At 44.4% G+C, this 71,894-nt stretch overlaps 1 protein-coding gene across 3 annotated transcripts; it reads left to right on the top strand.

Moving 5' to 3' along the window:
• The first annotated feature begins 28,705 nt into the window (after positions 1–28,705).
• On the top strand, positions 28,706–56,438 carry LOC104610229 (Metallo-hydrolase/oxidoreductase superfamily protein). Of its 3 annotated transcripts, XM_010276747.3 has the most exons (10): positions 28,706–29,076; positions 29,525–29,660; positions 36,507–36,634; positions 37,508–37,655; positions 37,744–37,849; positions 52,677–52,735; positions 53,966–54,001; positions 54,113–54,222; positions 54,972–55,033; positions 56,001–56,438. In XM_010276747.3, the coding sequence occupies exons 1-9, from the start codon at positions 28,868–28,870 to the stop codon at positions 55,027–55,029; spliced, it is 990 nt and encodes a 329-aa protein (XP_010275049.1). In that variant the 5' UTR covers positions 28,706–28,867; the 3' UTR covers positions 55,030–55,033; positions 56,001–56,438. The 3 variants fall into 3 exon arrangements, with proteins under 3 accessions (XP_010275049.1, XP_088757256.1, XP_088757257.1); XM_088901130.1 differs by lacking the exons at positions 54,972–55,033; positions 56,001–56,438 and having other exon boundaries at positions 53,966–54,034; positions 54,113–54,195; XM_088901131.1 differs by lacking the exons at positions 53,966–54,001; positions 54,113–54,222; positions 54,972–55,033; positions 56,001–56,438 and adding an exon at positions 53,698–53,828.
• The last annotated feature ends 15,456 nt before the right edge of the window (positions 56,439–71,894 follow it).

Genomic DNA, 71,894 nt, shown 5'->3' with positions numbered 1-71,894 from the left:
ATGAGCTCCCTAATAAGGTCCAAGCATGGAAGAGGTGTTACTTTGTAGTCCGCAACACCGAGGGGTGGCCCTTCCCCACTCATTGGAGGGCAGTCATTCTTGACCCCGGCGTTAGATTGGACTTGAAGACAAGGGAGGAGGTCCGATCTTGGGCGGAGCTTGGCTTGAAGTTCAAAGACTTCGTGACCGAGGAGAAGCTCGTGCAAGCCGACCTGAGCCCTCCTGGTAGGTCATTGTTTGTTGTACTTTTTTCTATTCCCTTCTTTGGTATTGTATCTGACATAGCTCATTTTCATTACAGTTGCCATGGACGACATCCCTGCCTATGAGCTCTTCGGGAGCATGAAGAAGGGGATGAAGAAGAAGAGAGCCTCCAAAAAGGCTCACGTTGAGAGTGAAGCAGCCAAGACTAAAGCTGTCATTCCTAAGCTCGAGCACCCACGAATTACCGAGCAGCCTCTCGTGATCAATCTGGTCGAGGAGGACTCGGGCAAGCCCACCCCACCCTGCATGCCCGAGGAGGCTACATCTTCAGAGCCTGTCCCAGTGAACGCTATTTCTTCAAGCAGTGATGCTCCAGTTCGGAGCATTTTGTCTCCAAAGTTTGGCCTTCTCAAGAGCAAGGATGTGGTGTTCGCTGAGGAGGTCACTCATTGGGTCGACTTGCTAGTCACTCATCTTGGGGCCCGTGCGGCTACGCACTGTATGGTGGTACGTTCTTGAACTTGTCTTTCAAATTGTCTCATACTTAGAATTTTTTTTGTATACTAATACTCGTTTTCTTCTCTTGGAAGGTGAACTCCTCCATCCATGCCTTGGCTTATCAGTTCGAGGTGAACCTGAAGTGGGCTCTCGAAGCAGAGGAGTCTTCCCGAAATGCCCACGCCGAACTAAACATAGCTTGCAATGAAATCAACCAATTGAAGAACGACACGCGAGCTAAGAAGGAGCTGCTAACTCTGTTGATGTTGGAGAAGAAGGAGCTCGAGGAACATGAAACGGCATTGAAGAGGGAGGTCAAGAACCTCGAGGCCTACGTGAAGGAACAAACCGAGCTACTGCTTCAAGCGATGGAGGAGGCCAAGGGCTGTTGAGTGAGTACAAGTCCTCAGTGGAGCTTCGGGAAAGGCTGGTCGAGGTAGGGACAACAGGTTACCGCAAGGGATTCAAACTCAGCAGGTGGTTGACCCGACGTGAATTTCCCCACCTCAACCTCAGCGCCATAACCACATCGAAGATCACTAAGGAGATGGCCATCAAAGCTACCAAAGATTCGGACTCTGAAGCGGAGAGTAATGACGACCTGCTTGACGAGGAGGAGGAGACCGGTGCTGGTGAGGACCGTATGGAGACAGATCCTCCTGCCAAAGTCTCCAGTAAGGATGAAGAGCCCCGAAGTGATTGAATGCCTCTTTTCTTGGACCCTCCTACATACAATGTATATCTCGGGCCTTTAAGCTCGATTATAGTAGTTTTTCTTTTATACTTGAAGCTCTATATCAATGAAATACAAGTGTTTTGCAATCTGTGTGCAAAATTTTCTAAGTGTAGATTACTCCCAAGCTGGTGAACTAAACCAAATAGGAGCAAACTTTTTTCTAAGTATAGGTTGCTCCCGAGCTGGTGAGTTAAACCAATTTGGAGCAAACTTTTTTCTAAATATAGGTTGTTGCCGAGCTCGTGAGCTTGACACTAATAGGAATGGTCTAATTGGCATTGTATGCCAAGGTGATCAGACACTGTAGGGGACATACCCGATCAGTCTATGCCTGGGTCGCTTATTTGCCTAAATGTTGGTTATCCCTAAGTGCCGAGCTAACGAGCTTGACTCCATGTGGGATTAACCTCACATTGTTGTACATTGAGGTGAATTAGACACCGTAGGGTTTGCATCCGAGCTGTCTATGCCTCATAGGCGACTAAGACTTGTCTGCCTATGCCAAAGAGGCGACTAGGACTTGTCTGCCTATGCTGAAAAGGCGACTAGGACTTGTCTACCTATGCCGAAGAGGCGACTAGGACTTGTCTGCCTAGGCCGAAGAAGCGAATAGGACTTGTTGTAGTGCTGAGGTCTTCTATCAACTCGGCACCATAGCCCTTAGGCTTTTGGGAGTAACTCGCAATCCTCTCCAGTTAGTTGTCTTTTTCGACTAGTTCAGTGGTCTCACATAGACTTGAAGAAATTTTTCCTTTGAGTTGCAAATTCATAAGTAGTACCTTCTTAGGTTATCGATATTCCATGCTCATGGTGCCTGCTTTCCTTCCAAAGTTTCGAGCTCATATGTGCCTTCCCTGAATACCCGCATTACTCGGTATGGACCTTCGCAATTCGGTCCGAGCTTGCCAACGCCGGGCATAGGTACCATAACCTTCTGAAGAACTAGGTTGCCGATGCAGAAGTGTCATTTTCTGACTCGGGCGTTATAGTATTGAGCTACTCTTTGTTGGTAAGATGTAGTTCGGATGTAAGCCAGGTCTCATACCTCCTCTATCAGTTCTAGGTTGGTATGGAGCTCATCATCATTCATTTCCTCATCATAAGCTTCCAATCATAATGTGGGCACCTCTATTTCCACTGGGATCACTGCTTCTTAAACGTATGTGAGGTTGAAAGGGGTCTCTCCCGTCGCGGTCTTAATAGTAGTTCGGTAGGCCCAAAGGACACTGGGCAGTTCGTCCACCCACAACCCCTTGTCTCGAGCTAAGCGAGCTTTCAATCCAAGATGTATTGCTCTATTAGTTACTTCTGCTTGTCCATTCACCTGGGGGTGTGCCACCGAGGTAAAATTTTGTTGAATCCCCATTTCGGCAAATCGGTTTTGAAACTCAATATCTTCGAACTGCTTTCCATTATCGGATATCAGCACTCGAGGTAGGCCGAAGTGACATACTATGTTTTTCCAAAAGAAATGTTGTATGTTGCGGGCTGTGATCGTTACCAAGGGTTTGGCTTCCATCCACTTCGTAAAGTAATCTACTGCTACAACCAAGAACCTCCTCTGCCCTGTTGCTGGTAGAAAAGGACCAAGGATGTCGATTCCCCACTATGCAAAGGGCCACAGACTGGTGAGGTATTTTAAATCAGCAGTAGGTTGATGGTGAATGTTGGCATGCCTTTGACACTTGTCACATTTTCTGACGAGCTCGAGTGCATCTACCTTCATCGTGGGGCAGTAATAGCCTTGCCTTAACACTTTCTACATGAGAGCTTTGCCCCCCAAGTGTCCGCCGCACAAGCCTTCATGGGTGTCGCGAAGTACATGCTCAACTTCTGAGGGTTGCAAGCAACGCAGGTAAGGGAGCGTGAAAGACCTTCTATACAGCTATTCGTCTATGAGGACGTACTTAGCTGACTGGCACTCTACCCATCGGGCCACGTTGCATTCTGCAAGTAGGGTCCCGTGGAGCAAATAACTCACGATTGGGTCGATCCAGCTCGGTTCCGCTTGTGATATGGGAACGACCTCTTCTGCGCCCCGAGAATGCTGAGCCGAGGTAAGTCCTCTATGTTCACAGTTCACATAGTGTTGCTTCTCGTGCTAGTTAGTTGTGACAAGGCGTCGGCCTCAGCATTCTCGGACCTCGGAATTTGTCTGATAAAGCAGGAGATGAAGTTGCACAGGATCTCTCTGACTTTGGCCAAGTAAACTGCCATAGTGGGGTCACGGGCTTCGTACTCACCAATGACTTGGTTAACCACTAGTTGTGAGTCACTGCATATGATGAGGTGCTTTTCTTTCATTTCCCTTGCTAAGTTAACCCGACGACCAATGTTTCATATTCTGCCTCGTTGTTTGATGCCTCGAATCCGAACTGGAGAGCATATTCCAGTTTCACCTCACTTGGGTCACATACTATCAGTCCTGCACCGCTTCCCTGCTGGTTGGACGAGCCGTCGACGTGGAGGATCCAAGGCTCCTCGCCTCAGGTCGGTTCCACTCTGACCAAAACTGGCGCTGCACTGGTTGAAGCTCCCGTCGTGTGATCGAGCTCGGTCAGCTCGAGGGGTCATTGTGCTGAACATACACTTTGCTACAAAATCGGCCAAGACTTGAGCTTTGATTTCTAGTCGAGGCTCATAACGGATATCGTATTCGCTCAGTTTGATGGACCACTTCGTTAATCTCCCAGACACCTCGGGTTTGAGTAGAATCTGCCTCAAGGGTTTGTTGGTGAGAACGACGATAGTGTGGGCGTGGAAGTACGGGCAAAATTTTTGGGCTGCTATGATTAGTGCATACGCTAGTTTCTTGATCTCCGGATATCTAGTTTCTGCATCCTGCAAAATTTTGCTAACATAGTAGATGGGTCATTGGACCCGATCTACTTCTTTGATCAGTACCGAATTAACCACATCGTCGCTCACAGAGAGGTATAGCTTTAACACATCCCCTTCTTCGGGTCGAGTTAAAACTGGGGCGGTACCTAAGTATCTTTTCAGCTCATCAAAAGCGAGCTAGCATTCTTCAGTCCATTCGAAGTCCTTACTCTTTTTTATAGCTTTAAAAAAGGGTAAGCACCGGTCTGCCGATTTGGACATGAAGCGACTGAGGGCGACTATCCGACCAGTCAATCTTTGAACCTCTTTTATTTTCTGGGGTGGTCTCATATCTAGAATGACTTTTATTTTGTCTGGGTTATCCTCGATGCCATGTCGGTTGACTGTATAGCCTAGAAATTTACCCGAAGTGAATCTGAAGACGCACTTATTTGGATTTAACTTCATGTTATATCTTTGTAAAATTTGAAAAATATTCTTTAAATCATTCAACAAAGAATTTGAAAATTGGGTCTTCACAACCATGTCATCAACATAACATTCTACTTTATTGCCGATTAATGACTCAAAAATCTTATTTACAAGGCGCTGGAATGTTGCCCCAGCATTTTTTAATCCGAAGGGTATGACCTTGTAACAGTATAACCCGAGCTTAGTTATAAAGCGGTCTTCTCTTCATTAGCAGGATCCATCCTAATCTGGTTGTAACCAGAATAGGCATCCAGGAAGCTCAACAACTCATGCCTTGAGGTTGCGTCCACTAGGCGGTCGATCTTGGGTAGTAGGAAGCAATCTTTCGGGAAGGCTCTGTTCAGGTCGGTTTAATTGACGCACATGCGCCACTTACATTGGCTTTTTTCACTAGAACCGGATTAGCCATCTAGCTCGGGTAATGGACTTCCCTGATGAAGTCTGCCGCGAGGAGTTTCCCAACCTCTTCACCGACTACCTTCCAACGTTCTAGAGCGAGGTTGCACTTCTTCTGCCTTACTGGCCTGACTAAAGGGTCAATATTCAGTTTGTAAGTTTTAAATTTTGAATCAATTTTAGGCATTTCTGCCGCGGACCAAGCAAAAACATCTAAATTTTCAAGTAAGAAACTTACTAGCTAGGAGCGAAGTGGTTCATTGATCGAGGCACCGATCTAGAGAGTTTTGGCTGGTTTGTCAGTAGAGACTGGTATGTGGACCGTCTCCTCTTTCGGGGTAGCTCGCTCGTCGGTATACTCTGCTGGTCACTCGAGCTCAACATCCTCTACTATTTTTGCTTTTCCTTTTAGAGCAGCCACGTAGCACTTGCGTGATTTGAGCTGGTCACCTCACACGACTCCCACTCTGTAATCAGTTGGGAACTTCATTGCCAAATAGTAAGTGGATACTATCGCACATAGAACATGTGTGATGGACCGACCTACTATGGCATTGTAGGGGGAGGGAGTCGCGACTACCAGGAACGTGTGCTCAAATCGCACAATGTTTGGCCACATGTCGGCTTCCACGAGCTTCACCACTAGGGCATCATCGTGAGGGTACTTGATCCCGCGTGCATCGTCCTCAGTGAAGTATATCGGTTGTTTGAGCCGAGGTCGCTTTGGTGGGTTTTCCTCTTCATTCTCCAACTCACGGACTGAGGTCCTTCCGGCTACGGATGTACATCCGGCGATGATGGACCCACCAGTGATCATGTTAATTACCTCGCGGATCAGTCTTTCCTCTAGCAACTATCGCGGTGGTTGCTCATTCTGCCTATGAACCACGGGGCCATTCCTCCTCTGGTCCCTGTGTCGATCTGCCTATCGATCTGCTTGTCTCTTCTCTTCTCGCAAGATGAAGTTCTTCAGGTATCCCCGGCAGATTAGTTCCTCGATCTCATCACGGAGATTCTGACAATTCTCGGTGCTTTGTCCATGATCTCGGTGGAAAAGCAGTAAACATTTGGGTTTCTTGTTGCTAGGTCTTCCCTTAGCCTGGGAGGCCATTTGACGAAGGAGGAGTTCTTAATAGCCATTAAGATCTCTCCTCGCTTAGCGTTCAGAGGCGTATAGCTCATTTTCTCCGCAGCTGGGGTCCTAGAGCGTCGACCTAACTTGCGAGTTCATGAGGGGGACCGGCTGCTTGACTTGCTTCTTCCCCTGCTCGGGGACTTGCTTTTCTTCCTTTTTTGCCCCCCCATTGCTCGTTCCTTCATTCTCTCTCTTCCTCTTTTCTGGCGGTGGGTTGTCGATCTTTTGATTGATCTCCTCCTCGGTACCGATGAACTGATCTACTAACTTAAGAAATTCAATGATGTCCTTTAGTTTGTTAGCTACCACATGCCACTTAAACTCTTTATGGGTGATTCCTTTCTTTGCTGCAGTAAGTCGCACCACCGGGTCGAGGTCTGGTATCTGCAAGCAAATGTCGTTGAAGCGCTTTATATAGCTTCTGATTGATTCTCCTTCTTTCTAAACCATGTTGAGAAGGCTTTCTTGTGATTTCGAACAATTCTTGCTGGTAATGAAGTGCGTAGTAAATAAGTTGGCGAACTGGGACTAGCTTTTGATGGAGCCTGACGCAAGGTTTCGGTACCAAGTTCGGACTACCCCCTTAAACGTAGTGGAGAAGGCCACACACATGCAGGACTCATCAGCTCCAACTAGGTGCATTTGAGACTGGAAAGAGTCCACATGGTCATTGGGGTCAAACGACCCGTCATACTTGTCTAATGGGGGCATCTTAAAATCTTTTGGCATTGGAGTTGCCAAGAGCTCGGGAGACAGAGGGGATGACCGGAAAAGTAGTGGAGGCGTAGTCTTTGTAGCCACCGAGCTCACTTCTTCCTTTCCTTTGGTTTGCTCTTCTTGCTGGCCTAGCTTCGCCAACAGGCTGTTCTTGGCCGAGGGGCGGCGTGTTTTGCGACGTCACCGCTGCTGCTTCTTCACCGGCTGGGCGTTGGTGCTGCTGACTTTAGTCTGGTCTGGTACTTCGGCTTTGTCGTGAGGTAGATCCTGGTTCCTTATTGGATTCTCTTGGTTGTGGGGCTCAAACTAGCTATCACGAGGGATGGAGAGGTCTTGTCTCAAGTTCGCACCTCGAACCCCAAACTGGTTATTATTTGCTCGCAAGCCGTCATTTTCTTGCTATGAGTACTGAGGCGGATTGGGCTGACTATCCTCGGACCTGTTTCTAAGATTTCCTTGCGAGATTGGAGGAGTGGGTTAACCATCTCTCCTCCCATGGGGCAAAACCTGACTCCTAAGAGGAATCGGTACTTGTGAGGTCTCTTCGCCCCGACAGGGAGATCGGATGATGTTCTAGTTAGTTCCAAGCCTATTTCAGTTTTGGCCCTGACGGGGCCCTGGGTGCCGAGGTGGAACCGGTTGCTGATTCAGCTATAGTGGAGGGAACTGGTGTTGAATACTACTGGTACAAATAGTACTGCTGGAACTGTTGGACCTGTTGTATCTAGATCTGAATTGCTCGGACACACTGAACGAGGTCATGAAATTGTGAATGCCCAATTTCGAGGGGAACCACGGATGGCTCAGAGAAAGTTGCGCCTACCACTAGGGGAAGTGGAACGCTCACTTGCGTAGTGCTTGGTGGTGCGGACATTGACGGGACTCCGAAAGCTGTGAGCGGAATAGTGAACTGGCCGATGCATACCGTAGGACCTTGGGGGAAGGTTGATTGTTGGGCTCGCCCCTGGTGATGTTCATCTCGACACTTTTTTCGGTGTGGCTGGAAGATTCCATTAAGGTTGAGATTAAGTTTGAAACTGTAAAGAGATAGGGATGACCTTTCAATCATTTCCCATAGACGGCGCCAATTGATGGTGCACGATCTAGCTACTCCTAGTTGGAGGGCAATCCGAACTCCAATTGGGCATCAAGCTGGATCAATCTGCAAAACAATGGGTTAGAGAACCCGGGGTAGCTAACCTGGCAAGGTCGCTCTGATGCTTAAGTCAGTACTTATGCTGTGAATGCGAGCTAAATGCTTGAGAGCTTGAGTGCTAGTGAGTAGAATAATCACGAATACCTTTGCCTTGAGGTTTCATGTCTTTATATACTAGAGTAGTCATGGGCCTTATGAAAGAGCTCCAGGATCTCTGGGCTATGGAGATAAGGTTTGTTCCATTTTTGAAGGAGAAGTATGTTGATAAGGTTTATCGTTTACCTCTGATTCAAGAGGAGCTAGGACGAGTTCTCATCGTGATCTGAGAAATTCGGGATCTGTTGGCTCATCGTGATCTTGAGAGATTCGGGATCTATTGGGGAGGCCTTTGGAGTCGGTTATGTAGCGCTTCGGCTCATTAGCTCCGAGTTGGAACTTCGACTCTTTATTCCCAAACTAGATTGGGTGTCGAGGTGCCTCTACACCGAGGTGGCTGAATACCCGAACTCCGAATGTTGCGAACTAGGCTTGCCTGGTTGAGTTGTCATCCTTCGATCAGATCGCGCATACGTGTCCCCATATTGCTAGGTCGTGCCAAGTCACCCTTCATCAGGAAACAATCCACCTTGACTATCCTCTTTGATGGGTAAGGTTGCTAGAAATCTAGTAGGTTTTGTTTCCTTTAGTTCTTATTCTTTCTTTACTAAATTAGGGGAATGGTACTACATGTTAAGTATGGGAGAGGGGTGCTTAACACCTTTCCTCTCTCGTTTAAAATGTACCTAGGATAACCTTATCTTGGGTATGTATGAGTCATGTCTTTTTCATTGAACATGGGAGGCTCATCACTCCCATGTTTCTATTCTAGATGGGTGGCGACTCCATATTTCAGCCATGAAGTGAACCCCAATTTCAATGAGATGTTCGCACCCTGCTTTCTTGAGTTTTTAGTTGCACTTTTCTTTTAATAAACTCATTTGGTGTTTTCTCTTGTTTTCTCACACTCTTTACTGATTAATATTTAATGTTTATTTTTTATTTGTTTTAATGCAACCTTGCAAACTTTGCATTGGCATTTTGTTATTGCAGAACAAGGTAACAACTCTCTGTAAGATGTTGCACTTTTGATGTGCATTACTAAAGAAGTCTATGGTCTGATTAGCTTCTACTTCTTGGCATGATTTTTGCCAGTTAAAGAATATTACAAAACCTAATCTATAGTCTACTTCATGACATCTGTCCTTTACACCATTTCTTATCAATCATGATAAATTCAATTCATATTTCTCCTTTATGACTTCATTAGATACTATCCTGATATATTATACAGCTAGATTGAAAATCGATATCAGAAGAATTTCATCATTATTAGCTTTTCCACTCAATTCAGAAACTCATTTGGGGGTTTGTGTAATTAGCTTATTGGGTAATAGCCTTGATTAATCCTGAACTTATTTTGTTCATTGAAGAATGAGGGTCCAATAATTGTCTAGTTATAGGATTCTTGAAGCTGGTGATATTAAACTACTGTTCTGGAATTTTAGCAAGGTGTGATTCCTAGGGTTAAGTTAACTTCTAATGTAAGATGATATCTGCTTGAGTTCTCTAGTGCTTTTTCTTTGTGGTGGTGTATATAAGGACAGACAATTGATACAATATCCAGTTCTGACTTGGTTATTCCTTGCTTAAGAAAGAGAATTTGTTTGTGAGATTGCAGAGGCCAAAGCTTGTGATTTAGCTTACTAACTACTTCCAACTAGGAAGTAGTTATTTGCCTTCAGTTAATGTTTACGAGGACATTATTTTCCTTTAGTTAATATTTTCCCAGTATAATGGAGCCAGTGTATGTACATTTAAAGAAGCAAGTGTATCTTTACATAATGACTTGTTATCGTCCAACAAGAAGGTTGTCATGAGTTATAACTGGATTCTTGTCACTCGTTTTACAAATTTACAATACTTTAGGTTTGGAAGACATCTATTACAAGCTTATGAATGATACAAGGAAAGGGAGGTTCTATAATTCAACAGATAAGTTGAACTATTTCATGTAAACCTGGAATATGTGATAACAATAAATACAAAATCATTGGAGTGTGGTTTCGTATTTCTCTTTCCCTAGGAAGGACCATAGGGAAATTTTCAGGTGGATAAAACATATCAGGGCCTTAACATATGTTATTTGGACATTGGGGAGTTCCTTTCCAACACATCAACATTTCTTCTTTATTGCTTGTTTGTCAAGTTGTTATGTAGGTTGTGGAACTAAAATTTGAGTCTGACTAACTTACAGAATTGGCTATGTTTATTTGCACCTTTTTCTTTTTCTAGTGGATTAAATTTTGATTTTAGCTTTTTTAGACCTTGTTAGGAATGCTATTAACTTGTAATGATCTATGTTTTTGAAATTTTGCTACTCTCACCTTTCAATATCTTCCTCTGCTGCAGCAGGTAACTTGACCCTGGTTCCTAATCCTACCACTGAGATAGTTGATTTTACTGGCAAGCTGCTATCGGATTCCTAATTTAAGGTTTGTAGGAAAAGTTTGAGAATGCCAGCTTTACTTTTGGATGAGAAGGAGAAAAGGCTCTCTAGGTTTGTTACAAGTAACGGATTAGTTGAAGATCCATGTGCTGTTGAGAAGGACTGGACAATGATCAACCCGTGAACATCTAAAGAAAAGGAAATTTTCATGGAAATGCTAGCAACATTCAGGAAGGACTTCAAAAAAATTTCCTCTTTCCTTGATTATAAGAAAATTGCAGATAACATTGAATTCTACCATAAGAACTAGAAATCTGAGTGCTTTGAGAAAATAAAGAAAAAATTGGAACTTAGAAAGCAAGAACAAAGCTTCACTAGAAACAAATACCTAGTCACCTCAGGGAATAAGTGGAATCATGATGAGAATGCTGCTTCATTTGATTTGTTAAGGGTTACTTCAGTGATAGCAGCATAGCAGCTATTGCTGATGCCAATTTCAAGACAAAGCAAAACTGTGGTGGAAAGTTATCTATCTTGTGGTGAGAAATCTGATATCTGATGCCAATTTCATGCCAAGTAAAGTGATGGTGTGCAATTTGGTCACTCCTATCTAGCAAGGGGCCACACTCCAAGCTGGCGACGAACGATACCTGAGAAGAAGAAGAGAATGAAGGATTCCCAGGGAGCTCTCTCGGCAGGAACACTTTGATGCTTAAGTTAGAACTCTGAGAGAGAAGATTACAGGGAAAATGAAGAAAGCTAGAGTGCAGATAGCGCGAATGCAAAATTACCCTTGCTTTCTAGGTGTTGGAGTTCTTATATAATGGTGTCCTGTCAAATCTGACATAACCGCCTCTGATTCTCTGCCGCAGCCGTTACTTGCCAGGGCTGCGTAGGTCACTATTGCAAGGTACGGCTCTGTCAAGCGGGGGACACCTCTCAAGTTTGGCAGACACGACGCCGCTTGGCAAGAGACGTGGGTGCAGGGCTCTAGGTTTGGCAGGTACGGTTGTCAGGGAAGATCTTCCTGTGATATGCCGAGCTGTCTTCCTGCGAGCTACCTTGTGCCGAGCTGGAGGTGTCATATTGAGGTTATTCTACCTGAGGTGGCCTACTTAGGCCTGTCGGAACAAATTTATTAGGAGGCTCCCGAGCTCACCCCGAAGTGCCTTGAGCTTGGGAGATCCTTGTCTTGCAGTACCCTGACTTGGGATGCCTATGGAAGAATCTTAGCTCGGGGTGTTCCCTTCTTGAGGAGGAGCTCGCGGCTCCTTCGTTTGGAGGAGATCGGGGGCTCCTTTACTTGGGAGGAGCTTGGGATAATCGGAGTGCCATCCGGTGCCAAGCTGCCACGCTGGATCTTGGGGCAAATCACCCTCCATCAATTGCCCCCCACTCCTCGAGCCAGGGGTTCTGACCTGGTGTGGGGAGTTCAGGACGTGACGGGTCGATTTGGCCCGAAGTCTAGGCTGCCTCGTCAGAATTCACCGGTCGGACCAGATCGTTGTTCGACTCCACCGAGAATAACCAGGATCGTGTACAGTTCACACGCGGACGTGACGCGATTTATAGACTCCGCGGGCGTCAAAAAATGCGCTAAACCGATTTCACCTTGAGGGTCGCGCAGCCGGTTTTCTTGAGGGCCGTTAGATCGTCTTGATCTCAACCGTTGAATCTCGAGGATACCGGCTATAAATAGGGGGGGCCCCCGTCATTTTCTCCACCATAAGCTCACAAGCACTCGTCTTGAGGTCGTGTCTAAGGTCTTCAGCTCGGGTTCTCCAGTTCGTCTCTTTTCCTGTTGTGGCATTTTCTTAGGTAAGTCTCCCTAGCTCCTTTCAGTTCATTTCCAATTTTTCAATTTTAGTTTCGTAGCTAGTCTCCTCTAGCCCATTTCCCAGTTCATAGCTATGTTAGACCATAGTTTCGACAGTCAACTAGATGAGCCCGAGGTGGGTGCCCCGGCTCCAATGGATAGTCTCCTAGACGAGCCCGAGGTGGGTACTTCGGCTCAAGTCGGTGCCTCCGAAGCACATTCCACCTACGAGGTGTGTAAGACCTCGGGTAATCCGACATCCACCCCTAATTGAGGTCGGATACCAAACAAGTTCGGTCCTTCTACCATGACAGTAGACAGGCTGAGGAGCCCGAAAGCCCGGTATAACCTTCCTAGGGAGTACTCCTACCATCTTCCCACGGGCGACTTTCCCTGGGAGCACGTCATGACGAGATCGTGATTTTCGGGGAACAGCTCGCAGCTGGGCTCCGCCTTCCACTGCACCCTCTCATTGTTGAAGTGTTGAATCACTTCGACGTAACTATAGATCAGCTCCACCCGATCTCAGCTTGGAACGTGGTCGGTACAATTTCTTTCTATTTTGACTACGCCCTTCCTCTTGATCTTGACATTTTTTCTTCCATCTTATTGATAAAGAAGAATGCATCCAGCGTTCTCCCCGAGCACAGGCGGACCTACTACCTATCCCCCCGCTCGGGCTTTAAGTTGTTAAACAAACTTCCTAGTAAAGTCCCAACCTGAAAACGGGACTACTTTGTAGTTCGTAACACTGTGGGGTGGCCCTTCCCTACTCAATGGAGGGTGCCCATTCAAGACCTCGGCATTAGGCTGGACAAGAAAACAAGTGAGGTACTTCAATCTTGGGCAGAGCACGGCTTTGACTACAAGGACTATCTTGCCGAGAACAAGCTCATTGAGGCTGGTTTGAGTCCCGGTAGGTCACCTTGTTTAGAGTTAGCATTTTTCTTTGGCAGCCAGTTTCTTCTTGGTAGCATTATTGATGTCGGACTCTGTTGCAGGTCCTATGGAGCGACTTAGTGCAGAGAAGCTCTTTGGAAAGATGAAGGGGAGAAAGAGGCGAGCTATAAAGAGAGCTCGTATTGAATCTCATGGGCTCCTACTCCCGAGCCCGAGCTGCCTACTGATGCTCTAGTGATACCTGGAGGAGCTGGAGAACCTTCCACCTCAGGGGTCTGAGGCGATAGCGGAGCCTGTTCCTGAGACTGGGGAGCCTGCTTCCGAGGCTACTGCAGAGCCTACTCCCATCTCTACCTCAGGAAGTGAGGGAGCAACTCGGAGCATACTGAATCCACAATGCAGCCTTCAGAAGAGCAAGGGGGCTGCGTACCCCGAAGAAGTCTCCGAATGGGTCGAGTTAACGCCTGCTCAGCTCGGAGATCGAGCGGCTACCCACTCTATGGTTGTGAGTCTTGTTGTTCTTGTAACTTCTGTACTTGTTGCTTTACTGGTACTAACTGGCATTCTTTTGGCAGGTGAACTCCGCCGTGCACACCCTAACCCTTCAATCCAAGAGACACTTGAAGCAAGCTCGAGTTGCCGAGGATTCAGCCCGCGCAGCTCATGCCAAGCTGGAGCTAGCTCGTGGCCAAATCCACGGGCTGGAGGGCGATGTGTCAGCTCTGAGGTCAGAGAAAGAGGAGTGGTTGCGAAAAAGGGAGGAGCTGTTGCACGAGAAGGAGTTACTGCGTGAGAAGGCTACTTTGAAGCGTCAGGTCAAGAATCTCGAAGCTGAGATTAAGGAGCGAACTGAAACCCTTCTTGATGCCATGGAGGAGGCCAAAGTCAAGGCCGTTCAAGAGTACGTTATGTTTGAGGAGTTCGACGGGGTGATGGTGGATGCCTATCGCAAAGGCTTCAAGCTCAGACGATGGTTGATCAAGCGCGAGTTCCCACAGCTCGATGTGAGCGCCATCACCACCCTGCAAATCACAGGAGAGGTAGCCTGCGAAGCCGCCGAAGACCCGGACTTGGAAGAGGAGGGAGACGAAGACATCGGGGAGGCCATCGCTACAAACCAAGATGTCGATCAGGCTGGTACCTCTACGGAAGACCTGGGCGAGAAGTCCTCCAAGTAGTTTGAGCGGTTCTTGTACTTTGAGCTTGCGAGCTCAGTTTTTGCTTCTTTTGTAAAACTTTTTGTAACGGAGTTCATTTTGTAATGAAAAATACACTTTTTGCCAAGTGTTGTGCAATTTATTTTATTTTTCGAAGTAACTATTTTACCCCAAACCTTTAAGTTATCGAGCCAAGTACCCGAAGTGGAGGTTTCTCGACTGTTGTTACCCCGAACTGTCTCCCAGTACTTAGTAGGGGTAACCTCTGGATGTATAGCGGGGTGAGCAATATAGTAGGGTATATATCTGAACTGTCTGCACCCAGGCTACTTAAGCTGACATTCGTTGTCCGTAATGGGTTCAACCTATAGTATGCTGGGGTGGGCTATACATCATAGGGTTCACACCCGAGTTGCCCGTGCCTTGGCGTTAAACATACTTATCCCATGCTAACGAGACGACTTGGTCTTACATGGTGCCGAGGTCTTTTGTTAGCTTAGCGCTTTAGCCCTAAGGCTGGGGGAGCGACTTATAGTCCGCTCCTAGAGTTCGCCTGTGCCAAAGAGGCAACTAGGCGCCGAGGTCCTTGGCTCGGTGTCTTAGCCCTTAGGCTGGGGGAGCGGCTTAATAGTCCACTCTCGTAGAGTTCGTCCATGCCGAAGAGGTGACTGGGTACCGAGGTCCTTAGCTCGGATTTTTAGCCCTTAGGCTTTGGGAGCGACTTGTGGTCCACTCAGCTCGGTAATTATAGGTAATATTGTCTTAAGTTGAAAATATTCCAAGCCCGAGGTAATTGTCTCCCTTCTAGGGTTTCAAGCTCATATGTTCCTTCCCCGAGCACCCACTTTACTTGGTAGGGTCCTTCCCAATTAGGCCCGAGCTTACCAACACTGGGCTCAGGTACCATGACTTTATGAAGAACTAGGTCTTTGACACGGAGGTTCCGCTTCTTGACCCTGGCGTTATAGTACCGAGCCACTCTCTGTTGATAGGCCACGATCCTAATATATGCAAGGTCCCGTACCTCATCAAGTAGGTCAAGGTTGGTGCGTAGCTCGTCTTCGTTTGTTTTGTCGTCATACACTTCTAGACGTAGCATGGGAACCTCGATTTCGGCTGGGATGACTGCTTCGATGCCGTAAGTGAGGTTGAAGGGGGTCTCGCCTGTTGCGGTCTTCACCATGGTCGGGTAAGCCCATAGTACACTGGGTAGCTCGTCTACCCATAATCCCTTAGCTTGGTTGAGGCGTTCCTTCAGTCCACGGAGAATGGCTTTGTTCGTGACCTCCGCTTGGCCGTTTGCTTGAGGGTGCACCACCGAGGTGAAGTTTTGTTGAATTCCCATATCTATGCACCAGTTCTGGAATTTAATGTCCTCGAACTGCTTACCATTGTCGGAGATCAATACCCGGGGTAGTCTGAAATGGCACACTATATTCTTCTAGAAAAAGTTATGCACATTCCAAGCTATGATCGTGGTGAGAGGCTCAACTTCTACCCACTTAGTAAAATAATCAACTGCCACCACTAAGAACCTCCTCTGCCCTGTTGCGAAAGGCCACGGGCTAGTGAGATACTTCAGGTCGGCGGCGGGCTGGTGGTGGATGTTGGCATGCTTCTGGCACTTGTCACATCTTCTGACGAGCTCGATCACATCTTTGTTCACCGTTGGCAAGTAGTATCCCTGTCGTAATGCTTTCTAGGCAAGAGCCCTGCCCCCCAAGTGTCCGCCGCATAGGCCCTAATGAGTGTCGCAGAGCATGAGCTCAGCCTCAGAAGGTCGCAAGCAACGTAGATAGGGGAGCATGTAAGATCTTCGTACAGTCGTTCGTCTATCATGACGTATTTGGCTGTCTAACGCTCTACCCTTCTAGCAGCATTATGATCTGTAGGGAGGGTCCCACGCAGTAGGAAGCTTGCGAGCGGATCGATCCAGCTCGGCTCTACTTGAACGACAGGAGCGGCCTCCTCTGCCTCCCCGAGAATGCTAGGCCGAGGCAAGTTCTCTATATACACGATTCTCATGGTCTTGTCGCTTGTGCTGGCTAATCGGGACAGGGCGTTGGTCTCAGTGTTCTCAGATCTCGGGATTTTCTTGATGAAATGAGACTAGAAGTTGAGTAGAGCTTCTCTGACTTTGGCAAGGTAGGCGATCATGGTTGGCTCGCGAGCTTCATATTCACTAGTAACATGGTTGACTACGAGTTGAGAATCACTACAGATGACGATGTGCTTGGCTTTCACTTCGTTTGCTAGAGCCAGCCTGGCTATTAATGCCTCGTACTCCGCTTCATTGTTGGACGCCGCAAAATCAAAGCGTAATGCATACTCCAGTTTCACCCCGCTTGGCCCGTACAGAATGATTCTAGCTCCACTACCGTGCTGGTTGGACGAGCCATCCACATGAAGGATCCAGGGCTCTTCATCCTAGCTCGAGTTCGATCTAACTAGGAGAGAAACCACACTGGTTGCTATCTCACGGTGCTCGAGCTCAACCGGCCTGGGAACCTCGGGCTGATCCGACCTGGGGGCCTCAGGCTCGACTGGCCTGGGGACTTCAGTGCTGAAAGTGCATTCCGCGACAAAGTTAGCTAAGGCTTGGGCCTTGATAGCAGTTCGCAGCTTGTACTGGAGGTCATATTCGTTGAGCTCGACGGCCCACTTTGTCAACCTACCAAAGACCTCGGGCTTGAGCAAGACTTCCCTCAAAGGTTTGTTGGTGAGGAAGGTGACAGTATGAGCTTGGAAGTACAGACGGAGCTTCCGAGCTGCAATGACTAGCGCATACGCCAACTTTTCGATCTCTGGATACCTCATCTCTGCACCCTACAACACTTTTCTAACATAGTAGATGGGTCGTTGGACCCGATCTACTTCTCTTATCAGTATCGAGCTGACCACCTCGTCACTTGTGGAGAGGTACAACTCCAAAACATCACCCTCCTCGGGTCGGGTTAAGACTGGGATACTGGCGAGGTACTTTTTGAGCTCGTCGAACGCGACCTGGCATTCTTCAATCCATTCAAAGCCTTTGCTTTTAATCGCCTTAAAGAAAGGCGAGCAGCGATCTACCGAGGGCGGCTATTCGGCCATTCAGCCTCTGAACCTCCTTCAATTTCCAGGGTGGTCTCATATCTAGGATAGCCTTAATTTTATCCAGGTTGGCCTCAATGCCACGCCGGTTGACGATGTACCCTAAGAATTTACCCAAGGTGACACCGAAGACACACTTGTTTGGATTTAGTTTCATGTTAAACTTACGCAGAATTTCAAAAACAGAATGCAAGTCTTTTATTAAATTACTTGAAAACTGAGTTTTGACGACCATGTCGTCTACATAGCATTCTACTTTCTTGCCGATCAACGGCTCAAACAATTTGTTTACGTCTGTGGAATGTAGCTCTGGCATTTTTTTGCCCAAAGGGCATGACCTTGTAGCAGTACAGGCCTAACTCGGTTATGAAGGCTGTTTTTTCTTCATCAGCAGGGTCCATTCTGATCTGGTTGTAGCCCGAATAGGCATCCAAGAAGCCTAACAACTCATGCCCTGAGGTCGCGTCCACCAAACGGTCAATCCTAGGGAGTGGGAAGCAGTTCTTCGAGCAGCCCCAATTCAGGTCGGTATAATCGACGCACATGCGCCATTTATCGTTGGCATTTTTTTACCAGAACAAGGTTGGCCACCCAGCTCGGGTAATGGACTTCCCTGATAAAGTCGGTTGTGAGGAGCTTCCCGACCTCCTCGTCAACCGCTCTCCAGCGCTCTGAGACTAAGTTTCGATTCTTCTGACTAGCGGGCCTTGAAAGAATGGTAGGATCCATCTAATGGACGCCAAAAGATTGCGGAATGGGTGGGCGAATTTCAAAAATTTTCCTACCTTCTTCCAACTGGGAATCGTATTCCCTAAAATAGAATACAATATTCAAGGATCCTAGTTGAACCATAATCGAACCAGATCTGAACCAAAAGGAAAAGGGTGGAATAATACCTAATCCAAAGAAGTAGTATCTCCCAAAGTTGGTGTTCATGCCCAAAGGGACACCAAGATCCGCTCCTGCTCAAGATGACACAGCTGTATGTGGAACGGAACCAGCAGAGTGCATCCTACACACTAGATCCTTCGCAAGAATCCTCTGGAAACTCTGAGCACCGAATCTTTTTTAGTCTTTTCTACAAGACTGATGTCAAGAATTGATTTCTTGATTTCTTTCTTCTGCAAAGATCAAATCTTCCCAGAAGGAATGGCGGCGACTGGAGGAGAACTCTTGGGACAAAGATGGCTGAATTGCTTCTCTTCTCTCTGGAGTGTGAATGAGATCTAATCTCAACTCGCAGGATGCTTTCTTGCTTACAACCCTTGGTTCGAAATTTGATATTTTTCTCTTATGGTTTCTCCTCTTTTCTTCTTGATTAAGAAACCTCCTAATTAGGAGTTATCCCAATCCAAATCAGTATTTGGATAGGGGATGATCTTAATACTATCTGCAGATTAAGTTAGCTTACTCCTAATCTTATCAGGAGTTTACCAGATTCAAATCTAATTTGAATCTTTGAATCTTTGAACCGGACCAGATTTCCAGTATTGCCTGGGTCATTGGAGATTAATGGGCAAAACTGGAAAGTTGCACCCAACTCATAGACTCGATTAAGATACTGCACTAGGTGTCGGATTGGGCTGTCTTTGATGAACCAATCAATGAGATCCTTAGCGGGGGTCAAAACCTGAGTATGTTGGGACAGTCTGAGAATTCATCTGAGTGGGTGATCATAGTGATAGGATCAGCCCCTTTGTCGGACAAAGGTAATGATCGGGGATGCACTCTCTCTGATGGAAACCAAGACTGCCGGTAGTCGATTTCAACCATTGAGATTTGTTTTGCAAAATATATTTTATATGAAATATAAATGTATATATATACATTATGGTTTCTAAAATGTTTGCAAAAGGTTTTAATTCCTAGGATCCATATAAGTAGAGAGTGCAACACTATTCCTTGCAGCCGAGGTAGAGGTCCTCTCTTGTCGGGCAGTGTATGATCATTATGGGCTGAGAGTTTGAGTGTAAGACCGTTGAGGATAATACCTGATGGGCTAATCTTGCTTCTGCCCACAGTCCCTCGGTGTAACAAGGTGGCTTGGCCCAGGGACCACTTAGGGTAAGTGTTGGGCCTATAGAGCCCAGTTGATGGGTTTCAGGGGGTGTACTGTCCATAACAATGTATTCGACCAGGCCTTGTAACAAAGGCTGGGCTGAACCCATGTGGCTGATGTATAGATCAATTCTTGGGTCCCACGCCATACAAGAAAACCCAACTGGGCAGCAGTTAGGATGGCTAAGTGAGCACTGGACCTTAATGGGCCTAAAGCCCATTTCGAACTGGGCTATTTAATTAGTTAAATATGGGGCGAATTCTGAGATGGATTAGCATATAGGATAGGGTCTTAACCCTATCCACTCAGATAGTCCAGATCTAAATGTGATTTGGATCTGGAAACCTTCTAATTAGATTAGGAGAAGGCTGATCCAATCTGCAGATAAGATAAGGGCTTATCCTTATCACCTAAAGGGATGTCTGATCCAAATATGATTTGGATCAGCAACTCCTAATTGGATTAGGAGCTGATCCCTTAGGGTTACAAAAGAAGGAAGGGGCGACAGCTTTTAGAAGACAGATATTCACATCCTCTTTAGTGCTGAAATCACAGAAAAAGAATCAAGCAACCCTACAGAATTCTTTCTTGTCGATCCTTCTTGCCGCCTACCTTGCTAGTTCGATCTCCAGTTCAGTGGGAGAAGTCAAGATTTGATCTTGATATCAGTTCTTTGTGAAAGAACTGATAGGAAGTTGTGCTCACATGCCATCCTGCTATTTCTTGTGAAGGACTAGGTTCTTTGAGAAGAACTCTGTTGATTCTGCTCCATCCTACACTGCGCCATCTTCAGTGGAAGCAATTTTTGGATCCTTCCTTGGGCGTGAACACCTCCATTGGGAGATATTACTTCTCCGTATCAGGTATAATTCTCTCATACTGTTTTTTTTTAGATCTGGTTCAGTTTATGGTTCAAGATTGATCATTGAAAATATAATTTTCTAAATAGGGAACTCAATTCCCAGTTGAAAGGGAGAGAAAAATTTTTGAAATTCTCCCACCTTATTCCGCAAGATTTGGGCGTCCATACGATGGATCTCTCATCTCTTCAGTAATATCAGAGCCATGGTTCAAATATTGAACCAATTTGTTTCAGATCTGAACTTGCGCAAATGGGCAGAAGGCGTTCTACCCGATTTGCGCAGATAAAGTTTTTTGGGAAATTGTCCCAAAATTTATGGGCGAATAATCTGAAATTAAATTTTGCATAAATCTGATTATTGTTTAGAATTGTTCTTTATGATTTTCTTGATTTATGGGTTGTTCGTACAAGAGGAGATCGAATTCTTGATTTGCGCAAGGAACCTGCGATTTTGTAGTTTATGGATTATTTTATTACATTTGGTCTGTAAAATAATTTTTTTATTTTTAGACTGAATGTATAGGTATTCGATCTGATATAACTATTAATAGAAATTAGGATTTCTATTTATTTTATTTTGGATCGAAGATGGCGGCGCAGAGAAGGAGATTTCGTAGATGGGAAAATTGCAATATGCGATTTGTAGTTTATGAAACTGCAAACAGTGATCTAACCTCAGTTTTGCAGGATGGATTGTGCGAACAGCTCTGTTTGATTGATTATTGTTTTTCTTTTATCAGTATTTAATTTCAGATTATTTTCTTGAATTAAAGATTTAATTAAAGATCAAAACCTAGACCCATTCGAACCAAGATTGGTTCAAATTGTTTGGACCGAATCTAGGGTTCGATCAAGGCTGAACATCAGCCCTAATTTTTCCCAAAATGGGCCTAAGGATTGATGATTAATTAAATGCTTAATTTGGCCCAACCTGTAAAGGCCCAGTTTTAAGTTGTTAAAACTGTTAAAAGCCCACTCTACGGATAAAGCTATATGGGCCGAACCCATCAACCCTAATTCGGGCCATATACCTGGATAATATTAATGGTTAATATTATGGATTCAAAATGGGCTTCAAATGGGCTTTATAGATAATTAATTGATTGGATCAATTTATCCTTACATGTGATGTATGGATGTGTGATGTGCTTCGTACATGGGCCATAAGTGCTTGGCCCATGCTGAATCGACAGTGGCTCTTGCGCACACCATGGCTGAATGCATATCATTGCCATGGTGTCCCTTTTAGTCATTGGATGACCTCCCTCAATGGTGGGCCCCACACCTCATGGAGAGGTTACGTGCGGGACACTAACCGATTTGGGCGCACCGAAATCTTGCTTTATGAAGGTCAGTGGGAGCCACTTTGGTTTGACCTAGATCAAACTAGGGCGTAATTTACTGTTCCCTCCAGCTAATATGAGTGCATGTGATTGAGAGATTCATGTGATGAACTCTCTAAAGGCCTTCCATCATTAGCATGAGGATGGGTCCTTCAGTAATGAGGAAACGCACCAGAAAATGGGCTATCCATTTGCTGTTGGGCTTGTCTAACTGTTTCATAAGATGATAGGGGCGTCATAGACCGTTGTGGGAGGGGCTTCACCAGAAAATGGGAACTCTCTCATGGTACCTTGGCGTTCACGAATATGATGGGTAAGCACTCAGTGGACAGAAAGATTTACCGGAAAATGGCTCTGAACCTTGTCTGATAGAGGCCAAAGGGAAAACTCATATGATGAGTGGATATGATTCTTCACAGAAAGGTGGTGGGGTTATGCAGCTGAAACAGTTGGCTTCATGCACCCTATGTGATTTCCCACATTTCCAGAGACAACCCGTGGTCTCCGTCACTGAGAAATGAGGGAAATCTCAGAGATAAATAAATGAAAATAGAACGTAGATTAAAATCTATATCTATGTAATGAACATGAATCAAATTAGGTTGTGGACTGATGTTTGCTCTTTTATCAGAAAATGGCAAATGGACAACCTTTCAGGCACGGAGTCACTCTCTCCAAAAAGATGTCTCCCAAGACTTCTAAGGAGATTAATGGCATAAAAGATGTTCCCTATGCCTCTGCTGTAGGGAGCATCATGTTTGCCATGCTGTGCACTCGTCCTACATTGCTCAGGCAGTGAGTGTGGTAAGTAGATTTCAGGCCAACCCAGGGCAGGAGCATTGGACTGCTGTGAAAAACATACTTAAGTACCTTTAAAGGACAAAAGAGTTTTGTCTAGTATTCGATGGTAGCTTACTACAGATCCAAGGGTATATATATGCCGATTTTCAGTCAGATCCAGATGATAGAAAGTCTACATCTGGATATGTTTTCACGATAGGATCATGTGCTGTTTGCTGGAAAAACAGCAAACAGGGGTCCACTACAGATTCCACGACCGAAGCCGAGTACATTTCTGCAAGTGAGGCTGCCAAAGAAGCCGTGTGGATGAAGAAGTTCATTCACGAGTTGGGAGTAGTTCCATCCAACACATCACCCTTCCCATTGTTGTGTGACAACAATGGAGCCATTGCTCAAGCTAAGGAGCCACGAGCCCACTCGAAGTCGAAGCACATTGAGAGGAAATACCACATACTGCGGGAGATTGACGGTAGAGGGGACATCCTAATTCAGAAGGTAGCATCAGCGGAAAATGTAGCAGACCCATTGACGAAGCCACTATCACAAAAAGTGTTTGAGAAACACGTGGAAAGCATGGGACTCCGGCTTGTAGCTGATTGAACCTAAGTGCAAGTGGGAGCTGTTGGACAGTTTTGTATGCCCTTAACTTCAATCAGAATGATGTACTTTATGAGTTTATTGTAAATGAAATAAAAGTGCATATTTGATTCATGTTCCCTTGGTATATTTTTGTGTAATACCCTTAAACAGGACACTTAATGAGACTCATGTTAGTTTAGAATGTTCACAACTAGTGGGTCGGTCTGGGGAGGCCTGTCCTGATAAGGCTGACACTGATGTTTCACCAAGTCAGTTGGGGTGGCCTGTCTCAGCTGCCAGGGTGAGACCCTAGGCACATGTAGTGTAGGATCAATTGAATCTTTGAACCAGACCAGATTTCCAGTATTGCCCTGGACCTTGGAGATTAATGGGCAAAACTGGAAAGTTACACCCAACCCCTAGACTCGATTATGATACTGCACTAGGTGTCGGATTGGGCTGTCTTTGATGTACCAATCAGTGAGATCCTTAGCGGGGGTCAAAACCTGGGTATGTTGAGATAGTTTGAGAATTCATCTGAGTGGGTGATCATAGTGACAGGATCAGCCCCTTTGTCGGACAAAGGTAATGATCGGGGATGCACTCTCTCTGATGGAAACCAAGACTGTCGACAGCCGATTTCAATCATTGAGATTTGTTTTGCAAAATATATTTTATATGAGATATAAAAGTATATATATACATTATGGTTTCTAAAATGTTTGCAAAAGGTTTTAATTCCCGGGATCCATATAAGTAGAGAGTTTAACACTGTTCCTTGCAGCCGAGGGAGAGGTCTTCTCTTGTCGGGCAGTGTACGATCTTTATGGGCTGAGAGGTTGAGTGTAAGACCATTGAGGATATTACCTGATGGGCTAATCTTGCATTTGCCCACAGTCCCTGGGTGTGACAAGGTGGCTTGGCCCAGGGACCACTTCGGGTAAGTGTTGGGCCCATAGAGCCCATTTGATGGGTTTCAGGGGGTGTATTGTCCATAATAGTGTATTCGGCCCGGCCTTGTAACAAAGGCTGGGCTGAACCCATGTGGCTGATGTATAGATCAATGCTTGGGTCCCACGCCATACAAGGAAGCCCAACTGGGCAGCAGTTAGGAAGGCTAAGTGAGCACTGTACCTTAATGGGCCTAAAGTCCATTTCGAACTAGGCTATTTAATTAGTTAAATATGGGGCGAATTCTGAGATGGATTAGCAGATAGGATAGGGTCTTAACCCTATCCACTCAGAGAGTCTAGATCTAAATGTGATTTGGATCTGGAAACCTCCTACTTAGATTAGGAGAAGGCTGATCCAATCTGCAAATAAGATAAGGGCTTATCCTTATCACCTAAAAGGATGTCTGATCCAAATATGATTTGGATCAGCAACTCCTAATTGGATTAGGAGCTGATCCTTTAGGGTTACAAAAGAAGGAAGGGGCGACAGCCTTTAGAAGATAGATATTCACATCATATTTAGTGCTGAAATCACAGAAGAAAGAATCAAGCAACCCTGTAGAATTCTTTCTTGCCGCTTCCTTCTTCTTGTCGCCTACCTTGCCAGTTCAATCTCAAGTTCAGTGGGAGAAGTCAAGATTTGATCTTGATATCAGTTCTTTGTGAAAGGACTGATAGGAAGCTGTGCTCATGTGCCATCCTACTATTTCTTGCGAAGGACTAGGTTTTTGGAGAAGAACACTGTTGATTCTGCTCCATCCTGCACTGCGCCATTTTCAGTGGGAGCAGTCTTTGGATCCTTCCTTGGGCGTGAACACCTCCATTGGGAGATATTATTTCTCCATATCAGGTATAATTCTCTTCTATTGCTTTTGTTCAGATCTGGTTCAGTTTATGGTTCAAGATTGATCCTTGAAAATATGATTTTCTAAATAGGGAACTCGATTCCCAGTTGAAAGGGAGAGAAAAATTTTTGAAATTCACCCACCTTATTCCGCAAGATTTGGGCATCCATACGATGGATCTCTCATTCCTTCATACGGGCCACTCCTTTGAAAGTGGTGGAGAAAGCCATGCCAATGCAGGACTTACTGGCCCTTGCTAAGTGCATCTGTGACTGAAAGGCGTCTACGTATCATTTGGGTTGAACGATCCGTCATTTTTGTCCAGGGGAGGTAGTTTGAAGTCCTTGGGCATTGGGACGACCAAGAGTTCAGGAGATAGAGAGGATGGTACAGAGAGGAGCGGAGTGGCTTTTATTTCACCCGAGCTTACCTCTTCCTTACCCTTGAGCTCGGGCAGGTTATGCGTTGCAGTTCGGTGAGCTCGGCGACGTCTCCACTGCCTTTTTGTAGGCTCCACATTGGTGCTGCTGGGCTCGGTATTGTCAGACACAGTTTTCGTAGGGAGGGGGATGGATTGCTAGTGATGGCTGCGGATGGAGGGATCTTGCCTTGAGTCTGTAGCCAAGACCTCGAACCGGTTCTCCACAAGCGGGGCCACGAACTCGGAAAGCTGAGGTGATGTAGGTCTGGCAGGCTGGGACCCTCCCGACCTGACTACATGCAGCGAGGCCGGGGTAACTGGTATTTCCTTCCTCCCGTGGGATGAGACTTGACTCTTGAGAGGATTCTGGGTTTGAGAGGCCTCTCCCCGACGAGAAGGACATTCGTTCTGATGGCAAGGCATGGTTTGTTGCGCGGCCGGATGTCGAGGAGGAAGCAGCTACTGGGTCTGAGTCAGCGGAGGAAACTGTTGCTGGTAGTGATGCTAAGAAACTTGTTGCAACACTTGCTGTTGATATAGTTGGAATTGCTGGACCTGTTGCATTTGAGCTTGCATGGCTCGCATGCATTGCACAGGTCTTCAAGCTGGTTTTGGGCGGTCACCGGAGGAACAAGGGAGGGTTCGATGAAGGCAGTCCCAACCGTGAAAGGGAGTGGAGCGTTCATGGGTGCCATTGTTTGAGGCACGTTCAGAATGGGAACTCCATCCGCGGAGAGGGGGACGGTGAACTGTCTAATACACATCGCTGGGACCTGGAGTTGCTCCCCAGCGGTGTCCATTTCCGCATTGCGCCCTACATTGCTGGAGGAAGCCATGAGAACTGAAGTTTGCAAAGTTTTGGTGGAAGGCTTTTTTGAAGCATTTCCCACAGATGGCGCCAAATGATGGTGCGCAATCTGGTCACTCCTAACTGGCAAGGGGCCACACTCCAAGCTAGCAACGGACGGTACCTGAGAAGAAGAAGAGAATGAAAGATTCCTGGGGAGCTCTCCCGGCGGGAACACTCTGATGCTTAAGTTAGAACTTTGAGAGAGAAGATTATAGGGAAAATGAAGAAAGCTAGAGTGTAGATAGCGGGAATGCAAAATTACCCTTGCTTTCTAGGGGTTGGAGTTCTTATATAATGGTGTCCTGTCAAATCTGACATAACCGCCTCTGATTCTCTGCCACAGCCGTTACTTGCCAGGGCTACGCAGGTCACTATTGCAGGGTACGGCTCTGTCAAGCGGGGGACACCTCTCAAGTTTGGCAGGCACGACGCCGCCTGGCAAGAGACGTGGGTGCAAGGCTCCAGGTTTGGCAGATATGGTTGTTAGGGAAGATCTTTATGTGATACGCTGAGCTGTTTTCCTGTGAGCTACCTTGCACCGAGCTACCTTGTGTCGAGCTGGAGGTGCCATATTGAGGTTATTCTACCCGAGGTGGCCTACTTAGGCCTATTGGAACAAATTTATTAGGAGGCTCCTGAGCTCACCCCGAAGTGCCTTGAGCTCGGGAGATCCCTGTCTTGTAGTACCCTGGCTTGGGATGCCTGTGGAAGAATCTTAGCTCAGGGTGTTCCCTTCTTGAGGAGGAGCTCGCGACTCCTTTCTTGGGAGGAGATCGGGGGCTCCTTTACTTGGGAGGAGCTCGGGATAATCGGAGTGTCATCCGGTGCCGAGCTTCCATGTTGGAGCTTGGTGAACTGGTCACGCTAAGCTGTTACTTATGTTGAGTCACGCCCACGTGTCCCCCTATAATGAGGTCGGGGCAAATCACCCTCCATCATAAAGCATGTTACCAAAGCAGTATAATCCACAAAAAAGTTGGTTATACAGAATCAGATTAAGAAACAAATATGGTGGATATACAAAACAAATCAGATATCATAGTTGGTGCATCCTAGACTATGCATAATACTCAAACCTAAATCAGCTATTGATCCACACAACAGAAAACGACACCAATGATCCACAAAGGAAAAACATACGAAAAGAAGTAGAATTAAGAAACAAATATGGTGGATATACAAAACAAATCAGATATCATAGTTGGTGCATCCTAGACTATGCATAATACTCAAACATAAATCAGCTATTGATCCACACAACAGAAAACGACACCAATGACCCACAAAAGAAAAACATACGAAGAACCAACGAGAAGAAAAGAAGTAGAATCAGTTCTAGATACACTTACAATTCAAGAGAAAGAGAGAGAGAGAGTCACACCTGGTAATGTCGTTGCCGTTATCTAATTGTCGCCTGGTGGTGAGAAAATCAAGATCGAGATCGAGATAGATAGAGAGAGAGAAGGCGGGAAGAGCAAGTTTAATAACACTTGTCTGTGTTATCCACCTTATGCCTCCCCTTGCCACATGGCAAATTTTAATGCTGCTATAAACTTGCCATTGGGAAGAGCAAGTTTAATAACATGGTTCAAATAAAAAAACACTAGTTCCTAGTAAAAATTTTAATGAATGAGCAAATTTAATAACACTATTATGCCACATGGCAAATTTAATCACACATGTCATACTTTTGTGGATGCAAATTGTCGTACTCATGCCATGTCATCATAAAAGTAAATTATAGTTCAGTTGTTTATTGGAATGACTTTGGTGTATAAATTTTCTTGCAAATCAAAAACTAGAAAATGGCCTAAATGGGTTTTCTCATAAAAACCTTCTCGGCAAACAAACACATTATGAATAGCTGACAAAATATTTTTTCCTTTTTTCATTTAGAACCTCTTTGATTTCTTCTTCAATGACATTTTTTTTTTTTAAATCCTCATTATGTTTACAACTGATTATGTTAATTAACAAATCTAGAGCAAGATCAATATGTGCAGGAGAAGAGAAGATTTGTAAATGTAAATAGTCTGAAAATAAGTCAGTAAAGTATTTTTTTATTTGGTCTTGGCCTTCAACCCAAACACCCACTTAACGGTAGATCCAAGTTTTCTCAATCATGGCCCTTGTTTCTTTCTCGTATTGTGGGTCATACTGAACGAACGGTAATCATACGGTTAACGAAAAGGATCTACCACTTAAAGGTGGATCCGAGTTTTTCAATCATGGTCCTTCTTTCTTTCATGTATCGTGGGTCCTATAGAACGAACGGTAGATTATGGGAAACTTTTTCAATCTCATGTTCCATTCGTTTTTTCTTTGATCGAGAATTAAAAACCGTTAGATATTCGCCACGTATAAATAGCGACAACTGCCAAAACCGTTGTCCTTCGCGGGTCGAGAATCCACCGACGAGCAACGCTTTGCTCCATCTCCGTTGTCTTCACGCCGTTGCTCGATCTCCGATTTGCAGGACTCCACTTCTTTCATTCTTTACAGCGTCCTTTCTAAAGGTTTTTCTTTTCTTTTTGTTCTAGGGCACCCAAATGGATAGTGGAAATGTTGGTGAAAATGGAAATTGCTTGGAATATCAATGGAATGACAATCTCCGTGGATCTTCTTCTTTGATTTTCTTGGGAACTGGTTGTTCTAGCGCGGTCCCGAACGCGATGTGCTTGATTCAACCCACCGATCCGCCCTGCAAAGTTTGCACCCAGTCATTTTCTGTTCCTGCCGAGCTTAATCCCAACTATAGGTTCGTTTATTTGGTTTGCATTGTTGAAGCTTGTTTAGGGTTTTATTCGTCTGCCTCGTATTATTCTTGCTGGATGCGTGCGCATTATTTCTATTTAGGTTTTGATCTGATTTTGAGTTGCCGGAGTTACTTGTAGATCGTATACATTGTGAGAAATTATGCGGATTTGTTCTGCGGTTTCTTATGGATTTTATTAGAGTTTATCTTCCTTTTCCTTTTCATGCGTTCTCTTGTTTTCCTCCTTTTTTTTTTCACTAAAGAAACAAAAAAATTTCATAAGTTGGATAAGACTATGAGTCATCATGGCTCAAAATTGTTTTGGATCGAAAACAGTGAATGGTTGAACCATAGATTCTTTTTCTTTTTCCGTTTCCGTTCTTTTCTCTGCTATGTTCACCTTATGAAGCTAATCATCAAGTCAATCTTTAATCAGTTTTTGATTTTACAGGTGCAACACATCTCTTCTTATTGATTATTGCCAAAACAATGGTGTACATAGTTATATACTAATTGATGTTGGAAAGACCTTTAGAGAGCAAGTACTTAGATGGTTTACTCGCTATAAGATTCCTCGAGTGGATTCCGTAAGTACATATTCCAATTCTTTTATATTTCCAAATCAGTATATCAGGAAAATCCTCTCATTGTTCAGTGATAAAGATTTTGGCTATTAGAAATTTATGTTGCATAATCATTTCCACTCCTATGTAGTTTTATCAATCCCACAAGGCAATGGCTAGTCATTTTGGCCGCCCTAGGTAATGTCGTGACTAGTAGTGCCTAGGTTGATTAGTCGACCACAGAAAAAGACATGTTCTTATATAAGATGTTGATGCACTCTCATAAGACTGCAAATATGCAAGAAAGTAATGATACAGAACATTTAGTTTTCAACCTCTATTTTGCAAACATGAAAAGAAAAGTTGGATAGGATAAGATAGAATTTTTCAAACTTAAAAAAGAAAAAAAGAAAAGAAGTGTAACTTGACTATTTGATGTGGTCCCCTTGTTTATGGCAACTCCAAACCAACAAATGACTGATTCAAAATTTAAAAAATTTGAATAAGTGGCAATGCTGGGGGATGGACACTTTTGGTCTAGCAGGAGGCCTTTCCCCCCTTTTGGGATACTGATATTAATGAATAAGTGGCAGTGTTGGGACTTGGGGTATGGGTCCTATACATGGGTATCATACATGGACACTTCAAGTTTTACTGTAGATTCTGTGTCTGATACCTTCCAAGCCTTTTTTTTTTATTTTCGAGAAAAGAAAAGATAAGGTAGTTATTTTTTTTTGGTGAAAAAAAAGCCTTCCCAGCCATGTCCTCACCATTTCTGGGTATCATACTAATCATTAACGATTTGGGCCAATTTGATTCTACCAACTAGCTAGATAGGATTAAACTTGAAAGATGTTTCTTAATCCCATTGAAATGTGTATACAATTGGTGGCATGGATTAAGATGTGTAGCCACTCGGTCCAATTTTCCTTGCTGATGTCATGTATGTACTATATCTAGGTTATAGTACATATCTGGGTATCATAAGAGTCATTAGCAATTTGGGTCAAGTTGATTCTGCCAACTAGTTAAATAGGGTTTGTAATCTGAGGAGCTATACTCGAAGTAGTAAAGAAGAGAAGAGAACCACTGAAATGAAGAGAATGTCAAACTGTACTAGCCAGCCTTTTATTTATAGATGAATGTAGTACAAGGTACAAGAAATTACTGGGTGCCCCTGATTAGTGATGGGACTCCCAGATGACTTAAATCATTAAACAGGATTAGGCCCATTAACACAGGCCCAGTTACAAGATAAGTTAAACATAAGAATGGGCTAATAAGAACTCTTATCAGCCGAACATCACTCTAACATTCTAACACTCCCCCTCAAGCTAAGCATGGATATCAATCATGTTTAACTTGGCAAGTATGTCCCTGAACTTTGTTGTTGCCAGCCCTTTTGTTAATACATCTGCAATCTGCATCTTTGATGGAGTATAAGGCACATAGAGTTCTCCTGAAATAATTCTCTCTCTGACAAAGTGTCGATCAATTTCAATATGTTTTGCCCTGTCATGCTGCACGGGATTGTTGGCAATGTTGATAGCAGCTTTATTATCACAATACAACTTGAGGGGACCCTCAGTCTTGATACCAAGCTCATTAAGGAGGGTTCTGAGCCATAAGAGTTCATCAACCCCGTGTGCCATAGCTCGGTATTCTGCTTCTGCATGTGATCTAGCCACAACATTCTGTGCCATGTGACTAGGTTTCCTCCCAAGAATGTACAATACCCTGAGATTGATTTTCTGTCTCCAACAGACCCAGCCCAATCAGCATCAGTGTAGGCTTCAATTTCAAGTCTGTTGTTTTTCCTGAATAGAATTCCTTTCCCTGGGCAAGTCTTCAAGTATCTGAGAATTCTTTCCACTACTCTCATATGAGGGGTCTTTGGTGAGTGCATGAATTGACTGACAACATGCACTGCATAGGTAATGTCTGGCCGAGTAAGGGATAAGTATATCAGTTTTCTTACCAAATTTTGGTACCTTTCCTTATCACAGCATTCCTCACCCATTGATTCTTGTAATCCATGGTTTAGTTCTATTGGAGTGTCTGCTGGCCTGCACCCCATCATGCCTGTTTCCTCTAGAAGATCTAGCACATATTTTCTTTGACATATGTAGATTCCCTCTCTTGATCTAGCAACTTCAATCCCAAGAAAGTATCTCAGATTTCCTAGGTCTTTGATCTCAGATTCTGAAGCTAAGAACTCATTCAGCCTCTTCATCTCTTTCACATCATTTGCAGTAATCACCATATCATCCACATACACAATGAGTGCTGTAAGTTTGTCATCCTGTCTCCTTGTAAACAATGTATGATCTGCACTGCTCTGAGTGTACCCCACTTTCTTCACGGCCAAACAAAGTCTCTCAAACTATGCCCGGGGAGATTGCTTCAAACCATATAATGCTTTCCTTAGTTTACATACCTTCTTTCTAACATCATATCCAAGTGGGGGTTCCATGAATACCTCTTCATGAAGATCACCATTTAGGAAGGCATTCTTCACATCCAGCTGATGAAGTTCCCAAGAGAATTTTGCTGCTAGTGACAGTAGAACCCTGATTGTGTTGAGCTTTGCTACTGGGGCAAAGGTTTCCTTGTATTCAATTCCTTCATTTTGTGTAAATCCCTTTATCACAAGTCTGACCTTGTACCTCTCAATTGACCTATCTTCCCTGTGCTATACTGTAAATACCCACTTGCACCCAACAGTGCCTTTCCCCTCTAGCAGGTCCACCAATTCCCACGTTCCTGCTTTCATTAGGGCTTTCATCTCTTCATTCATGGCTTCTTTCCACCTTGGATCAGATGCCGCCTCAGAATACCTGAAAGGGACACATGCAGAGGAAAGAGTAGACATAAAGAAATGATAGGCAGGGGATAAGTGTGAGTAAGAAACATAATCAGCTATGGGATGCCAAGTGGTATAAGAACGAACAGGCTTACGGAGAGCAATAGGAAGATCCAAATCTGAATTGAGTGGGTCAGAATTACCTTGGATTGCAGAGACAGATTGATCTGAGTTCAACTGGTTGCAATCATGAGGTTGAGGGCCCTTCTTCCTTCTACTGTATATAAGTATCTCTTTCTCTTGTTTACTGGAACCTTCAGAAGCATCAGCCGAATCTGGAGAAGTAACTGGCACAGTGGGAGTCTTACTAGGTCGACCCGGAATGTTACAGCTAGGAGTAGTGGAAGGTGATGAAAGGGGAACAAAAAAGAAGGGAGACTGAGAATCCTCTTCCAACCCACTACTCTTCCCCTGAAGAGGATTCAGAGAAGACTGGAAATAGGGTTGAGACTCAAAAAAGACTACATCTCTGGTGACATATTTTTTCTTGGAGACAGGATCATAACACTTATACTCCTTTCGTGTAGGAGAATACCCCAAAAATATTCCCTTTGTAGCCTTAGGATCCAGCTTGGTGTTCTTTGGATCCTTCACATGTATGAAGCATGTACAACCAAAAACCCGTGGGGGAAGAGGAAATCCTGGAAGAGTGGGACACAAAACAGAGAAAGGAGTCTTCATGCCCAGTACCTTAGATGGCATCCGATTTATCAAGTATGATGCAGTGAGAACAGCTTGAGACCAATATTGCTAGGCACATTGTGCTGGAAAAGAAGGGCTCGAGCTGTCTCCAATAGGTGCCTGTTCTTGCGCTTAGCAACCCCATTTTGCTAAGGGGTGTAAGCACATGATGATTGATGTAACATGCCTGCATCTTCCATGAATGAGTTCAGGGATCTTTCAAAGTATTCAGCTGCATTGTCTGAACGGAATTGCTTGATCTTTTTATCAAATTGTGTTTCAACCATCTTGCAAAACATCATAGTTATCCGGGGAACTTCATCACGTCCTTTCAACAGATAAATCCAAGTGCACCGAGAATAATGGTCAATAAAACTGATAAAGTAACGGAAGCCATCAATGGAAATAATGGGTGAAGGACCCCAAACATCAGAATGAACCAAATCAAAAGGGGCTTGAATTTCATTACTAGAAATTGGATACATTGATCTACATTGTTTTGACATTTGACACACATCACAAATTAAACTCTGACTCGGAATGCCCTTACATAGTTTGGGAAACAACATTGCTAAAGAAGAAAAGGACAAATGACCTAGCCTAGCATGCCACAAGTGCAACCTAGCTATTGACTCCACACTTTCTGGACTAGTAGTAGCAGAAGCTTGCAAGGCTGAGCTGACATCCTCATCAAAATAGTAAAGGCCCCCATACTCATGACCACTCCCAATCGTTCTCCTCGTCAATCTGTCCTGGAAGACACAATGAGAAGGAAAGAAAGTTATACTGCAGTTCAAATTTTTTGTAAGCTTTGAAACAGACAACAGATTTAAGGTAAGACTAGGAACATGTAGGACTGATTTAAGAGAGAGATCCTTGCTTAGGTCAACCACCCCCTTTCCAGAGATGGTGGAGAGGGACCTATCGGCTACTCTCATCTTATCCTGGCCAGACAACAAATGATATGTAGAGAATAAGGACATATGTGTCATATGGTCAGTGACTCCGGAATCAATCACCTAAGAGGTAGAATTAATGGAACTAGTTGCACTAAATGCAGAGGTTGTACTTGATTTGGCAAGAGAGGTGGAAGCTAAAGAATTGTTCTTCAGATGGGCTAATGCCCAACTGAGAACCTCTACCTCACTAGCTGTGAAGCCCGAAGTACTTGGTCCAGAGGAGTCGGCAGCCTGCCTTGCGGTGGAAGAGGACACTATCTGAGTACTCTGTGAGTTGTCACTACTGTTGTTGGTGGCAAGATTCCCACTTGTTGTGTGGCCCTTATGTTGCCTTTTGTCCTTTCTCAGAGCAGCTGGCTTTAGATGCGGGTACAAGACCCAACATTTCTCCTTCGTGTGTTTCTCACCACCACAATGGGTACACTTGAGGGACTTCTTGTCTGAAAATCTATTCCCCTTAGTGGAGACTAAGGTTGAATGTTCTCCAGGTAGTTCTGTTGACTGTGTCTGGGAGTCAACTTGCATCTCCTTTCTCCTTACTTCTTCATTCCTCACTAGGTAGTAGACATGGTGAAGCTCAGGTAATTCATCTCTCCCTAGAATCTGTGACCTTATACCTTCATATACAGGGTCAAGGCCCGCCAGAAACTTAAAGGCTCTGCCCTCCTCAATCTGCTTGTCATGCCTCCTTATCCTTGGCATTTTCCCAATCCAAAATCAAGTGGTGGTCAAGCTCTTCCCAGAGGCCTTCCAGTGTTGCAAAGTATGTTGCCACAGACACGTCTCCTTGCCTTAGGGCTGCAATGTCTTGATTCAGCCTGTAGATTCTAGCATTGTTCTTTTTCTGGCCGTATGTCTTGGATACTTTCTCCCAGATTTTAGCGGCTGTAGGGAAGTGATGAACAGTTCTGGCCACCCGAGGAGTCATGGAGGCCAGCAACCAAGACATGACTGTGGCATTTTCCTTGCGCCACATGGTGTATTCAGGACTGCCAATTTCTGGTTGTTTCTTGTCTCCATCCAAATAGCCTGTGAGATCACAAGAGGTAATGAACAGCATTGCTAAGACGGACCACTCTCTGAAGTTATACTCATCCAGCAGCACACTTGTAATCTGCAAGCTGTGCAGATTAGGGTTTTCCAGGTTTGAGGACCTTGTGACAAGTCTGTTATCTCTAGAGGAAACTTCACCGGATAGTGAGGACATCCTGACTTCAGTCCAAGAGTTGTTCACAGTGCTGTAGGTGGTTCTGTTTAGGGCTGGCCGAAGTGGTCACAGTGCTGGTAAAAGTGTTCATAGTTTGGGTACAGTAGCAAGTAAAGGTCTGTAACTGAACCAGTTCACAGTGCTGGTAAAAGTTCAAGGCTGCAACTGTGCAGTGCAGAAGTAGGGCTGGTAACCGACCTGAAAAAATCTGTAACTGAAGTTGCCACAGTTCTGTAAGAGTCTTGCTGATGCACCGAAGCTGCAACTGTAGAAGGGGCTAAGTCTTTACCACTGTTCTGCGCAAGTCTTGCTGGAGCACCGAAGCTGCAACTGTAGAGGAAGCTCTCCCCCTTTCGGCTAGTGCTAGGACTGCTGGAATCAGTCCTCAACTAGGTCTGTCCTATACAGACCTCTCTTAGTAGCCCAATAGCTACTACTTGCTGAAAAAAAAACTAGTAGGACATCTACTTCTGGGTCTTACTTCCCTTGAGTCCTACAACCAAGAGAAACCCTAGGTTCGAACTTGCTTTACTCTCTTACACTCCTAGGTCTTTACTGCAGCAACCCAGAAAAGGAAGAGAGAAGATGAAAAGACAGCAAGAGAAGAGAGTGCGCTTGCTGAACCAGGAAGGAGCTAATGCTCTGATACCATGTAATCTAAGGAGCTATACTCGAAGTAGTAAAGAAGAGAAGAGAACCACTGAAATGAAGAGAATGTCGAACTGTACTAGCCAGTCGACCAGCCTTTTATTTATAGATGAATGTAGTACAAGGTACAAGAAATTACTGGGATGCCCCTGATTAGTGACGGGACACCCAGATGACTTAAATCATTAAACAGGATTAGGCCCATTAACACAAGCCCAGTTACAAGATAAGTTAAACATAAGAATGGGCTAATAAGAACTCTTATCAGCCGAACATCACTCTAACATTCTAACAGAGTTAAACTTGAAAGATGTTCTTTAATCCCATTTAAATGTGTATACAATTGGTAGCATGGATTAAGATGGGTAGCCACTTGGTTCAATTTTCTGTGCTGATGCCATGTATGCACTATAGGTATCTTATCTGTGATTCTGTTTTTAATAACATAACTTTTAGTTTTCATGTTAAGTATGCCTACCCATAAGCTAACCTTTTTTTTTGTATTAATGCAGATAATTTTGACCCATGAACATGCTGATGCAGTCCTTGGTCTGGATGATATACGTGCAGTACAACCATTTAGTCCTACAAATGATATTGATCCTACTCCTATTTACCTTACTCAGTTTGCAATGGACAGGTATTCTTTATTCCTTTCAATCAAAGGCATTATCTATGATGCCCAGATACAGATATGGATATATAGACACAGACAGGGGAAACGGGAATATAACCCTCCATTTCATAAAATCCTGGACATGGGATATGGGTATGAGTGTCCCGTGTTTGTGAGTCTATCCAATTAGTATTGGATACAATACCAGTATTCTAGGCATGTATGGGAATCCAGTTATCATAGCAGACCAAACTGTTAATTTCATTTGATATCTTTCATCTTCATGTGTACATCTCTGGATTCTAAGATTTGAAGTTCATGATGTTAGGATGGTACTTGTCATACATCATGATCGCATGGTAATTGGGCCGTCTGTTTGGGTTTGAAATGTTTTATTTATAACCTTTGTGTTCTAATATTCTATCACTTTATAAGGGTACTGAAAATCTATCTCATGACCAATCCAGTACATATGTCACAGAGGACCGACCAAATGTTCACTCCCAATGTACATATCCACCTTATGCCTCCCCTTGCATTGGAGTTTTGCATGAATGATGATACCTTCCAAGTATTCAAATTTTAGTTTGAAAAAAAAGAAAGCATAAAAGGGCTTATTTTGGACATGGAAAAGTTTTATGGGCTAAAATGTATACAATGGATAAAGAGTAGAGACAAGAACATGAAAGGTTCCTTTTAAGCTCTATAACTAGTTGCCATGTACACGATTCCTGGGTTGTTTATACTTCTATAAAGAACCTAAATGGAGATCACTCCCCCTTAAAAAAGAATAATTCTGGTGGCTCTATTTAAGCAAAAGGTTACAACACTTGTCTGTGTCCTCTACATTGAGTTTCAACATTTTTCCTGACATTGTATGATGTATTTTCCAAACAGCATTGCAGTGAAATTCCCATATTTAGTTCAGAAAAAACTGAAAGAAGGACAAGAAATTAGACGAGTTGCACAGCTTCGCTGGGAAATTATTGAAGGCCACTATGATAAGCCATTTGCTGCATCTGGCCTACAGTTTGTTCCTCTTCCAGTTACTTACTCCAATTCCATCTCTCATTCTGTTGTCTATATTATGCATCATCCATTCTCTTGTGCCTAATTGCTTGTTTCTAATGTAGGTAATGCATGGAGAGGATTATGTTTGCTTGGGTTTTCTTTTTGGTCAGAAATCTAGAATAGCATATGTATCTGATGTTTCACGTTTCCCTGCAAGCACTGAATATGGTATGTTTTGTTTTAGCTTTTGATGATCTAATTACCTGTTCTATATCATTCACATTTGCCATAAAAAATGAACAGTTAAAAATAAATAAATATATAGGCAGATAGATGAATAAAATACAAATTCCAAACACAGATATCTAGGATTTGGATCTTCCACTAAATTTATTTATTCTTTGGAACATCTTGTAGCAATGATCACATCATGGTGGGTCTAAAATTGTACAAATATATCCAAAGAAATTTCTATCATCAATGCTCTTGAATGCTGTCAATGTGCAAGCATATGGGTATCAATCAAGGTCATCCATCTTTTCTAGAAAAGTTCTAATTCTTTATAATCATTCCTTTGGTGTGGGAATTTGTCATTTTTTTTGTTTCCCTTGAAGTTTTAATTCCTCAATGTCTATCAATGTAAAGTGCTATCGTCGTGCTGATGGCATGTTGGACATATTTTTTTCCCTCAAACTACACAATTTTGTCTAAAACATAGTCTAAATGACCAAAATGGCTCACCATGCCACTTGTCAATTTGATTTGAACATGAATGATAAAAAAAATAAAATATGATTTGAGCATGAAATGATCTTACTAGGTCATGAGATTTGGGGTTGCCTTAAGATCACTCAGTATTTGCTGATGATCAATGGGTCAACAAGAGATCTCTTTCCAGCCAAAAGGGGTCTCCAAATAATCTTTTAAATAATAGATCCTAGATTGAGTAAACAAGGGTAAGCCAAAAGGATGTTGGTTGAAGTAATGAAATAAGATCTAAGGATTCCTATAGTCAAAGGAGCTCATAGTGGAAAATTTTAATTTTTTTATCAATAACAGTAAATTTTATTAATAATTGAGAACTTAGGAAGTTACATAGAAAAGGAGCTAAAGAATCTTAACTCCCTACTATACCAATGTACACCCAAATCATGAAAAACTTACAACACAGCCCAAAAGAGAGAGTTTTTGTTCACCCCTTGTCTAGCTAGCCCATCTGCCAAGGAATTTGCATTTGTTTTTATCCATGTGCAATGAACTTCGATGTCCTTAGTCAGCCACTTAAATTTCCTCTTTTCATTGTTGTAAATCCAGAGCTTAGAGCTATCCTCTTTTAGCCAATTCACCACAATTTCAGAATCACCTTCTATGATCAGTTTTTTAATATGCATGTCCTTAGCCCTTTAGATCCCTTCAAGAGCTCCTAGAATCTCAGCCCCTAGAGAATCGCCCACCCCAATTGGACCGGAATACATGGCTAACAAGTTCCCTTTTTCATCTCTTATCACTCCCCCTATTCCGGAAGGCCCTGGATTACCCATGCTGCTGCCCTCAAAATTCAGTTTGGTAAACCCTTGAGGTGGAGGTGTCCAACAAGAACTTGAGGTCTTCTTCACCGGAGCTGAATCTGCAATCTCCTTCCAATTTAATATCATTTGATCAACTGAGAAGTCTGTAAACAGTTCTAAAGTTTTCAACCAATGTATCACCCTAACATGGATACTCTCCGTGATTGCTTCCAAGCTTCTCTCCTTATCTGAGAAAATCTGTGAATTTCTTTCCTCCCAAACAGTCCAACATACTGCAGCCCTAACACATCTCCACATGATCTTGGCCCTTTTTGTTGTCCAGCGAGGCATGGATGTGAATAAACATTGCACATTCAAAGGAGGGGTCCACCTGCACCCAAACAAAGAAGTAAACCATTCCCAAATACCTTTAACAAACTGACAAGAAATTAGTAAGTGGTATCCAGACTCTGTTAAGGGCCCGGGAATAGGATCTCATCACGGGTCGGTCCATGGGAAAACCCTCTTGTTTCCCCTTGTCCCTTCCTTTTCTTGACGTACCTATCTTGGCGCCTTTATGGTGATTTGTTCAAGAGATCACCAACTCTCCTTACTCTCTTCTTGACTGAATATTCGATGCCTTTATTGAATAATAGCAGCTCCTTAAATAGGAGACTACAAGAGGTAAGAGTCCTGCTCTTAGGGAGACTCCTTGCTGATTAGGGAGACTCTATCTTGATAAGATAAGACTCTATCATGCTCGAACTCAGGATATGTGGCTTGGAACTCGGTCAAGGGGATCCAGGTGGCTTCGGCTGACGGTAGACTGTCCCATTCTACCAGAACTTCAAGAATACCTCGATTAATACGGGAGCGAACAAGAGTCCTAGGTTGGCGAATGAGTTTGCCTTCTTTCAAGGGTGGCAGGGAGGGGACTTGGTCCAGAGGAGCACCTATAAATGGTTTTAGCAAGGAGATGTGAAAAACATCATGATTCCGACTGCTCTCCGACAATTCCAGCTGGTATGCAACTGCGCCGATCTGCCGCAAAACCCTGAAGGGGCCATAGAATTTAGGGGCTAGTTAAGGGGCAGCCCTGTGGCACAAGGAGCGTTGCCGGTAGGGCTGAAGCTTCAACCAAACAATCTAGCCCGGTTCAAACGACAATTCCCGAAGGTGCTGGTCATAGGTATGCTTCATGCGGAGCTGGGCCTGCTGTAAGCGAAGGTATGCATCAGCTAGAAGGGCATCACGCTCTTGTAAGGAACGATCAATCTCCTCCATACGAGTAGAACCGGGTTCATAGGATAACAAGCGGGGAGGGTCTCGGCCATAGACGACGCGAAAAGGGGTCATGCCGAGGGAAGAATGATAGGCAGTGTTGTAACAGTACTCGGCCCAAGGAAGCCAATCCACCCACCGTCACGGTTGGTCACCCACAAAACAACGAAGATACATCTCGATCGTGCGGTTTACCACCTCCGTTTGACCATCGGACTGAGGATGATACGCGGAGGAAAAAGCTAAGGTGGTGCCATGGAGCCGAAACAGTTCCTTCCAGAAGGCACTAGTGAAAACCGGGTCTCTGTCACTGACAATGGATTCCGTTAACCCATGTAAGTGGAAAACATGTGTAAAGAAAGCGTGGGCGACTGAAATGGCGCTGTACGGGTGTGATAGAGGAATGAAGTGGGCATATTTAGAGAAGCGATCCACCACCACGAACAGAACTGATTTGCCGCCTACCTTGGGTAGTCCCTCGATGAAGTCCATGGAGATGTTGGCCCAGATTTGTGTTGGGATCGAAAGGGGCTGAAGGAGGCCAGCCGGGTGCAGGTTTTCCCATTTATGTTGTTGGCACGTGGAGCAATTTTGGACAAAGTCCCGATTAGAAGCCTTCATACCTTGCCAATGGAAATCAGTCCAGACGCGATGCAGCGTTTTCTGAATGCCTTCATGGATGGAGTTATGAATACTGGAGATGATGGAGGGAATCAAAAGAAGGGTCTGGTGGGAGATGTACCCGACCCTTATATAGTACCAACCCGTCATGAAGGGACCAATTGGAGTCAGCGGCCCCAGACTGAATTTTTTGTACAAGGAAAGACCCTTCTGGTGATTGCGGTATTGCCTTCCTGATGTTGTCTAATAGAGTGATCCAGGGTTGGGAAATTCCGCAAAGGAGCATAGTGTCCTCATCGCGTCTAGACAAAGCATCAGCGGCGTGATTCAAGGATCCCGCCTTGTAGTCCACCCGAAAATCGAAGCCAAGTAGTTTGCTAACCCAATGCTGCTGAGGAGGAGTGGTGAGTCATTGCTCCAACAAGTACTTGAGGCTGTAGTGATCGGTTTTGACGACGAATGACTGCCCCCACAAGTATGGTCTCTAGTGTTGGACGGCTCTAGCTAGCCCGATTAGTTCGCTCTCATAGGCTGGTAGTTTTAAATGTCGGTCGGCCAGTTTGCGGCTGAAGAAGGCAATCGGGTGCCATTGCTACTGTAGTACGGCCCCGATACCTATTCCGGATGCATCGCACTCGACTGTAAACACGAGAGCGAAGTTCGGTAATTGCGGAACTGGGGTGGAGGACAGGGCATCTCTTAAATTTGCAAAAGTTGTATCGGCTGTGTCGTCCCAACGGAAGGAATTTTTCTTTAGTAGGTTGGTTAACGGGGCAGCCAACAGACCATAATTCTGCACAAATTTGTGGTAGTAACCTGTTAAACCTAGGAACCCGCGTAAACCTAGGAACCCGCAGTAGTAACTTGTTAAACCTAGGAACCCACGAATAGCAGGAAGACCGGTGCGCATACTCGTTGATTCAGGAAGCACTCACAACTTCGTAAGTTAGCAAGCTGCCCTTCAGTTAAAACTGGCAATGGAATTCAGGCCACGACTACAGGTAGCCATCGCAAACAGTGAAAGGGTTCACAGTTCGGGAATCTGTAAGGACGTTCAGATACAGGTTGAATCTGAACTATTTTCTGCTGATTTATTCGTACTTTCCTTGGATGGATTCGATATTGTTCTTGGGGTTAAATGGTTGATCACCCTAGGCCCAATTTTATGGGATTTCAGTGCCCTAACAATGACATTCCACTTGAATGGTAAGCAAGTCTCTTGGCAGGGTAGCCCGGTAAAAGCAAGAAAACCACAGGTTCTTGCACTCTAGGGAGAAACGACACATACGACAGCCATGGAAAGACTCCTCACCGAATTTTCAGATGTGTTCCAGGAACCCAATGGACTTCCTCCTCCCCAAGCATGCGATCATCGAATCCCTCTGGTGACGGGTTCAGAACCAGTCATCGTCCGGACTTACCGCTACCCGCATCTATAGAAGGACGAAATAGAAAAGCAATGTGCTGAAATGCTGAAACAGGGGATCATACGCAAGCCGCTCCCCCTTTTCTTCGCCAGTCCTATTGGTAGAAAAACGGGATGGAACTTGGAGGTTCTGTGTTGACTACAGAGAGCTCAATAGCCGAACGATCAAGGATAAGTTTCCCATTCCCGTCAAACGGAGGTGGTAAACCGCACGATCGAGATGTATCTTCGTTGTTTTGTGGGTGACCAACCGCGACGGTGGGTGGATTGGCTTCCTTGGGCCGAGTACAGTTACAACACTGCCTATCATTCTTCCCTCGGCATGACCCCTTTTCGCATCGTCTATGGCCGAGACCCTCCCCGCTTGCTATCCTATGAACCCGGTTCTACTCGTTTGGAGGAGATTGATCGTTCCTTACAAGAGCGCGATGCCCTTCTAGCTGATGTATACCTTCGCTTATAGCAGGCCCAGCTCTGCATGAAGCATACCTATGACCAGCACCATCGGGAATTGTGTACCGGCAACGCTCCTTGTGCCACAGGGCTTCCCCTTAACTAGCCCCTAAATTCTATGGCCCCTTCAGGGTTTTGTGGCGGATCGACGCAGTTGCATACCAGCTGGAATTGCCGGAGAGCAGTTGGATTCATGATGTTTTTCACATCTCCTTGCTAAAACCATTTACGGGTGCTCCTCTAGACCAAGTCCCCTCCCTGCCACCCTTGAAAGAAGGCAAACCCATTCGCCAACATAGGACTCTTGTTCGCTCCCGTATCAATCGAGGTATTCTTGAAGTTCTGGTAGAATGGGACAGTCTACCGTCAGCCGAAGCCACCTGAATCCCCTTGACCAAGTTCCATGCCACATATCCTGAGTTCGAGCTTGAGGACAAGCTCTTAGTCCAGGAGGGGAGTAATGATATGGACGCGTTTATCGGGAGGAAATACCACCGCCGGCAGCAACAGTGATCCAGTGTTCTCACCCTATCCAATTCGGTAGCAACAGTATTCTTATTAATTCGGCAGATTAGATTAGATTATCTTATCTTATTAGTTTAGTAGATTAGGTTGCCTTATCTTATTAGATTAGATTTAAGAGAGACTTATCTTATCTTATCAGTCGTATCTTATCAAGATAGAATAGATTGCCCTATCCTATTAGATAGAGTTAAGAGAGGCTTATCTTATCTTATCAGTCTTATCTTATCAAGATAGAGTCTCCCTAATCAGCAAGGAGTCTCCCTAAGAGCAGAACTCTTACCTCTTGTAATCTCCTATTTAAGGAGTTGCTATTATCCAACAAAGGCATTGAATATTCAGTCAAGAAGAGAGTTAGGAGAGTTGGTGATCTCTTGAACAAATCACCATCAAGGCGCCAAGATAGGTACCTCAAGAAAAGGAAGGGACAAGGGGAAACACGAGGGTTTTCCCGTGGACCGACCCTTGACGAGATCCTATTCCCGGGCCCTTAACAAATCAGATTTTGGCATGATATCTGGTATTGCGACAGATCTCTCAAAGAGAGCTTTCCAACCCTTTTCGAGATTTCACAAGAGAAAGACTACCTAGTTTCAGAGACTTTTTCATAGAATCAAGGGACTGGAGTTTGGAGCCCTTCCTTCAGAAGAAATCTAAATGACTGGGAAGTAGAGCTTTGGCTGGAGTTGATGCATCTCTGAGTGCTACTGCTATCAGGTTGGACATTTCAACACAAGACAAAAGTGTTTGGGCATGGGAAAGCTCGGGTTTTTTCTCAGTAAAATCTTTCTACAACAGACTTTGCTCTGATGAAGGGACTAGCTTTCCTTCGAATAAAATTTGGAAAACTACAGTGCCACCCAAAGTTGCCTTCTTCACTTGGGTTGCTTCTCTAGGAAAATGTTTGACTGCTGAGAACCTAGCAAAAAGAGAAAGGCTGATGGAACCCAGCAAATGTTTAATGCGTGGAGAAAGCTCTGGAGACATGGAGCATTTATTTCTTCACTGCAAGTTCACAAGGGAGCTTTGGCTGAAGGCTTTGAGATGCTTTGAGGTGTCCTTGTGCTTTCCAAAAGGCCTTTTGGAGTTGCTTTAGAGCTGGAACCTAGCCAGTTTATCAAAGAAAAAAAAGGAAAAGTCATCTCGGGAGTAATTCCACCTGCAGTTCTGTGGACAAGTTTGGACAGAGAGGAAGAGGCTTTTTGAGGACAAATACAATTCAGTTGATTCAATTCTAAAAGTTTTTTGGGGAAGAATTTATTCTTGGGTGGCTTCTCAGAAATTGTTCAAGAACACTCCTTACAACACTTTTTTTGACAACTGCAACATTTTTGTTTCTAGCTGAACAGAAGCCCTTGGGATGTATAAAGTTTTCTTTTTTCTTTTTTTAATTTCCTGTTCAGTGTCTTGCTGTGCAGGTTCACTGTATTCTCTTTTCTTCTTTAATGAAATACTTAACCTATTCTCAAAAAAAAAAAAGGTAGGCTTCAACTGCTAGTAGTGGTATACGAGGAGAACATGCAAGAGAAATTAGATCATCAACTGAAGGCTCACCAACAGATTAGATTGCTGCAGAAGCCAGTGGTAATGGTTCTTCATCCGGGGTGGATGAAATCGATCAATCATTTCCAGGCTCCCAGCCAGTTAGAGAAGAACCTAAGCTCACCAACCTCTTAGTGATCGTCATCACAATCCCATTCAGGTAAGGAACTTGTGGTTTCCACTGAGGTTGATCATGAAGGGGTCCCAGGGGTGGCGGCATTGTCAGTAACCCGTCTAGTGGTAGAAGAGGGACTGAAGGAGGTAGAGTTGTCGACTCAATAGCCTATAGGCAAGGCAGAATTTAGGGAGGTTCAACCCATCCTTAAACTGTCATAGGCAGATGAAGTAGAAGCCAATGGCAGCTTGACCCAAGAGTCAACTGGTGGTGTCAATGAATGGGTGAAAGCGAACATCAAGGAGGTAAATGAATTCTTGGCATTTCCTTCAAGGGGCGTGAAGAGGAAGTGATGGCACTGCTTTTAGCCATTAACAAAAAGAAACAATGGGCAAGGTGATAAGGCATTAAACAACCTCACGAAAAAGGGATTAAAGATTTGCAAGGAAAAGAATCTCCTCAAGTTGACTCTACATGAAACTGGAAGCATACACTGATGCAGATTAAGCTGGATGTATTGATGATAGGAGGTCCACCTCGAGATATCGTACTATGGTGGTAGGGAACATTGTTTCATGGAGGAGTAAGAAGCAGTTTGTAGTGGCTAGATCCTCAGCTAAGGTAGAGTACTAGGCAATGGCACATGGAGCCTCAGAACTATTGTCACTTAGATCACTTCTAGGAGAATCGGGTATTGACTGTGAGAAGCCAATGAAATATTGTGATAACCAAACAGCTATCAACATTGCACATAATCCTGTCCAACATGACAAAACAAAGCACATAGAGGTTGATAGACATTTTATACAGGAGAGAGTTGCTTCAGGGGAAGTTTGTTTTCCATTTATTGTTTCTGAAGAGCAATTGACTGATGTCTTGACAAAAGGTGTTTCAAAAAGGAGCTAATACACTATATAAGCAAGCTAGGCATGATTGATATCAATGCATAGCTTGAGGGGGAGTGTAGGGAGATTGGGCCAAATGGGCCCTAGTGCATCAATATGTCATCTTTTGTCTTTTACCTGTTATGTTTGTTAATGGACCTTGTCCTTATGTGCCTGTTAACCTTTGCTTATTTATTTTTAAGTATGTTTATGATCTGGCCGCCCCTTTAAGGGAAGTATTGTAATTGCTCTCGTTAAGCTAAGATTAATAAAAGATTATAGGAGTAAGGGGGAAGAGATTGAACCATCTTCTCCTTATCCTTTCTTCTCTTCTCTACTATTTCTCTTCTTCTCTCTCACTTTTCTACCTATAACTTGAGATTTATTTTCTGATTTTATTGGGCTGGATCACATCTTTTCCTTGTTGCTACTTGGTCTAACCCAGCATCTGATTTCTTCCCTTTCCTCCCAAAGACTTTCCATATTAGTGAAATCTCAAATAAATTTGAACTGTCCACTTTCTGAAGTCCAAGTACCTAATCTTCCTCAACCTTCTCTTCTTCTTCCTTTCTACCTTCACACCACAAGGAAGCTTCAATGGCAGTCACCAACCAGAGTAAAAAATTTCATCTGCACACACCTTCACCAACCAGGGCACATCTTCAGGATGGACATTACTAGGCTAACAGGGAATCACAAAAAAGAAAGTCTAAATGAGCCTTGCACAGGGAATCAATGGAATGAGACACTTCTGGCCTCCTCAGATGAAAAGGCAAGCCTAGCAGCTGAACCACTGCTCTATCTTCCACACTGAAGCTCTTGGAGTTAGAGATAGGAGCCCACCTGGAAACAGTTACAATATCTGGATCCAACTTAACATAAGCAGCACCAATCCCAGCCTCTGATCCTACTAGCTCCAACAGGGCTTTACAATCCTCAAAGGGGGTTAAAATTATAGTTCAGGTCAACTTAAGTTCTTTTTTGTAGAGAGACTGAGCCGAATGGGCCCTAGCCCATTAGTGTCTTTCTTATTAGTTCTTTCATGTTATGTTTTCTTATTGGGCCTTTTCTTTATGGGCCTTTAGCTCTTTTTTATGTATTCTAAGTTTAGTGCTGATGTGGACACCTACTTAAGGGCCTCCTTGTAATTTATGTAGCTTAAATAAGTTTAATAAAAGATTAGAGTAGGGGAAAGAGGAGATATTCGAACTCCTCCTTTCTTTCTCCTTTCTTTCTCCTTCTTCAATCTTCCTCCTTGCTGTCACCTTCTTCTTCTCTGATTTCTTTTGCTTTATTCTGAAATATTCCACTGATTTTATTAGTTTGAATCACATCTTGGTATCAGAGAAGGTCTCTCTTCCGTTATCCCTTTTTTTCCTTTTTTTCCCATACACCTTTTTCTAATCAAAAGGTGTATGGAGAGATAAATTGCTGATTATTCAGAGATCTTGTTTGCCTAGTTGGTAGAGGGTTTGGAGAGTCAGAATCTGGTCGAAGATTGCCAAGAAAGTGGGATTGCAAATTTTTTTTTCCCAAAACCCTAGCCGACTAGAAAATTTCTAGTTACGAGTTGAAGATGCTATTTGGATGTGGTGCTCAAGGCTTGGAGGGTTCCTTTTTATCTCCACAAGTGGCCGGCTACAGTTGGAAGTGGTTTGGATAGCTTTGGTTTGAGCGGCTACCTCTTCTATCTTTCTCCCTAGAGGCCAGGTATGGTGAAACCCTAGTTTTGGGGCTTTTGAGTGCTTGACTGACCTTAGTTAGGTCTATAAAGGTTAAAAACATTGTTTTTCTATTTTCGTTTGATTGATGGAGCAATCTGGAAGTGAGGTGAAGCAAATCCTAGTGTCGGGGGTTGGTCCCGTAGATTCCTTTTTGACAGGAGTGACTACAATTAAACTTGACGGAACAGATTACCTTGCGTGGGCACAATCTATTAAGATCCATGTCTGTAGTAGAGGTAAAGTAGGGTTTCTAATGGGTAGTAAGGCGATGTCGAGTGAGTCTGACCCTACATATGAGAAATGGATGCAGGATAACTACACAGTCATTGGGTGGTTGGTAAATTTTATGCAGCCCCATATAAGTCAACACTATCTGTGGATGACTTCAACTAAGGAAATTTGGGATAGTGTGACAAAGACATACTCTCAGAAATTAAATGTTGCAAGGGCCTACAAACTAAAGAGTGATGTAAAGAATTTAAGACAGGGGGAAGAGTGTGGTTGTGTATTATTTGATGTTGAAGTCGCTATGGCAGGAGTTGGATGTTATGAAAGCATTTGTATGGGAAAGCACCAAAGATGCCAAAACTTTCAGGAAAATTGTGGAAAGAAATAGGTTGTTTGAGTTCCTTATAGGACTCAATCCTAAATTTGATATTACAAGGCGGAATATCTTGGCCAAGGATGATGTATCACTTGCACAAGCATACTCTATGGTGAGCAGTGAAGAGAGCAGGTGACAAGTACAGCTATAGACCCCACCTCCTTCAGAACATTTTGCACATGCTGGAATAAAACCAAAGGGGTTGAATGAGAAAAGGGAAGTGATATGTGAATACTGCAAGAAGCCGAAACATACTAAGGATTCTTGTTGGAAGCTTCATCCAGATCTTCTTACTGAGAGGTTTCGGAGCAACAACAACTCTAAGAAGGGTGGCCAGTCTGGAAAACCCAAGAATGCAAATGTTGCCACAATGTCTAAATGTGAAGAAAAATCTGTTGTGGAATAGTTGGCAGCAGTGATGGCAGAATTCGAGAGATATGGGAAGTTGATAAATCACTTGGAGTCTACTATTGCATCTTCCTCCCCAGGCATCCCCTCTATCCGCTTTTGCCCATTTAGGTATTCGTGCTTCTGCAAATCATGCTACAGCCTCAGGTAATCGTAGAATTCCTTGGGTCATAGATTCTGGTGCATCAGACCATATGACTAGCCTACCCAACCTTTTTTGTTCATACCAGCTCCTCTTGGGTAGAAAGAAGATTTCTCTTGCCGATGGGTCTCTTGCTCCCATCTCTGGCAAGGGGAATATTAAAGCCTTTGATTCACTTGTATTATCCTCTGTCCTTCATGTTCCCAAACTTAGCACTAACCTTTTTATCTGTTAGTAGTTTAACCAAATCAATGAACTGCAGCATAACCTTCTTTTCTACTTATTGTGTTTTTTAGGACCTGAAGTCTCAGAGGACAATTGGGGGTGGCCATGAGGCGAATGAGATATACTTGTTGGATGTCTCTGATCAAAGTCCTGGATTACCTAGTGGAGTTGCTTTGGAGTCTGTTTTATCAGAGTTAGTTAATAGAGTCATGATATGTCATTTTAGATTTGGCCATTTGTTTTTTTCAGCTTTGAGTCATTTGTTTCCAGAAATGTTTAAGGGAATATCCCTATCGAGTCTTCATTGTGAGTCATGTGAACTTGCTAAACATCGTAGACAATCTTTTTCAGTGAATAATAAAAAATATGTTTCTCCTTTCCATATTGTGCACTCTAATGTGGGGGCCATATCATTTACCTGCTATGGGATGCTATAAATATTTCATTCTTTTCATTGATGATTTCTCTCGTTACACATGGATTTACCTTTTGAAATCCCGGGATGAAGTATCAAATATTGTACAAAAGTTTCATGAACTTATACTTACCCAGTTTAACACTCAGATCAAAATATTCCGATCTGATAATGCAAAGGAATATTTTGAGAAGAGTCTCTCCTCCTACTTTGATACCTTTGGAGTTATTCATCAGAGTTCTTGTTCCTACACTCCTCAACAAAATGGAGTGGTGGAAAGGAAAAATAGACATGTGGTTGAGGTTGCGAGGAGCCTTCTTTTTGCTTCCCATGTTCCTATTAAATTTTGGGGTGATGCTGTTCTTATAGCTACATACTTGCTAAACTGAATGCCTTCTCGGGTTATGGGGTTTAAAACTCCCTTTATCTCTTTTTCCAAATGAGGATCTATTTTCTCTTCCTCTCAAGGTGTTTGGGTGCACTTGCTATGTCCATGTTCATAGTCATCAAAGACATAAGTTTGAGCCTAAAGCACACAAGTGTGTCTTTTTGGGATATGCCTCCACACAGAAAGGGTACTGCTATTTTGATCCAGTTCGTGGCACTTGCTTTGTTTCTAGAGATGTCACATTTGTAGAGTTAGTCCCTTTCTTTAGTACTTCTCTTGAGGGGGAGCATTCAGACGAGTTGTTTGCATTGTCACCATTTGTTCCTCTTCCAATTCCCATTGAATCTTCTATAGAGTCTCCTCCAGTTGAGCCATCTATCCCTGCTCCCCCTCCTCCTACTCATTCCCCTTCTTTTCTTTCCCATCCTATTATACAGAGGTGGTACCAGAGACAAAGACTCAGAGACATGCAAGTTGTTTCCATTCTTTCAGATGTGCCTCTTGCTCCTCCCATCACTACTGAGAGAACATGTTAGCCCTCTTATACTACTTTGGATACCTTCCCTGACCTTGATCTACCTATTGTCCTTTGCAGAGGCAAACGGAAATGCACAGCTCATTATATTTCCAAACACCTGTCCTACAACCTCCTTTCCCCTTCCTACTATTCCTTCCTTGCCTTTGTTTCCACACATGTAACTCCTCGGTTTGTCCCAGATGCCTTGTCCAAACCAGAATTGAGAGATGCTATAATGACTGAACTAGATGCTTTGTATAAGAATAATACCTGGGAAATTGTGCATTTGCCTAAGGGAAAGGAACTGGTTGGCTGTAAGTGGGTGTTCATTATTAAGTATCATTCTGATGGTACTGTTGAGAGATATAAGGCCCGTTTGGTTGCTAAAGGATATACTCAGATGTATGGTATTGACTACTTAGAAACTTTTGCCCTAGTAGCCAAGATGACTTCAGTTCGAGTCTTTCTATCTTTAGTTACTGCTTTTGACTGGCCGCTTCATCAGTTTGATGTAAAGAATGCCTTTTGAATGGGGACCTAAATGAAGAGGTCTATATGTCTTTACCTCCAGGGGTGTATGGGAAGGAGATGCAAGGAAAGGTCTGTAAACTGAAGAAGTCTCTTTATGGCCTTAAGCAGTCTCCTAGAGCCTGGTTTGACAGATTTCGGGCTGCTCTTGTTGCTTTTGGATACACACAGACTTAGTTGGATCATACTTTGTTTGTTAAGCGAAGAGATCCCTTAGTGACCCTCTTGATTGTCTATGTTGATGATATTGTGGTTACAGGAAATGATACTCAGGAAGTTCATCTCAAGAGTTTTCTTATCACTGAGTTTGAAATTAAGGACTTGGGAGAACTCAAATATTTCTTGGGAATTGAAGTTGCCAGATCTAAGGATGGTATCTTTATTTCTGAATGGAAGTATGTTCTTGATCTCCTTGTAGAGACTGGGAAACTGGGGGGTCGACCTGCTTCTACTCCTATTGACCTAAATCATAAGTTGTCAGCGATTGAAGGTGAATTGTTGCCTGATAAGGGGGTGTTCCAAAGACTGGTCGTGAATTTACTTTACCTTTGCATGACTCGACCAAATATTTCCTATGCAGTTAGTGTAATTAGCCAGTTTATGCATTCTCCCAGAGATAGACATTTAGCAGTTATTGAGAGAGTTCTGTGCTATCTAAAAGGAACTCCAGGGAAGGTATCTTGTTTGCTAAGCATGGACACATGAAGCTGGAAGCATACACTAATGCTGATTGGGCCGAATGTATTGATTATAGGAGGTCTACTTTAGTTTACTGTGCTATGGTAGTAGGGAACATTGTATCATGGAGGAGTAAGAAGTAGTCTGTAGTGGCAAGATCTTCAGCTGAAGTGGAATACAGGGCAATGGCACATGGAGTTTCTGAACTTTTGTGGTTGAGATCACTTTTAGATGAATTGGGTATAAATTGTGAGAAGCCAATGATGTTAAATCGTGACAACCAGGCTGCTATCAACATTGCACACAATCCTGTTCAACATGACAGAACTAAACACATTGAGGTTGACAAGCATTTTATACGAGAGAGAGTTGCCTCAAGAGAAGTCTATCTACCATTTGTTGCTTCTGAAAATCAATTGGATGATGTTTTGACAAAAGGTGTTTCTAAAGGAAAGCTGGTTCATTATATAAGCAAGCTGGGCATGATGGATATCTATGCTCAGCTTGAGGGGGAGTGTAGAGAAACTGGGCCGAATGGGCCCTAGCCCATTAGTGTCTTTCTTACTAGTTCTTTCATGTTAAGTTTTCTTATTGGGCCTTTAGCTCTTTTTTATGTTTTCTAAGTTTAGTGCTGATGTGGACGCCTACTTAAGGGCCTCCATGTAATTTATGTAACTAAAATAAGTTTAATAAAAGATTAGAGTAGGGGAAAGAGGAGATATTCGAACTCCTCCTTTCTTCTCCAATCTTCCTCCTTCTTGCTGTCTCCTTCTTCTCTGATTTCTTTTGCTTTATTCTGAAATATTCTACTGATTTTATTAGTTTGAGTCACATCTCTTTCAATAAATCCCAATCTTTCGCTTGTAATATAATATATGCATATAAGGTATTGCAAAGGAAAATGAGGGGGGAGATCATCCTCCTAGTCCCCCACCTCTCTCTGCCCCTGTCTGTTAATACAGTTCACAATGCTATTTCCTCAATAAGCATATTGTAAATTAAAGTGGATACTGTATTCTTTGCAATCATATTTCTCTTCCTCTTTATGTTTCTAAATCAGTTTTGGTTATGTAGTAATTTCGAAGACTGGAGCTGGACAGTTGGATCTTCTTATCCTTGACACATTATACAAGGTCAGGCTTTACTTCATCCTCTTCTGCTTGCGGTACCTGTCTCCGATTGCTTCTATATATTTATCGACTTTGCAAATATATTTCTGGCCCTATCCTTTCTAGTTTTTCCATTCATCCATATCAGCATACGTATTTCTGCCAATCACTTTTTGGACATGTTATTAAGTTATTGTTCAAAACCCTATTCCATCCATACAACAGACAACACTTATGACACTCCCATTTCTCCCATCCAACTCTAATTCTATGGACAACATCCTATTAAGTGTTTTTTCTATTGATAATCATAGCATTTTATTAATATAGAGAAAAATGAATCATGTGCTCTAGCAAAGTCTACTAATGATCCCTGTTCACCTTGCTTGGGTATTACATTGGCCAAGCAATTTGCTGATCCAATAGAAAGTGGTTTGCAGCTTCCTTGAAAAGAAAATTATTTCTTTAATGGTGTCTCTGTGTTGCCATAGTCCTTATTGTACTTCAAAAGTCACCTTCACCAACTGAACTGAAAACTCATTAGTCACCCATTCACCACCTGATTAGCTAAAAGATCATGTTAACAATACAAGTTTCTAGGAGTGGATCATGTCATGATTGGTATAGTATCTGGGCTATGGCATTCGTTAGGTGACCCAAACAGACCACATTGCTGTATTGTTGGTTCCTCTCTATGCATCTCCCTTTGGAAGACAACTGTATTCAAGATTATCATAAACTATAATTAGGTCTGTTTAATCAACAAACTTGGCCATTCAGGCTGGGTAAATCCTTGTAGAGATACTAGATTCCTAACTGTTTGATACTTGGACTTTTGGTAGTCACTTCAATTAATTGGAAAGTTATAACTGTTTTTAACATCATGGTTCATAAAAATGTATCTTACTAGTTGAATTCTTAGAATTATAATCCAAATGCTGTGCATTACAAATCCTCAATGTGCCTGACTGCTATATTTCCTCTAGGGCTGCAAGTTGGGTTTCCTGACTTGATTTCAACTGCATCAGGCTTAGGTTAGGAAATGGAGTACCCTTTCAGATTGCTTGTTAGATATTTTATCGTATCTTCCATTACTTCGGTGCAATGGATATCATTTGCGTTGCTGGTATTTTTAATGATTTATGCTGCTTATTTAATGTTTTTATACTACGCTCAGTAATAAAAAAATATATTTTATGCTATGTTCCAAGACTTAAATCCCTTGTTTCACCATTTAAATTTCAATTCATGCAGACAGGATCACATAATACCCATTTTTGCTTGCCTCAGGTTGGTCCCTCCTTACTCATTTGAAACTTCAAGGTGCAAATTTTCTGTAATTTATTTTAACAGAGAACTGTTGCTTAAACAACCACTAATAGTAAGAAATTCTCCTTTCAGACTCTTGAAGCTGTAAAGAGGCTTTCTCCAAAACGAGCACTGTTCATTGGGGTGACCCATGAGTTTGATCACCACAAAGACAACGAGGCCCTTAGGGATTGGTCTAGAAGGTACAAGACACCTTTAAGTTTAATCTTCATAACCTCCTTTTTCAACTTAGAAACATGGTCATTAAAACCAGCTTTAGTCAATCAAAGAACTGTGCACCTTGATCGTCACAGTTGAACTTGGTTTGAACCAGTTTCTTTGCTAAAATACTGCTGCCATCTGCTATTGGCATCATCATTATTGCTTCTTAAAGGAGATGGATAACATGTGGAGATATTGCTGAGGGAGATAAGTGCAATGCTTTTGGAGGGGACAGGAGGAAGAGATTGGGGTCAAAAGGGGAAAAGCACCCATAGAGAGACTTTATGGAGAGGTTTTTTTATATAGAACGTTGATATAGTGACAAAATATTCGAGGACTTTACACTCTGATAGAAGATATGGCCTTGGAGATTTTAGCATGGAAGAGCAAAATTCATGTTGAGACAAAATAGCTGCGATGGAGCACAGGTGATGATAATATTGATTTTGATGACATGCCAATTACTGAATGACATTAGGATTAAATCCATGAAGCTGTCATAATCAGCACCAAGGTTGACCTTCCAGGCTATCGGATTTACCTACCTAGGTCTTTGCTGGGTTGATGTCTATGTAGGTTTTAGTAACCACCCTTGGAGTACAGATGTCTGAGTTGGTTGTAAAACTATTATGGCCTAGAAATGTCATGGATCTAGCAAATTTCAAATAAGGCATCATTTTCAATGTTAAGAACTGAATCACTGATTTTCTATTTTATTTTCTTGCTACAGAGAAGGAATTCCTGTTCAGCTTGCTCATGATGGTCTGCGAATCTCCATAGATCTATAATGAGGTGAATGCATCCTATCTAGAAGTTCATTACCTTTCTTTTTCACTAAATTCGCAATATTGGGTTTCTTCAGGGTCTAATTTGTTTACAATGTTTTAAAAGGCACTGGATGTGTGCTCCAGCCTCCAGGCTAGGTGCTAAGAAAATTCCTCAATACACCTCCAGTATAGAGGCATGCACCTATGTTGCACTTTGCAGAGGTGTAAGCTTCATATGCTCTTACATTTCAAATTAATTTTTAATAATAAAAATGTTAAAAATAAAAGTAGGAGAACCATTTTATTGTGTTCCCCATTATATATTAACATAATGCCAAACATGAAAGACCTTTTTTATTGTAATATTATAATAAAATGTTATAAATAGAAGCAGGGCACCATAGCTTTGATTTCTTTTTTTAATGCACTAAATTCATTAGAATATGATATGACACTTGTTTATGTTAAGGGTTCGACTATGATGCTGGAAAGACATGATACCAGAAAAACTTACAACCAACCAACCGGCATCATAAATAGAAGTGACAGGTGGGGGAATCTATCAAAATACAAGGGGAGTAGTGTATCATAGGAGCTTGGATCTCCTACCCACAAACTCTTCCCACAGAACACCACAGGCACACACATTGGGAATATTTCCCTTATCATTTATGAGAGATGTTCCCAATACACGGAGGAGGTGTCTTGTGGGTAGGGATGTAGAAAAACTTTCCCTACAATTTATGTGAATCACCACCCCCATGTTAGAAACTCTGCTATAACAATCCTTGCCCTGAAAGACATGCTCACATAGATCTCCCAAATGCTTAAGGCTACCTTTCGGGTTTCCATACTTTAGGTCCATAGTTTCTATTATTAACCTTATGAATAAATCCTGTAATACATGTATGGATCTCTCATGTATTATTATCCTTGCGAGTATATCTATAATACACGTAATGAAGTTCATTATTATTTCTTTTTTTTCGCAGGTCAAATGTGCAAGACATACAACTAAATTTTCCTCTCGGTAGGAAAGGAGAAAACAAATACTTGTTAGGTTGCACCCATTTTTTTGCTCTTGGTATATCTAATCGAAATGATGAAAACAATTCATGAAGTGATGGCAGAAAATGCTGGATTGTAGAGGAAAATATATACAGCATAAGCAGAGAAGGGGACCACAATGGTATTGCCAAATATTGTCAATCCATGATGCATGGACACTTGTTATAAACTTTCTTTCTTTTTCTTTTCTTTTGTCTGGTCTTATCTAATTTTCATCTGAAAGAGAAATTTATCGAGCCCAAGCACAGCAATGTAATTTGTCAGTGCCTGTATGAGTTATAATTAAACCTGAAGGAATTGTTGTGAAGTTATTGACAGATGACAGATCCTCTGCTTGAGAAAATGCTCTTGGTTAATTTAAATATTCTGTGTAATCTCAACAAACTTGGACAAAGCAACCAAACATGGGCCTATCCATATCATCATGACAGAACGGAGTTGCTTTACCAATCAAATAGTTGCGCATTTTTAAAGGATCAGCACATGGCACAAATGGAATATTGAAGTATCTATTCTACTTCACTTCTGCCAGTCATTATATTTGTATCCAAGACCAAGTGTTTCATAAGCATATCCCGATGGTACCTTTTAATCACACTTCAAATACTCTTTGTGATATTGATATTTTGAACATTTATCATGGTCAAATGCTCATGACACCCCTTTTGTCAAGGTTAAAACAGACCTTGTGGATGTAAACCTATGCAACATTTCACCTTATGAATACATGTATTTGTATGGTTATGTCTTAAGTCACTTGTGGATGTAAATACCAATCTTCACCATTGATATTTTATAAAACTAGCAGAAGTGCACGCACATGTATCTAATGTGGAAATATATTTAGTAGTAAAAATTACTTAATATGAAAAAATAGTTTTTTAAAATAAAATCAAGAAAAAAATCACATTATAAAAAACTAGATTTTTTCATAACCCTAATGTACAAAGATTATTACAACTTTGAAGAATAATTGATTACATATAATTATTCTAATCAATAGTTTTATTATTATTTTAACTTTTAATAATTTATTTTTAATTTATAAATTTATATGTATTTTTTAATTTTATTCTTATTTTTAATATTTTTTTTATTTTTTATAATTTGTTCATAATTTTCAATATTATTTTGAATTTAATAAATTAATTTTATGAAATAGTGCAATTTGTACTCAAAATTACCAATTAGTATGTTTTAGGAGAAATAGTAAAGTTACGGGATTTCATATGCTGAAGCATTGATCCAACACAAACAACCTTATCTACTTAGGCTATATTTGAGAGTGCTTAAAAATAAGTGCTTATTTAGGTCATAAAGTACTTATTGGTGTTTTGGTACTAAGCCCGAAATAAATGTTTATTTTAAAAATATAGGCTTATTTTTTAGGACAAATTTAACTAATTGACTAACTGTACTGTTTAACTAATGTCTTAAATTACATTTGACAACTGTTATCATCCGTAAATCCTTAACGAAAAAGATGAAATGTCCATTTTGCCCTCATGTCACTATTTGATAAAGAAGAAGGAAAAATGGATGAAGATTTGACTCCTCTTTGAATCGCCCATCACCGGTTCCCAACTTCCCATACGCTAAAGAAAACCAGAGTCTTCTTCCAACGATCTGACTGATAACTCTAAAATGCGACCAATGGAGAGCAAGAAACCTGATAAAAAAAATAGAATGCGGTCACTGATAACTCTGAATTGTTCGTCACCGGTTTTCTTCATCGTAGGTATAGAATGCAATTCAGTCTACGTCCACCCGACCATCGTAGGTATAGAAAACCAGAGTCTCCACCACCAAACCATCCATTGTTCCAGGCGTTTTCTACATATTCCCTTCTGAACAAAAAAAAAAATCTAGAAAACCAGGTCCAATGAACCATAGTCTTCAACGGAAAGAAAACCCCTCTTCTGCAACGAGTTACAGTGGTTTAGGGAGAGAGAGAAGGGGAGTTCTTCAAAACTAGGTCCAACAAACCATAGTCTTCAACGGAAAGAAAATCCCTCTGCTGCAACGAGTTGTAGTGGTTCAGGGAGAGAAAATAAAGGGGGCCGGAGAGAGAGAAGGGGAATTCTTTGTGCCGGAGGGGCAAATGTTCCTAGGAAGAACATTCATAACCGGCGAATTAACGGAACTGCCACCACTACTGACGCTTCCACCATCTATTAATGGGCATTGATCTCCTGTGACCCAGCTTAGAATTACGAGCCGCGGCAGCGGATCGGACGTAAGCTCTTGTTGCTGAATCTATTAATGGGGAGATCTGTCGGTCTCTTATTACTGCTTCACCACGTAAGCTCTAGTTGTTGCTTTGCTCATTCAGTGGTGCTGCAGCAACAAGACACAACAGATCTCCCCATTAATAGATTCAGCAACAAGAGCTTACGTCCAATCCGCTGCCGTGGCTCGTAATTCTAAGGTGGGTCACAGAAGATTAATGTCTCATTATTGTCAATTTTTGGATGATTGATAAAGAGAATTAGATGGCATTCTTAAGATATTTTTGACTTTTCAAATGTCAACTTAATGGCTGATTGACGTTAATGTACTTGACTATAACATTTTGAAAGTTTGGGCATGGGTTGTCACATTTTGAAAGTTCGGATACTAAATTATTGCATTTTAAAGTTTGGATAGCAAATTGTCACTTGAACCAAAGTATAGGGTACTGCTTAGGAATTTTCCCTATTTTTTAAAATAAGCATTTGAAAAAGCTGGGTACCAAATGTAAATAAGTGCTTATTTGAATAAACATTTGTTTTTAAACACTTATTTTTAACATAAGTACTCCCAAACATGGCCTCTAAAAAGTAGAAAAGCATTTATATTGCTTTTCAGAATTCAGATTTCAAATTTATCAAATGCCACCTTAAAAAATAAAAACTAATATTCTGATTTAAGAGAATCAAAAGAAAAGGTTCAATTATTATTATTATTATTATTGATGCTCGGGATGGCCGAGGACAACAAAGTAATTTCGCTCCTAGACTCCAAAGGTTGGTCGAAGGCTTCGAGGGTTCGGAGAGCTTGTTGTCGAGGCCGAGGTATGCAGGCCGAGGCGGAGAGGGCTCCGAATACTGTAAAAGCAGAAGGTAGGTAGCCGAGGTGCTACAAGGCAGAATATGTCATAGGCCCCGGGTGAGAACCCGAGGTAGAGTCTCCGACGGTCAAGTTAGTACGGGATACGAAGAGGGGAATTAGAATATAACTTTTGAGATCAGTTCCAAATCTAGATGCCAATTGTATTCGATCCCCCTTACCTGGAGGGGGGCATCCCTATTTATACTTGAGTTGCTTGGAGGTAGGTGGAGATGAACGCTTGAAATGGGTGTCGTACGAGGGCAATTAGAGAGCTCTGCGGGGATGTGTGGGTGCTTCGCAATTAGCTCCGTATGAGGGGAACAAAGTAACTCCTGCTGTAGTGGATCTCGTTCCTAGGTCTAGCGCTTGTGGGCTAGGCCTCCCAACCTCGAATGGGCTGGGTTGGGTCACCCCACATCACTTGCCCCCATTCCCGAGGCCAAGGAGAAAAATTCGGCTTCCACTGATGGGAGTAGTAACAATGAACGCCAATGGGCCCAGCAACCCAGGTGTACCCTGTAGTGGCATCCTCTTTTGTGTCTCTACCTAGTTTGTCTTCATAAGTTGGGCCGAGGCTACGAGTGGTCTATAGCACTATTGCTTCGGACAAGTGACCCGGGAGGCGCGCTCAATGCGGATGCTCTGGTGCCGCCATTTGGGCCGAGGACTTGTGAAGCCGAAGGTTGTTTAAGCTGAGGGCCTGCGAAGCCGAAGGCTATTTAAGCCGAGGACCTACGAAGCCGAAGGCTGTTTAAGTCGAGGGCCTGTGAGGCTCGAGGATTCGTACGCGGTACGACTTTTCGGTCAGACCGATGTCCGCATTCGCACAGCCGGGTCGGATAAGCCAATGGTTCACAATGGGCGGACACGTCGGTTCACCCTGAGCATCGTTTCTCATTCCGAGGATGGGCGTTCAGGGGTGTGGCGCGGCTGGTTCGCAATTGCGGAGGCGTTTTGCGTCCGTTGGATCAGGGACGATCTGTGCCATCGCTAGTGCATCATTTCGCCTACTGAGGATGAGCGTTACGTGACGCACTATGATTGGGCTGTGGAGGCGGTGGCTTCTCAGCCATTGGATCTTGAGAAATTTGGGACATTCGTTCTCTTTAAAATAGGACCCTTAGCGGCAACACTCTTGTCGTTTGCCTCTAAGCGCCTTTGCCTTTGAGTGAACTTAGCTTCCAGACTCTCCAACCTTCAACACTTCATTCTCACTCTTTCTTCCTTCACATTTCTTAGGTAATTTTAGACAATGTCTTTCTCAGATTCTCATCCTGAGTGCTATGATCTTTCGAATGAGTCGGAAGTGAGCTCTTTCGGTACCCCTTCTCCCCTTTCTCCTTTGAGTCCTTCTACTCTTGCCCCCCTTCAATAGGAGGTTGAGGTGCTTCGGGGGAGAGTAGCCCCTGAGGGTGTTGAAGGCAGCTGTCGAGGCGAGGACCCTCCCTGTGAGAGGCCTAGACCATGTTCCTGGGAGGCCGAAGGGTCCTGCCCAGCCGAGGGGGAGGGAACCCTAGACCATGTTCCTGGGACGAGGGCTGCCTAGGCAGTAGCTGAGACCAATGTCCTTCACCTAGGTTTTGAGAACTCTCTGGATGGGGACTAGGTCAAAGCTCTAGCAAGGCAGTACTTCATTCCCTCATCCTATGGTATGAAGGTGCCTGAAGTAAGTGAACGGCCGTGGACTCCTAAGGAGGGGGAGATCTGCATCTACCAACATTTTCTCCAGGTCGGTCTTCGGTTTCCCCTTCATCTGCTGATTTCCGAACTGTTGAGGGCGTATGAGATTACTCTTAGCCAGTTGGTGCCCAACGCCGTTAGGACTATAGTGGCCATGCTGATGGTGGCTCAGTTCCAGGGGGTGAAACTGACATCAAGCCTCTTCTGAGTGTTGTTTCATATGTTGGGGAGCGCACCTGAGAGAGTCTACACCCAGGTCCTGGGAAGCCTGGGCGAGGTAGTGCTTATTCCTTTTCCTTCATGCCTTTTTGTTTTTCTGTGGAGTACTGACTATTTCTTCACTACAGGTTTGTCTTCACTATGTTGGTCTCGGGGACTGGCTGAAGCTGACCTTGGCCCAGATGGACAAGCTGGAGGAGGAGAAGGGAAAGCTCTAACAAGCTGCCGCCACTACCGAGGAAAAGTACTATAAATTCCAGTCGAGCCTCATCGATGAACAGAAGTTTTGTATGGAGGCTTAAGCGCTGCTAAAGGAGGTGCAGGAGAGCCTCTCCAAGGAGCAGATGGAGAGGGCCTGCATCGTAACCCTTCTTTCCAAGGCAGAGCTACGCCTTACCCAGGCCAAGGGAGATGCGGTCGAGGCGAAGAAGAGGGTGGCCGAGGTGGAGAAGAGGGCCGAGGGAGCAGCAAAGCGTGCCACAGAGGCCGAACAAAAGGCCACTGAGACCGAGAAGAGGGCCTAAGAGGCAAAGAAGCGGGCCGAGGAACTGGCCGATCTTGCCTCCAGGGCTTACTTGGACGGGATCGAGGATACTAAGAAGGCGCTCGCAGTGGCTCTGACTGACTTCGGCGTCAAATCATTGAAAGTGATCCCTGATTCTCCCGAGGAGGTTACCAACTCTGCTCTTCCCCCTCCTACAGGAGGCAAGGCCTAAGCTGGGCTTTTTCTATTTTCTTCTTCTCTCTTCTTTTTTTTTTTAAAATGTACATGTATTCGGCCTGAGGGGCCGTGAAACAACTTTGTAAAGCCTAAAAATTTTTTGTTCATAATGAAAAATAGTGGCATTTTTTTATTTTTTGCCTCAACTATTGCATTTGTTGTGTTGTTTTTCCTTGTGTCTTTTTGCATTTATGCTTTTGCTGCCAAAGGGTCCATGTCCCTCCAAAAGAAAAACACAGCATGATACAAGTGTAATTCTCTTCAGTTTACTTTGTGCATCAGAAGCGTGGTGAAGGGGTGGCCGAGGCGAAACCTCCACGGTTAGGCCGGGGCTTGCCTGGCCTAACGCCCTTTTAAGTGTTCACTTAGGCAAGGCCGAAGAGGCCTATAATGGGGGGAGCCAAAGCAGAGTGTGGGACTCGCTTGGCTCTCTCCCCTTACTTATACTTGGGTAAATAGCAAGATGACCTATCGACGTGAGAGTGGGGGCCGAGGCTGAGCTGAGACTCGCCTGCCTCCCACTCTTTTAAGTGTTGACTTCGGCGAGGCCGAAAAGGCCTGCTGTATTGAGGGGTGACTGAGACAGAGCTGAGGCCCATTTGGCTCAGTGGGGCCTAGGCAGAGTCGAAGCTTGCCTGGCTCCCGTATCCCTATGCATTAGCTTTGGCGAGACCGAGGTGGCCTTCCCTATAGGGGGGTGGCTGAGATAGAGTTGAGGCTTGTCTGGCTCCATGGGGCCTAGGAGGCTAGCTTCCTTTGCTGGTAGCACTAAGTGTGAAAGTTTAGGAGGCTAGCCGCCGCCAAGGTGGTGCGTTGAGGCACATGGGGCCCTTGGCCATCCTGGTGTATTCGCATTAAGTCATAGCCAAGGTGTTCGCTACTTATTCGTTAAGTATTGGCATTGGTCTAGCGAGGGGTTATAGCCCTCGGAGGAGGCTGTACGCCCCTGCTAGTCGCGAGGCCGAAGAGTTATAAGAACTTAGTAGGTACGCGCATTGAGCATTGAGCCTAAGAGGAACTTTGCTTCATTCATTCCATAATTTCAAAAAGATGTTACAATCATTTGTAGTACATCCAGAGGTTCTCCGAATTCCATGTATAAGGTATAGGTCTTCCATCTAGGTGTTCCAGGTGAAAAGTGTCGGGGCCGATGACTCACTTGATTCTGTAGGGGCCTTCCCAGTTGGGGCCCAGCTTCCCTGCTCCTAGTTCAGGGACCATAACTTTTTTGAGGACAAGGTCTCCCTCTTGATAGTGTCTTTCTTTTACCCTGGAGTTGTAGTAGCGGGCCACTCGCTGCTGGTAAGCGGCTATTCTTATCTGTGCTTGTTCATGGGCTTCTTCCAATAGGTCTAAGTTTGCTCTGAGGGCTTCATTGTATGCCTCAACTCATAGTGTCGGTTGGCCGATTTCTACCAGGATTACTGCTTCTCTGTTGTAGGTTAAGCCGAAGGGGGTTTCTCCCGTGGCTGTCCGAGGCGTGGTTCGGTAAGCCTAGAGTACACTGTTAAGTTTGTCCACCCATAGGCCTTTTTCTCAGTCCAATCTGGTCTTCAATCCATTAGTATTATCCTGTTGGTGACCTTAGCTAGGCCGTTGGTTTGAGGATAGCCTACCGAGGCGTACTGTTGCCTGATGCCGAGGGAAGCACACCACTCCCGGAACTTGGCGTCATCAAATTGCTTCCCGTTGTCAGTGACCAGCATGTAGGGTAGGCCGAAGCGGCAAATGATGTTTTCCCAAAAAAAAATTTGGATGGATCATGTCGTGATGGTGGCCAAGGGCTCGACTTCCACCCACTTGGTAAAGTAGTCTACTGCAACAACAAGGTACTTTCTGCCCCCCATTGCCAGAGGAAAGGGACCAACGAGGTCCATGCCCCAAAGGGCAAAGGGCCATATGCTACTGAGGGCCGAGAGAGTGGTGGCCGGCCGGTGGCATAAGTTGGCATGCCTCTGGCATGGATCACACTTTTGCACCAATCTAAATGTGTCCTTGTGGAGGGTAGGCCAGAAGTAGCCTTGCCTTAGGGCTTTTTGGGCTAGGGCTCTCCTGCCAAGGTGGTTACTACAGATGCCTTCGTGAATTTCTTGTAGCACATAGTTTCCCTCCTCCGGACGAAGGCATCAAAGGTAAGGCAAGGTGAAGGATCTTCGGTACAGCTTCCCTTCCAGTAGGGTATAGTGGGTTCCCTGTCGTCTGAGTCGTTTTGCCTCATTTCTGTCTTTGGGCAACCGTCCAGTTGATAGGAAGTTGACGATGGGATCCATCCACGAAGGTTCAACCTCTATGGGGAGTACTTGGACTTCATCAATGGAAGGCCGATGTAGCTTCTTGACATGTATGGCCCAGCCAGGGGTTCCGTTCGAGGTGCTTGCTAACTTGAAGAGGGCGTTGGCTCGTGCGTTCTCGACTCGCGGGACTAGTTGCAAGGAGAAGCATTGGAAGTGGTGGGCTAAATCTTGGACTTTGGCGAGGTACTTGGACATGCTTTGTTCTCTGGCCTCGTACTCGTCGTTTACCTGATTCACCACCAGTTGAGAGTCGCTGAAGGCTTCGACGTGTGGGGAGTTGAGGTCCCTAACAAGCTAGAGACTAGCGAGAAGGGCCTCATACTCGGCTTCGTTGTTAGATACTAGAAAGTCAAACCTTAGCACATACTCCAGGGCAACATCATCTGGGGTGAGGAGGATGAGGCCTGCTCCACTTCCTTTAGCATTGAAAGAGCCGTCAACAAAAAGCTTCCATTGGGTTTGGGCCTCGTCACCCACATGATTTCCCTCAGCATTTTCTTGGGGCTGGCGAAGGGCTTGGTTGAAGGTGCATTCTACTAAAAAATCTACCAGAGCTTGTGCTTTGATTGTGGGCCTCGGTTGGTACTGGATGTCAAACTCAGATAACTGGATGGCCCACTTCGTCAGGCGACCCGAGGTCTTAGGTTTGGCAAGGATGGACTTGAGGGGCTGGTTCGTCAAGACCACTATAGTGTGGGCCTGGAAATACGGCCAGAGTTTCCTTGTCGAAATCATGAGGGCGAAAACCAACCTGGTCTTGGCATCATAGAGGACCTTGCTGGCATAGTGCACTGGCTTCTGCACGCCATCTTCCTTGATGATGACTGAATTAACCGCTTCATCCCCGGCTGAGAGGTATAAGTACAGGGTTTCCCCTTTGGCCGACCGGGTGAAGAGGAGAGGCGAAGTGAGGTACGCCTTGAGCTTGTCAAAGGCATGTTGGCACTCCTCCGTCCATTGAAACTCTTTTAGCTTCTTGATGGCACGAAAGAAGGGTAGGCAGTGGTCGACTGATTTGGACATGAAGCGATTGAGGGCTGCTATTCGACCGGTGAGTTTTTGGGTCTCCTTCACTGTCCACGGGGGTGCCATGTCTAGTACGGCCTGTATCTTCTCAGGATTACTCTCTGCCTCTCTGAGTGGTGGCGAAACCTAAGAACTTGCCTGATGTGACGCCGAAGGCACACTTGCTGGTGTTGAGTTTCATGTTATACTTCCGCAAGGTGTCGAAGGTCTCGGCTTTCAGGATCTTCACTACCATGTCATCTACGTAGGCTTCGACGTTCCTCCCCATCTGTTCTTTGAACACCTTGTTGACAAGGCGCTGGTAAGTGGCCCCAGCATTCTTGAGGCTAAAGGGCATCACGCGGTAGTAGTATGTGCCATGTTCAGTAATGAATGAGGTCTTCTCTTCATCCTCTGCATGCATCTTTATCTGATTGTATTCGAAGAAGGCATCCATGAAGCAAAGTAGCTCGTACCTTGAAGTGGCATCAACGAGGTGGTCTATACTCAGCAAAGGAAAACTGTCCTTGGGGCAGGCTCGGTTGAGGTTCGTGAAATCAATACAGATCCACCATTTCCCATTATCTTTCTTTACTATAACCACATTTGACAACTAGTTAGGGTAGTGTACCTATCGGGTGAAGCCAGCGTCGAGTAACTTTTCAACTTCCTCCTCTATGGCCTTCCAATGCTCCGGTGCAAAGTTCCTCTTCTTCTGCCGAACTGGCCTAGAGCTTGGGTCCACGCTCAGCTAGTTCGGATAGGCTCTCGGGGGGAAGGTTGGACCTGACGCGGGCTGTCTTGTCAGGCTCATCCTCGTCTAGGGGGACCGAGACGAGGTCCACGACCGGTTGGGCTCGGCTTGCTGGCTCCTCCCTGAGGTCGAGCCCTTCTAGTGGCAGAGCTTCTTTATTCTTCCCCTTTAGCACTGCCACATAGCACTGACGGGTGGCGTGCTGGTCCCCACGAACAACTCCTACGCCGTGCTCGATGGGGAACTTCAAGGTGAGGTGGTAGGAGGAGATGGCTTCCCTGAGTACGTGAAGAGTTGGTCTCCCCATGATGACGTTGTAGGGTTGGCCGATCTTCATGACCAGGAACTCTATCATCCTTGTCACCTGCTGGAGCTCCATCCCTACTGTGACTGGTAGGGAGATCTTGCCCTTTGGTTTGACGATGTTGTCGGAGAAGCCGACTAGTGGGGCATCTACTGGTTGGAGGTGCTCCGGAGCTATCTTCATTTTCTCAAAAGCTTTGTAGAAAAGGATGTCGGCTGAGGAGCCACTATCAACAAAGAATCTTTTGACTACGAAGTTTGCAATGATGGTCGAGACCACCAATGCATTTGTCCTGGGGCACTGCTACCTCCTTCAGGTCCTCGTCCGTGAAGGAGAGGGATTCTTGCTTCTGCTTGTTGGGGGCCAGTCCTGGATGTTCAGCTGCCTAGCATAGGCTTTTCGAATCGAGGCCGAGGCTCCACCCGAGGCCATGCCTCCCACTATGACGTCGATGATGCCTACTGCTTATGGGGTGGTGGTGGTGCTGCTGCTGGGAGGACGAGGCGCCGATCTCGCCTCCGACGTACTACTTGAGGTGGCCCCGACGAATGAGAGACTCTATCTCGTTTTTGAAATCATAACAATCATCGGTGTTGTGGCCGATACCTCGATGGAACTTGTAGTATTTTTTGGGGTTCCCCCAGCGGGGGTTCTTCTTCAACTTTTCAGGCCGGTGGCTTTCTATTTTTATTGCCGTGGCCATGGCCCTGGTTTCCGTTCTTCCTCTTCTTCTCGGGAGCTCCGTCCCAGTGCTCTGTGCCTCTCTCATGAGCGTCCGTAGCCGAAGCCTCTTCGACGGCAATGTATTTTTGGGCCCTTTCTAGGAACTCCAACTTCGTCTTTGGCTGTTTTTCGGCAACAGAGCATTTGAGGGCCGAGCTGGGGAGGAGTCCACTGATGGCAGCATGCATGGAGACTAGGGGGTCGAGGTCACGAACCTCGAGCTCTTCTTTTTTGAAGCGGTCGATGTATGACCGCAAACTCTCTCCTTGCTTCTGCTTGATAGTCATCAGCGAGACAATGCTTTTCTAGGGGCACCGGCTGCTGATGAAGCGGGCAAGGAACATGCTGGAAAACTGCTCCCATGAGGTGATGGATCGAGGTGGGAGGCTAGAAAACCACCACCAAGTGGCTCCCTTGAAAGTCGCCTGGAAAGTCCGGCACGTCAAGGCGTCAGAGTATTCGTACAGGATCATGAGTGCCCTGAAGCTCTCCAAGTGGTCATCTGGATTTGTGTTCCCGTCGTACATCTCCAAGGTGGGAGCCTTGAAGTTCGAGGGTAGAGACTCAACGACGATATTAGGGGAGAAGGCACCCATTCTCCCTAGGCAACTGCTTTGCCCTGCCGAGGTGTTAATGGCCTTCCTTAACCTGTTGAAGCTCGGCTTTGACAGCTTCGAGCTCGGCTCGGAGTTCGGCGAGCATAAGGCCGGGCATGGCCTACGTGCCATCCCAGTCTTCACGAACACGGTGGTGCTCGGCATGGATTCCAGAGTGCTCGAAGTTGAGATCGCGTGCTTCGTGCTTAGCGCGGCGGTCGTTTAGGACATCTTAGAGGTTCGAGACGTCAGGGGAAGAGGCTTGACGCCGACCCTCAGCCCTAGAATGGGCGTTGGGGCAATTGCGACGTCTACCTTCGTCCCTCGGATTGACCCTTTGGCATCAGTGATGTTGCTCAGAGGGCTGACGTCTATCCTCTGATCTTTCTGGCTCCTCCTCCCTTCGGCTGGGAGGTTTGGAGTTGTCCTCCCTTCGGCTGGGAGGTTTGGAGTTGTCCTCCCTTCGGCTAGGAGGTCTGGTGGTTTGGCTAGACAACTGCTACCAGACTCTGAGGGCTCGGTCCACTGCGCGTGGCCGAGGCTGGGGACTGATTGGCTGGTGGACCCGTGCTGACCCGACTATGTTGACTCCCTAGCGGGGCGGCCACCCTAGGGGCAGCCTCTTGCTTGGGGGTAGTTTTGCTTGACTCGCTGTGTCAAGTATTCCAGGCGGTCGAGCACGGCTTGGAACTGTTCATTGGTGACAAGATTTTGTGTATTTCTTGTTCTTTGTACCATGTTGGTTGGTTGGAGCTTGGGGACTTGTTCGCTTGTTAAAGTTCTTTTAGGGAACGTCCTGGCAATGCTTTCCCACAGACGACACCAATTGTTGATGCTCGGGATGGTCGAGGACAACAAAGTAATTTTGCCCCTAGACTCTGAAGGCTTCGAGGGTTCGGAGAGCTTGTTGCCGAGGCCGAGGTATGCAAGCCGAGGCCAAGGCGGAGAGGGCTCTGAATATTGTAGAAGCCGAAGGCAGGTGGCCGAGGTGCTGCAAGGCAGAATACGTCAGAGGCCTCAGGTGATAACCCGAGGTAGAGTCTCCGACGGTCAAGTTAGTACAGGGTACGAAGAGGGGAATTACAATATAGCTTTTGAGATTAGTTCCAAATCCAAATGCCGATTGTATTTGACCCCCCTTACCTGGAGGGGGGGGCACCCCTATTTATACTTGAGTTGCCTGGAGGTAGGTGGAGATGAACGCCTGAGATGGGTGTCGTATGAGGGCAGTCAGAGAGCTCTGTGGGGATGCATGGGCACTCTGTGATTGGATTCATACGAGGGGAGCAAAATAACTCCTACTATAGCGGATCTCGTTCCTAGGTCTGGCGCTCGTGGGCTGGGTCTCCCAGCCACGAATGGGCTGGATTGAGTCACCCCACATCAATTGTTATTATTATTATTATTATTATTATTATTATTATTATTATTATTATTATTATTATAACCGTGCAATGTACGAGTTGTAATAGACCCATTTTAACGGGTCATTGTGAATTAGTTTATGTAAAATGGATCCTATTGTAAATGGATGATATTAGACCCGTTTTGATCGTCGTCTTCACTTGGACGTTAAAATGGGTATTGTGTTGATCTAGGTCATATGAGACCTTCTTTTTTCACTGTTTTTAATTTCTTTTAGTTGTTTTTTTATTTCTATTTTTCAAAACGTATGCATCTGTTAACAACAAAATTGAAGTTTGATCTCCGACCTGATGTTTGGAAGCATTTGCTTGGATGAAAATCTGAACCGTTGAAAGTCTAAAACGTTTACAAGATAACCTAAAAGTTTTCATTCATAGTTGAGAACTTTAAAACCTTTGAAACTTGGTAGATTTGATTCTGCTTAACCAAAATTATACCTTTTAAGGCTTAAAAAACTTGCAACTTCTGAAGTGTTTGAAACCTATTGAACCAAGTGAGTAGAAGTCTTATTACATTCTGATTAATTTGGGACCCATGCGATGCACGAATTTTATTAAATGAAATTGAAGTAGAAGTCTTCTCACATTCTCATTTGGGTAGAGCTACTCCCTATCTATCCAAACATTATTTTTAGGTAACTTCTTTGTCTATGATTAATTTAAAATATTTTTAACTTTAGAACTTAAGTTGTATGTAATTATTATAAATGACATTTAAATGGATTTTAGATCAAGAATCCAAGATAGATTTTTCTTTGTCCTTTTCTTTTGGTGGGGTGGTGAAATGGATTAAACAGAACCCATCAAACAAGTTCCCAGCTGAGCATGCGTTACTTTAGCTGGGCATCTTCTGTGCTAGCTGAGCATGTGTGCTGCTAGAGGCCTCTTTCCTGCTTTTGCTTCTGGAGCTGTTGATAAGAGGTTGAACTGTAATTTTGGAACTGGGTTTTCTGGGTTGGGCACTGATTCAGGTGGGATTGGCATCGGACCTAACTCAAGCTGCTTCCGGTGTCGATGTTCACCCAGAAATCTTGTTTTGGTGTGCCCAGTCCGATTTGGATAATATAGTTGGATGTTCCAAGAAGGTGGCCTGACTTGATTGGAACTTTGGTCTTGGAGTCTCCCAGACCAAGAGGGGATTGTTCGTTGATAGTCGATTGGATAGAGCGAACTCGGAGTTCTTCTTGGAGAAGGATTTCATGGAGACGGAGACTTTGCCTAGTGGTGAGTAGGTCCAGTTATGTCCACTAGTTGCAGCTTTTTGTAATGATCCGAACATGCATGCAGAAACTGATGATGCGCAATCCGGCCGGTCCTAGCTGTCAACGACCTTGCCTCTGAACTGGGTAGCGGGGAACCTGAAACGGAGGAGATGAGGAAGCTCCGGGGAGAACCCGGTGTAAAGGCTCCGAAGCTTAAGTTAGAATCCTTCAAAGGCAAGATAAACCAGATAGCGCAAAGTTTGCATTACCTCCTCTTTGGGGGCGGAGAGCCTTTTATAACCACCTCGCGCACTCACTCCTAGACTCCTGTCAGGTCGGGAATGAGTATTTCCATGCTTCTGCCAGTTCGGGCGTCATCGCCTCTGCTGGGGCAGAACCGTCACTGCTCTTTTTGTCGGAGCCGTCTCTGTAACTGGAGGTAGCGGTGACAGGTGACGGTGGCAGGTGGCCGTTTGAAATGCGGCCGTCAAGCGTCAGATCCCAAGTCAGTCAGGTGCGCCGCCCCTGGATACGGACTCCTTCGGTGTCAGGTACGGTGTGGTTCGTCCAGTTCAATGCTCCGGAAGCGAAGTACTTGGAGCGGTGCGTGAGGCGAAGTCTTGAGTTCGGATAAGGGGGCCTCGAACTGTCATAAGACGGGCCAGTTCGGGTCTCTGCTTTGTGTGACTCGGGGCCAAAGGGAGAGTTTGGGCTCCTCGTAGGGAGTTTGAGCTCTAAGTAAGGAGTTCGGGCACCTTTCAGGGAGTTCGGGCACCTTGCAGGGAGTTCGACCACAAAGTAGGGAGTTCGGGCACCTTGTAGGGAGTTTGGGCTTCTTGCAGGGAGTTCGAGCTCTAAGTAGGGAGTTCGGGCACCTTGCTAGGGAGTTCGGACCACTGGTCCCTTCCCTTTGGCGCTTGTACCCTCAGCACGCTATTTTAAGTGCCGAGCTATCTGCTTTTTTGCCACGTGCCGTGATTTGTGAGGTCGGGCCAAATCTTCCTTCATCAATTGCCACCCACTCCTCGTGCTAAGGGTCTTGCTCTGGCGTAGGGAGTTCGCAAGGTGTCAGATAGATTTGTCCTGCACTTTGAATCTTGGTTCTGCTGGCGCGAGGTGCGTTGTTAGGGTTTCTTGGGCTTCTTCGAGCGTCCATTTATACGGGAAGTGCGTCGGTCTATCTAAATGCTGACAGATGTGGCGGCGCGTGCATTGTTTCAAAATTTCAAAAAAAGCGCGCCACTTGGGGGCGCGACAGTGGGTGTTTTTTCAAATTTGAAAAAGACGTGCCATTTTTTCTGAGGAGACGTGCGCTGACGTTCCGTCAGTTTCGAAAAGATGTGTGCCGGCGTTGTCAGTTTCAGAAAGACGTGCGCCAGGTTTTTTCAGCTCGCATCCAGTTCGCGTCCAGGTTTTTTCAGCTCGCATCCAGTTCGCGTCCAGGTTTTTTCAGTTCGCGCTCAAGGTCTTCCATTCGTCCGAGCTCCTGTGGTCTACAGCTTTTGTCCGGGTGAGTACTTTCCTGGATCTCATCACTCCTGATGTCTAGCTCGGATGGCTCAGATAGTCTTTTCAGCAGGTATGATGCAGGTTCTACGAACCAAGTTGCATCCCCTGATAGCCCTAGCAAGCCAGAGGTAGAGCTCGAGGAAGAGTTCAAGCTCGTAGGCCGTGGCGCTTCAGGGAGTTTGGCGTCCACCTCTCGGGGTCGGATGTTAGACAAGTTCGGCCCTTCGACCATGACGCCCGAGGGTCTCCAATCCCTCATTACTTACTATAACTTGCCCGGGGAGTATGCTTATTTCA

This window comes from Nelumbo nucifera, chromosome 3 (genome assembly GCF_055504915.1).
Source record: "Nelumbo nucifera cultivar China Antique chromosome 3, China Antique-T2T, whole genome shotgun sequence".
Taxonomy (NCBI): domain Eukaryota; kingdom Viridiplantae; phylum Streptophyta; class Magnoliopsida; order Proteales; family Nelumbonaceae; genus Nelumbo; species Nelumbo nucifera.
The sequence above is the reverse complement of the archived record's forward strand: the minus strand, read 5'-3'. Positions and strand labels throughout refer to the sequence as shown.

Excerpts from the sequence above, each read along its gene's own strand:
- LOC104610229 (XM_010276747.3), top strand. The coding sequence starts at position 28,868 with ATGGATAGTGGAAATGTTGGTGAAAATGGAAATTGCTTGGAATATCAA. Across the intron at positions 29,077-29,524 it reads GAGCTTAATCCCAACTATAG|GTGCAACACATCTCTTCTTA; the intron begins GTTCGTTTATTT and ends TTGATTTTACAG. Across the intron at positions 54,002-54,112 it reads CCCATTTTTGCTTGCCTCAG|ACTCTTGAAGCTGTAAAGAG; the intron begins GTTGGTCCCTCC and ends TTCTCCTTTCAG.